Raw genomic sequence first — 72,089 nt, forward strand, 5'->3', positions numbered from 1 at the left:
CAGTTTGAAGATTTGTTCAGCTCTAATCATATGTTAGAGCAAGTATAATATCATTCCCCCGTAAGCGTGTTTGTGGTTATGTCTTATCTGTTGACAATAACAGTTTAGCCATCTTTTAAGCTAGTAATTCATATTAGAACCTGTACAGTTTGTAAAATAATTTCATATGGAATGAATTGTGTTCACATTATGCCATGCTGTCATCCAATGATTTCAAAAATATAAAGCAAAATTCTATAAATACAATAGTCATATCCAATTGATATAATTATAGTACTTATAAAGTATACTTGAATCAACAGTGTTACTAGCTTAACCAAATTGTCGTAGAGCTTATTTTTTTCATTAATGTTGGAAAAGGATTGTTTACATACAATGTACTTTTTTTGCACTGAGGGCTACTACAAAAAAATGCGCCATTCTAGAGTAGAATTTTCTATAAAAATTCTGTGTATATTTAACCAGAACATCAAACATTGGCTCTTCTGCAACATATTTTCACCCTTTCTACAATTTTTACTATGATTTCTGTAAGTTGTTCAGTAACTGATATTAAAACTTTATATCCCTATAAATAAATCATTCTATTAACATAGCATTATATGATTTAGTATTGCAACTTGTGCATTTTGTGCTTTCCATTTACTTGAAATTTCTGCAATCATATTAAACTTTTGAGAGACTTAATTCAAACTAAGAATTCTAGTATTATCCTGAACTCTTCTTTAGTTCTAAAAATGAATGAAAGACTTGCTATAAAGTCAAACATAGTAGCCCCTAGCTCTCCATTAGTAATGGAACATGAGTTGGACAGAACCTAGATTCTGTTCATCCCATGATACCAGGTATTGGGGAACCATATTCAAATTTTCTCTACCCATATATGAAAGAAGGTAAGTATAAAAGTGTAAGTAAAAGATAGAAAAAAAGGAAGAAAGGTGTACTGTGAATGTAAGAGAAAAAGGGAAGAAAGGTGTACTGTGAATGTAAGAAGACATTAAACCTAGCATGGTATTTTAATGATACAAAAGAACCAGTAATCTTGACACAGAGGATGCAAGATGGTTCCAGACAAGCTCTTAAGAATTCCTTAGTCAAGCGAGCAATATGTTGGAAAGTTTCCAGATGTTAGGGATTTTGCTGTGAAACCATTTGTGATTGAATATCATGTATGTAAAAGCTTGGATTGCAAGTGGGCCAAAGTGTTTTATGTGAAAATTCTGCATGTTGCCAATGCCCTATTGCATGAGAGTTCTTTAAAACTTAAATTACATTGCTCTTTTCAATGAGAATGATGGGTGGGTGGGAAACATTTCTGATGGAATTTATGTTTTTCATGATCACCCTAAATTATTCTTCATCTGCCTGGTCATCCACCTTGTCAGAAGCAAACATAAAGCTGCAAACCAGAGCACTCAGAACAATCAATAGCTACCTAGTAACCACAAGCATCCAACACAAAGACACTCCCAAAACAATACAATATCACCTCAATATGCTTGGCATTCAGTTCTCTAAATACACTAAACTCTTCAAATCAAAACCAATCCAAAACCAAACACCATACCCCAAGGAGAAATAAATAGCTTAACCCAAGCCTGACACCAACAAACTATACTCACAGATCCCTCCACATCCAACGAACACAACCACATGACAAAACATGAATTTAACAAGAATTTTTGTTAATATAAATGTAAAGAAGTACTTATATGGTATAAGACTGATGGATGGAACAGAATGACAGAGGATATGGTTAATGCAGACAGCATACATAATTTCAAGAATAATAATAGTTGAGAATGTTCAAGACAGGGCCCCACAAGAGTATAATACCCTCTCCATAGAGCACAAATAGGTAGTTATAAACATACCAAACTGTTCTGGTAAGCACTAAATAACTGGCCTCCCAACAAAGTCTTACCATTCCATCAGAAGTACATCTGCCTGAAACCACATGCTGTAAATGTAAATGAGCCACCCTTTCTCATCTTTGTTCTGGACAACACCCATTTCTCCAACATTACAAACACCATTTCATTATATCATAATACACCCCTATGCTAAAGACGCAGCTTTAAGACTTTAGACAAAACACTTGCCCCTTATTTGTCATGTACTCACCCCACAAAGACACACATGACATCACATTTTTTAATGTTTGACCCCAACCCAACGGATATGACCAGCTTCCTTAGCACTGCAGGAGCCCTGTGGGACTTGAGGCAGGAGGGTAAAGATAAAAGTAACAAATTTGCTTACCTTCCTACCCCAAGAGGTCCCTCATAGTGGGCTCTTGTGGCACTCAAAAGATGGCCACATCCAATGGGTGGGACCACAGACCATAAAAGTTGGCTGTACTGTGTCATTGGGTAAGCAAAGAACACTTTAGAAATAATTAAGAATCACTTGCAAAAGTAATTAGAATATGCACTTTAGTTTTTTACGGTAGCTAAGAAAATAGTCAACTTCTGTCAGAGCAACTCTTGACTGGTGCATATGTTATTTGTGGCCAAAGTGAGACATCTGGTTATTATCCAACTGCTCTTTAGTCATCCCATTCAATTAAGTTGAAGTGTGATTTACTTGCTGATGTAAGCTAACTTCATAGTTGACTCATTGCCATGAAACTATTTACCAAAACTTACAATTAGGATAATAAAGAAACTTTCCCACAAGCCACTTTACTAACTGAAGGCTTTGCATTTTCTATAAACAGAAAATGTAAACAGTCTGGACAGCTGATTTAACATTAAAAATGAAATGAAAACGACTTGTTGCTATTAACAAACTGCACTTTAAAGGAACAGGAGGCAATATCAACTTTGTCTCCTTTTAATTCTCCCCACTGAAATCAATACAAATATGCATGAGATTAATGCATAAGACCTTGTTGTCATTTGCCAAGCAGAAGCCAAATGCAGAGTGCTGCTATATAACTGTGGACCTGGGAAACATTGGAAGCTTTCAGTTGCACAATAAATTTGTAAATAAGGTGTCAGCCACTTTAAGTATTTCTGCAGACCAAAATACTATAATTCTGTGAATTTATCATGTACTTACCAAAAAAGCATAAAGACATGACATTTGGGCACAAGTACCCTCAAATTACTGCAAGGTTTATATAATCTTTTACTTTTATATGAATGCTTCATGTTCAAAGAGAGTATTATTTGGTACAAATTTCATTTATGAACACAATCAATCCTTTTATATCTGGAATACAATACTTTTTTTATCTCCTATTATTTTTGGATTTCCTGAATCGTCCAAAAAAAAAAAAAAGGAAAAGGTAAATTAGGTTATATAAAAAAAAGTCTACAGTTAAAGATTTATCACCTAACATCCATAAAATGTCATACGTTAAAATCACAAATTTTAGAGATGAGTAATAAACTCCACTCTTAAACAAACCATACATAAAACATGATTCTCATCAATAATAATATCCCTTAAAATGTATATATCAAAAGGTGGAAATAAAAGAATCAGTTCTGGTCCCAAAATGAAGACTGATTTTCTTGATTCTTAAAGCTTCCAGAGAAAAGTTTATACCCTGTAGATAACAACTGACTAAAATAATGCATAATTCACTATCTACAAAACATTTACTTCCTTGAGTCAGGTCTACACTACATTAACACACAATAATAGCCATCAAAAAACTATGGTTATACCTAAAAGAAAAAATCTGTACAGCACACAGTTTCAAGATTATTGAAATAACAGCAGAATATCTAAAATGTATCATTTCTTGTGGCTTTAGAGCTATGAAGTATCAAATAGGCACTCAATTTTTTTTTCTTTTTGCTTATTTACGTGCTACTATAAATTAATATACCTCATGAAAACCTAGTTCTCTTGAGTTTACCATTCAATCATTTTTCACTGGAAATTGCTTTCAATTCAGTTGTTTCTCAAATAAGAAATCAATTCTGTCAATTCAATACACTGAAACCTTACAAGGCAAACACTTGTTGCTGCTATGACATTCAGTGATACCCCGTTGAACACTCAAGATGCATTCCTGGAAAAAGAGCTTTCAATAGCATAACTATAACATACGAGGTATGTCTTACCGAAAAGTACCTCCATTTTCAGCTTAAAAGTGATACATATTTTCATCACCTTTGGTGTTTCCAACACTTATCACTTGCAAACCTTTTTCTCTACATAATGGGTATAGATAAAGAACAAATGTTCTTTAAAATGATGAATAAAGCACATGAGAGATTGAGTATTCACACATTTGTTTAAAATGAAGAAGCACAAGAAGCTAAGTTATGACTGGCATAGAGTACTCTATACATGCCACTCATCATTAAATGGTGGATGCAAACAGTTCATTAATCTAAATCATCTGTTTGCATCCATCGTGTTCTACATATGTTCTACATATGCCACTCATCCTTAATGATGGATGCAAACAGTTCATTAATCTAAATGAACTAATCTAAATGAACTTTCAATCAACCATTTAATTTTTCAGGGTAAAATTAAAGGAAAAAAAAAAAGATCTCTATAGCAAATCAGCTTTCAACAGGTTATCCCTGTACAACTGGAAGTGGAATTGAGGCTTGATATTGTTTCAGCATACATCAAAATTATTTCAAACATGAGCAACAGGAACATCATCTCATCCATCCACAATATGCCACACTCTTACCCAATTGAGAGGACTCTACAAGAGAAAAGACATCCAGTCACAGATGTTGCAGGTGATGAGTACATTGGCTCCCTGAGTGTCAGTTGTTGGAGTGAAAGCCATCTGTCCTACACATGTCTGGCCATGGTGGGATATTGTGTTCTCTAAACTGGACTTTACCTGATGGGAGAAATACACAGAAATTGAGTGTAAAAACTGAGATGACTTATTTCTGAGACAATACTGAGTGAATTAGGGAAATGAGTGATAAACGGCTGCTGTCCAGCCTCTTTTTTTTCTAAGTTGAGACAGCATGGGCAGCTGAGCCTCTATTCAAAGCCATCCCATTAACTCTCTCTATATATATTTTTTATTATACTTAATCATCATCTCCCGCGTCAGCGAGGCAGCGCAAGGAAACAGACAAGGAGTGGCCCAACCCACCCACATACACACATATATACATAACTGCCCATACACACACACATATATATATTATTTTTTTTTTTTATTATACTTTGTCGCTGTCTCCCACGTTTGCGAGGTAGCGCAAGGAAACAGACGAAAGAAATGGCCCAACCCCCCCCATACACATGTATATACATACGTCCACACACGCAAATATACATACCTACACAGCTTTCCATGGTTTACCCCAGACGCTTCACATGCCTTGATTCAATCCACTGACAGCACGTCAACCCCGGTATACCACATCGCTCCAATTCACTCTATTCCTTGCCCTCCTTTCACCCTCCTGCATGTTCAGGCCCCGATCACACAAAATCTTTTTCACTCCATCTTTCCACCTCCAATTTGGTCTCCCTCTTCTCCTCGTTCCCTCCACCTCCGACACATATATCCTCTTGGTCAATCTTTCCTCACTCATTCTCTCCATGTGCCCAAACCACTTCAAAACACCCTCTTCTGCTCTCTCAACCACGCTCTTTTTATTTCCACACATCTCTCTTACCCTTACGTTACTCACTCGATCAAACCACCTCACACCACACATTGTCCTCAAACATCTCATTTCCAGCACATCCATCCTCCTGCGCACAACTCTATCCATAGCCCACGCCTCGCAACCATACAACATTGTTGGAACCACTATTCCTTCAAACATACCCATTTTTGCTTTCCGAGATAATGTTCTTGACTTCCACACATTCTTCAAGGCCCCCAGAATTTTCGCCCCCTCCCCCACCCTATGATCCACTTCCGCTTCCATGGTTCCATCCGCTGCCAGATCCACTCCCAGATATCTAAAACACTTCACTTCCTCCAGTTTTTCTCCATTCAAACTCACCTCCCAATTGACTTGACCCTCAACCCTACTGTACCTAATAACCTTGCTCTTATTCACATTTACTCTTAACTTTCTTCTTCCACACACTTTACCAAACTCAGTCACCAGCTTCTGCAGTTTCTCACATGAATCAGCCACCAGCGCTGTATCATCAGCGAACAACAACTGACTCACTTCCCAAGCTCTCTCATCCCCAACAGACTTCATACTTGCCCCTCTTTCCAAAACTCTTGCATTTACCTCCCTAACGACCCCATCCATAAACAAATTAAACAACCATGGAGACATCACACACCCCTGCTGCAAACCTACATTCACTGAGAACCAATCACTTTCCTCTCTTCCTACACGTACACATGCCTTACATCCTCGATAAAAACTTTTCACTGCTTCTAACAACTTTCCTCCCACACCATATATTCTTAATACCTTCCACAGAGCATCTCTATCAACTCTATCATATGCCTTCTCCAGATCCATAAATGCTACATACAAATCCAATTGCTTTTCTAAGTATTTCTCACATACATTCTTCAAAGCAAACACCTGATCCACACATCCTCTACCACTTCTGAAACCACACTGCTCTTCCCCAATCTGATGCTCTGTACATGCCTTCACCCTCTCAATCAATACCCTCCCATATAATTTACCAGGAATACTCAACAAACTTATACCTCTGTAATTTGAGCACTCACTCTTATCCCCTTTGCCTTTGTACAATGGCACTATGCACGCATTCCGCCAATCCTCAGGCACCTCACCATGAGTCATACATACATTAAATAACCTTACCAACCAGTCAACAATACAGTCACCCCCTTTTTTAATAAATTCCACTGCAATACCATCCAAACCTGCTGCCTTGCCGGCTTTCATCTTCCGCAAAGCTTTCACTACCTCTTCTCTGTTTACCAAATCATTTTCCCTAACCCTCTCACTTTGCACACCACCTCGACCAAAACACCCTATATCTGCCACTCTATCATCAAACACATACAGAGGCATATACATATATTTCCATGTACATATTCATACTTGCTGCCTTCATACAGACAAAGAATGGCCCAACCCACCCACATACACATGTATATACCCACATGCGCATATTTTTTTATTTTTTATTATACTTTGTCGCTGTCTCCCGCGTTTGCGAGGTAGCGCAAGGAAACAGACGAAAGAAATGGCCCAACCCCCCCCCATACACATGTATATACATACGTCCACACACGCAAATATACATACCTACACAGCTTTCCATGGTTTACCCCAGACGCTTCACATGCCTTGCTTCAATCCACTGACAGCACGTCAACCCCGGTATACCACATCGCTCCAATTCACTCTATTCCTTGCCCTCCTTTCACCCTCCTGCATGTTCAGGCCCCGATCACACAAAATCTTTTTCACTCCATCTTTCCACCTCCAATTTGGTCTCCCTCTTCTCCTTGTTCCCTCCACCTCCGACACATATATCCTCTTGGTCAATCTTTCCTCACTCATCCTCTCCATGTGCCCAAAGCACTTCAAAACACCCTCTTCTGCTCTCTCAACCACGCTCTTTTTATTTCCACACATCTCTCTTACCCTTACGTTACTCACTCGATCAAACCACCTCACACCACACATTGTCCTCAAACATCTCATTTCCAGCACATCCATCCTCCTGCGCACAACTCTATCCATAGCCCACACCTCGCAACCATACAACATTGTTGGAACCACTATTCCTTCAAACATACCCATTTTTGCTTTCCGAGATAATGTTCTCGACTTCCACACATTCTTCAAGGCCCCCAGGATTTTCGCCCCCTCCCCCACCCTATGATCCACTTCCGCTTCCATGGTTCCATCTGCTGCCAGATCCACTCCCAGATATCTAAAACACTTCACTTCCTCCAGTTTTTCTCCATTCAAACTCACCTCCCAATTGACTTGACCCTCAACCCTACTGTACCTAATAACCTTGCTCTTATTCACATTTACTCTTAACTTTCTTCTTCCACACACTTTTCCAAACTCAGTCACCAGCTTCTGCAGTTTCTCACATGAATCAGCCACCAGCGCTGTATCATCAGCGAACAACAACTGACTCACTTCCCAAGCTCTCTCATCCCCAACAGACTTCATACTTGCCCCTCTTTCCAAAACTCTTGCATTTACCTCCCTAACAACCCCACCCATAAACAAATTAAACAACCATGGAGACATCACACACCCCTGCCGCAAACCTACATTCACTGAGAACCAATCACTTTCCTCTCTTCCTACACGTACACATGCCTTACATCCTCGATAAAAACTTTTCACTGCTTCTAACAACTTTCCTCCCACACCATATATTCTTAATACCTTCCACAGAGCATCTCTATCAACTCTATCATATGCCTTCTCCAGATCCATAAATGCTACATACAAATCCATTTGCTTTTCTAAGTATTTCTCACATACATTCTTCAAAGCAAACACCTGATCCACACATCCTCTACCACTTCTGAAACCACACTGCTCTTCCCCAATCTGATGCTCTGTACATGCCTTCACCCTCTCAATCAATACCCTCCCATATAATTTACCAGGAATACTCAACAAACTTATACCTCTGTAATTTGAGCACTCACTCTTATCCCCTTTGCCTTTGTACAATGGCACTATGCACGCATTCCGCCAATCCTCAGGCACCTCACCATGAGTCATACATACATTAAATAACCTTACCAACCAGTCAACAATACAGTCACCCCCTTTTTTAATAAATTCCACTGCAATACCATCCAAACCTGCTGCCTTGCCGGCTTTCATCTTCCGCAAAGCTTTCACTACTTCTTCTCTGTTTACCAAATCATTTTTCCTAACCCTCTCACTTTGCACACCACCTCGACCAAAACACCCTATATCTGCCACTCTATCATCAAACACATTCAACAAACCTTCAAAATACTCACTCCATCTCCTTCTCACATCACCACTACTTGTTATCACCTCCCCATTTGCGCCCTTCACATATATATACATATATTTCAACATATACATACACAGACATATACATATATACATATGTATATACTCATACTTGCTGCCTTCATCCATTCCCATTGCCACCCTACCACAAATGAAATAGCATACCCCCCTCCAGCGAGGTAGCACTAGCAAAAGACAACAAATGCCACATTCATTAACACCCAGTCTCTAGTTGTCATACATAATGCAACAAAACCACAGCTCCCACTCCACATCCAGGCCCCACAGACCTTTCCATGGTTTACCCCAGATGCCTCACATACCCTGGTTCAATCCACTGACAGCATGTTGACCCCGGTATACCACATCATTCCAATCCACTCTATTCCTTGAACACCTTTCATCCTCCTGTATGTTCAGGCCCCAAACCTCAAAATCTTTTTCACTCCCTTCCACCTCCAATTTGGTCTCCCGCTTCTCCTCCTTCCCTCCACCTCTGACACATATATCCTCTTTGTCAATCTTTCCTCACCCATTCTCTCCATGTGTCCAAACAATTTCAAAACACTCTCTTCTGCTCTCTTACCCACACTCTTTCTATTACCACACATATCTCTTACCCTTTCATTACTTTCTCGATCAAATCACCTCACACCACATATAGTCCTCAAACATTTCATTTCTAACACATCCTACCTCGTCCGCACAGCCCTATCTATAGCCCATGCCCACAAACATATAACATTGTTGGAACCCACTGTTCCTTCAAACATACCCATTTTTACTCTCCGAGATAATGTTCTCACCCACCACACTTTCTTCAACCCTCCCAGAACCTTCACCCCCTCCCCCACCCTGTGACTCACTTCCGCTTCCATGGTTCCATCCGCTGCTAAATCCACTCCCAGTCATCTAAAACACTTCAATTCCTCCAGTTTTTCTCCATTCAAACTTACCTCCCAATTTACTTGTCCCTCAACCCTACTGAACCTAATAACCTTACTCTTACTCACATTTACTCTCAGCTTTCTTCTTTCACATACTTTACCAAACTCAGTCATCAACTTCTGCAGTTTCTCACCCGAATCAGCCATCAGTGCTGTATCATCAGCGAACAACTGACTCACTTCCCAAGCCCACATACACATACATACACATATACATATATACATATGTACATATTCAAACTTGCTTGTCTTCATCCATACCTGTCACTACCCCGCTACGCAGGAAATAGCATCGCTACCCACTGCTTCAGCTAGGTAGCGACAGGAAAAGACAAAAAAAGGCCACAATCGTTCACACCCAGTCTCTTGCTATCATGTGTAATGCACCAAAACCACAGCTCCCTATCCACATACAGACCCCTAAGACCTTTCCATGGTTTACCCCAGACGCTTCACATGCCCTGGTTCAGTCCACTGACAGCACGTCGACCCCGGTATACCACATCGTTCCGATTCACTCTAATCCTTGCAAGCCGCTCACTTTCCTGAATGTTCATGCCCCGAATCATTCAAAGTCTTTTTCAATCCATCCTTCCACCTCCAATAAAGTCACCCACTTCTCCTTCTTCCCTTCACCTCTGACACATATATCCTCTTTGCCAACCTTTCCTCACTCATTCTCTCCATATGTCCAAACAATATCAACACACCTTCTTCTGCTCTCTCAACCACTCTCTTTTTATTACCAAACATCTCTCATACCCTTTCATTACTTACACTATCAAACCACCTCACACCACATACTGTCCTCAAACATTTCATTTCCAACACATCCACCCTCCCCTGTACACCATATCTACAGCCCATGCACATCCCACGACTCGCAACCATATAACATTGTTGGAACTACCATTCCTTCAAACATACCCATTTTTGCTCTCTGAGATAACGTTGTCTCCTTCCAAACATTCTTCATCACTCCCAAAACCTTCTCCCCCTCCCCGACCCTGTAACTCACTTCCACTTCCATGGTTCCATCTGCTGTTAAGTCCACTCCCAGATATCTAAAACACTTCACTACCTCCAATTATTTTCCATTCAAACTTACATCCGAATTATCTTGTTCCTCAACCCTACTGAACCTAATAACCTTGCTCTTATTCACATTTACTCTCAACTTTCTCCTTTCACACACTTTTCCAAACTTTGTCACCAACTTCTGCAGTTCTCACCTAAATCAGCCACCAGAGCTGTATCATCGGCAAACAACAGCTGACTTGCTTCCCAGGCCCTCTCATCCACAACAGACTGCATACTCGCCCCTCTCTCCAAAACTCTTGCATTTACCTCCCTAACCACCCCATCCATAAACAAATTGAACAATCATGGGGACATCACACACCCCTACTGCAAACCAACATTCACTAGGAACCAATCACTCTCCTCTCATCCTACTCATACACATGCCTTACATCCCTGGTAAAAACTTTTCACTGCTTCTAGCAACTTTCCTCCTACACCATATACCCTTAAGAACTTCCATAAATCATCTCTATCAACCCTATCATATGCTTTCTCCAGATCTGTAAATGCTACATACCTATTCTTGGAGATAGGGGAGAAAGAATACTTCCGACGTATTCCCCGCATGTCATAGAAGGAAACTAAAGGGGGTGAGAGTGGGGGGCTGGAAACCCCCTTCCTTGTATTTAAATTTCTAAAAAGGGAAACCCCGAATAATTGGTATACATGGGGTGTTCAGTGTTGTAAATGGAAATGGTGAAGAGCTTGTAGATTTATGTGCTGAAAAAGGACTGATGATTGGGAATACCTGGTTTAAAAAGCGAGATATACATAAGTATACTTATGTACGTAGGAGAGATGGCCAGAGAGTGTTATTGGATTACGTGTTAATTGACAGGCGTGCGAAAGAGAGACTTTTGGATGTTAATGTGCTGAGAGGTGCAACTGGAGGGATGTCTGATCATTATCTTGTGGAGGCTAAGGTGAAGATTTGTATGGGTTTTCAGAAAAGAAGAGTGAATGTTGGGGTGAAGAGGGTGGTGAGAGTAAGTGAGCTTGGGGAGAAGACCTGTGTGAGGAAGTACCAGGAGAGACTGAGTACAGAATGGAAAAAGGTGAGAACAATGGAAGTAAGGGGAGTGGGGGAGGAATGGGATGTATTTAGGGAATCAGTGATGGATTGCGCAAAAGATGCTTGTGGCATGAGAAGAGTGGGAGGTGGGTTGATTAGAAAGGGTAGTGAGTGGTGGGATGAAGAAGTAAGAGTATTAGTGAAAGAGAAGAGAGAGGCATTTGGACGATTTTTGCAGGGAAAAAATGCAATTGAGTGGGAGATGTATAAAAGAAAGAGACAGGAGGTCAAGAGAAAGGTGCAAGAGGTGAAAAAAAGGGCAAATGAGAGTTGGGGTGAGAGAGTATCATTAAATTTTAGAGAGAATAAAAAGATGTTCTGGAAGGAGGTAAATAAAGTGCGTAAGACAAGGGAGCAAATGGGAACTTCAGTGAAGGGCGCAAATGGGGAGGTGATAACAAGTAGTGGTGATGTGAGAAGGAGATGGAGTGAGTATTTTGAAGGTTTGTTGAATGTGTTTGATGATAGAGTGGCAGATATAGGGTGTTTTGGTTGAGGTGGTGTGCAAAGTGAGAGGGTTAGGGAAAATGATTTGGTAAACAGAGAAGAGGTAGTGAAAGCTTTGCGGAAGATGAAAGCCGGCAAGGCAGCAGGTTTGGATGGTATTGCAGTGGAATTTATTAAAAAAGGGGGTGACTGTATTGTGGACTGGTTGGTAAGGTTATTTAATGTATGTATGACTCATGGTGAGGTGCCTGAGGATTGGCGGAATGCGTGCATAGTGCCATTGTACAAAGGCAAAGGGGATAAGAGTGAGTGCTCAAATTACAGAGGTATAAGTTTATTGAGTATTCCTGGTAAATTATATGGGAGGGTATTGATTGAGAGGGTGAAGGCATGTACAGAGCATCAGATCGGGGAAGAGCAGTGTGGTTTCAGAAGTGGTAGAGGATGTGAGGATCAGGTGTTTGCTTTGAAGAATGTATGTGAGAAATACTTAGAAAAGCAAATGGATTTGTATGTAGCATTTATGGATCTGGAGAAGGCATATGATAGAGTTGATAGAGATGCTCTGTGGAAGGTATTAACAATATATGGTGTGGGAGGAAAGTTGTTAGAAGCAGTGAAAAGTTTTTATCGAGGATGTAAGGCATGTGTACGTGTAGGAATAGAGGAAAGTGATTGGTTCTCAGTGAATGTAGGTTTGCGGCAGGGGTGTGTGATGTCTCCATGGTTGTTTAATTTGTTTATGGATGGGGTTGTTAGGGAGGTAAATGCAAGAGTTTTGGAAAGAGGGGCAAGTATGAAGTCTGTTGGGGATGAGAGAGCTTGGGAAGTGAGTCAGTTGTTGTTCGCTGATGATGCAGCGCTGGTGGCTGATTCATGTGAGAAACTGCAGAAGCTGGTGACTGAGTTTGGTAAAGTGTGTGGAAGAAGAAAGTTAAGAGTAAATGTGAATAAGAGCAAGGTTATTAGGTACAGTAGGGTTGAGGGTCAAGTCAATTGGGAGGTGAGTTTGAATGGAGAAAAACTGGAGGAAGTGAAGTGTTTTAGATATCTGGGAGTGGATCTGGCAGCGGATGGAACCATGGAAGCGGAAGTGGATCATAGGGTGGGGGAAGGGGCGAAAATTCTGGGGGCCTTGAAGAATGTGTGGAAGTCGAGAACATTATCTCGGAAAGCAAAAATGGGTATGTTTGAAGGAATAGTGGTTCCAACAATGTTGTATGGTTGCGAGGCGTGGGCTATGGATAGAGTTGTGCGCAGGAGGATGGATGTGCTGGAAATGAGATGTTTGAGGACAATGTGTGGCGTGAGGTGGTTTGATCGAGTGAGTAACGTAAGGGTAAGAGAGATGTGTGGAAATAAAAAGAGCGTGGTTGAGAGAGCAGAAGAGGGTGTTTTGAAGTGGTTTGGGCACATGGAGAGAATGAGTGAGGAAAGATTGACCAAGAGGATATATGTGTCGGAGGTGGAGGGAACGAGGAGAAGAGGGAGACCAAATTGGAGGAGGAAAGATGGAGTGAAAAAGATTTTGTGTGAACGGGGCCTGAACATGCAGGAGGGTGAAAGGAGGGCAAGGAATAGAGTGAATTGGAGCGATGTGGTATACCGGGGTTGACGTGCTGTCAGTGGATTGAATCAAGGCATGTGAAGCGTCTGGGGTAAACCATGGAAAGCTGTGTAGGTATGTATATTTGCGTGTGTGGACGTATGTATATACATGTGTATGGGGGGGGTTGGGCCATTTCTTTCGTCTGTTTCCTTGCGCTACCTCGCAAACGCGGGAGACAGCGACAAAGTATAATAAAAAAAAATAAAAATGGGAAACACAAGAAGGACTCAAGAGGGGAGTGCTCATCCTCCTTGAAGGCTCAGATTGGGGTGCCTCAATGATGTGTGTGGATGTAACCAAGATGAGAAGAAAGGAGAGATAGGTAGTATGTTTATAGAAAGAAACCTGGATGTTTTGGCTCTGAGTGAAACAAAGCTCAGGGGTAAAGGGAAAGAGTAGTTTGGGAAAGTCTTGGGAGTAAGGTCAGGGGTTGGTGAAAGGACAAGAGCTAAGGAAGGAGTAGCACCACTCTTGAAATAGGAGTTGTGGAAGTATGTGATACAGTGTAAGAAAGTAAATTCTAGACTGATGTGGGTAAGACAAACTGGATGGAGAGAGATGAGTGATTATTGGTGCCTATGCACCTGGTCATGAGAAGAATCATGAGGGGCAAGTGCTTTGGGAGCCGCTGAGTGAGTGTGTCAGCAGCTTTGATGCACAAGACCGGGTTTTAGTGAAGGGTGATTTAAATGTGAAGATGAGTAATGTGGCAGATGAGGGTATAATTGGTGTACATTGGGTGTTTAGTGTGGTGTACATTGGGTGTTTAGTGTTAGGAATGGAAATTGTGAAGAGCTTGTGGATCTGTGCTGAAAAAGGACTGGTAATAGAGAATACCTGGTTTAAAAAGAGAGGTATACATAAGTATACATATATAAGTAGGAGAGAAGGTCAAAGGGCATTGATGGATTAAGTGTTAATTAACATACATGTAAAAGAGACTTTTGGATGTTAATGTGATGACAGGTGCTGCTGGAGGGATGTCTGATCACTATTTTGGGGAGGCAAAGGTGAAGATTTGTACAGGTTTTCAAAAAAGAAAGAGAATGTTGGGGAGAAGAGAGTGGTGAGCAGAAGTGAGCTCGGAAGGGAGACTTGTGTGAGGAAGTACAAGGAGATTTTGAGTGTAGACTGGCAAAAGGTGAGAGCAAATAACGGGAGGGGAGTGGGTGAGGAATGGGATGTATTTAGGGAAGCAGTGATGGCTTGTGCAAAAGACACATGTGGCATGAGAGAGGTGGGAGGTGGGTAGATTTGAAATAGCTAGTGGTGGGGTGAAAAAGTAAAACTGTTAGCGAGAGAGAAAAGAGGGGTTTGGATGATACTTTCAAGGAAGGAGTGCAAATGACTGGGAGATGTATAAAAAAAGTGGCAGAAGGTCAAGAGAAAGGGGAAAGGGTGGTAAAACAAGGCAAATGAGAGATGGGGTGAGAAAGTATCATTAAACTTTAGGAAGAATAAAAAGATGTTTTGGAAGTGGGTAAATAACGTATGTAAGACAAGAGAACAAATGTGAACATCAGTGAAGGGAGCAAGTGGAGAAGTAATAACAGGTAGTGATAAAGAGAGAAGGAGGAGTATTTTTAAGGTTTGTTAAATGTGTTTGATGATAGAGTAGCAGCTATAGGGTGTTTGGTCAGGGTGGTGTGCGAAGTGAGAGAATCAGGGAGAATGATTTGGTTAAGAGAGAAGAGGAAGTGAAAGCTTTGCGGATGATGAAATCTGGCACGGCTCTAGGTTTGGATGGTATTGAAGTAGAATTTATTAAGAAAGGGGGTGACTGTGTTATTGATTGGTTGGTAAGGATATTCAATGTATGTATGGATCAGGGTAAAGTGCCTGAGGATTGGTGGAATGCATGCATAGTACCACTATACAAAGGCAAAGGGGATAAAGGTGAGTGTTCAAATTACAGAGGCATAAGTTTGTTGAGTATTCCTGGGAAATTATATGGGAGGGTACTGATTGAAAGGGTGAAGGCATGTACAGAGCATCAGATTGGGGAAGAGCAGTGGTTTCAGAGGTGGTAGAGGATGTGTGGATCAATCAGGTTTTGCTTTGAAGAATGTAAGAAATACTTAGAAAAACAGATGGACTTGTATGTAGCATCTATGGATCTGGAGAAGGTGTATGATAGGGTTGATAGAGATGCTTTGTGGAAGGTCTTAAGAGTATATAATAATATTCCCAGTGAATGTCGGTCTGCAGCAGGGGTGTGTGATGTCTTCATGGTGGTTTAATTTGTGAATGGATGGGGTGGTTAGGTGGGTAAATGCAAGAATTTTGGACAGAGGGGCAAGTATGCAGTCCATTGGGGATGAGAGGGCCTGGGAAGTGAGTCAGTTGTTGTTTGCTGGTGATACAGCTCTGGTAGCTGATTCGAGTGTGAAACTGCATATGTAGGTGACTGAGTAAATGTGAAAAAGAGCAAGGTTATCAGGTACAGTAGGGTTGAGGAACAAGTTAATTGAGATGATCCTCAAGTTAACTGAGATGCAAGTTTAGATGGAGAAAAATTGGAGAAAGTGAAGTGTTTTAGATATCTAAGAGTGGACTTAGCAGCAAATGGAACCATGGAAGCACAAGTGAGTCACAGGATGGGGGAGGGGGTGAAGGTTCTGGGAGCAATCAAGAATATGTGGACGGAGAGAACGTTGTCTCAGAGAGCAAAAATGGGTATGTTTGAAGGAACAGTACTTCCAACAATATTATATGGTTCGAGGAATGGGCTAAAGATAGGGTTGTACAGAGGAGGGCGGATGTATTGGAAATGAAATGTTTGAAGACAATAGTGCTAGGAAAAGACAATAAAGGCCCCATTCGTTCACACTCAGTCTCTAGCCGTCATGTATAATGCACCGAAACCACAGCTCCCTCTCCACATTCAGGCCCCACAAAACTTTCCATGGTTTACCCCAGATGCCTCACATACCCTGGTTCAATCCATTGACAGCACTTGACCCCAGTATACCACATCATTCCAATTCACTCTATTCCTTGCACGCCTTTCACCCACCTGTATGTTCAGGCCACGATTGCTCAAAATCTTTTTCACTTCATCTTTCCACCTCCAATTTGGTCTCCCACTTCTCGTTCCCTCTACCTCTGACAAATATATCCTCTTTTTAATCTTTCCTCACTCATTCTCTTCATGTGACCAAACCATTTCAATACACCCTCTTCTGCTCTCTCAACCACACTCTTTTTATTACCACACATCTCTCTTACCCTTTCATTACTTACTCGATCAAACCACCTCACACCACATATTGTCCTCAAACATCTCAATTCCAACACATCCACCCACCTCCACACAACCCTATCTATAGCCCACTATTCCTTCAAACATACCCATTTTTGCTTTCCCATATAACGTTCTTGCCTTCCCCACATTCTTCAATGCTCCCAGAACCTTCGCCCCCTCCCCCACCCTGTGACTCATTTCCATTTCCATAGTTCCATCCACTGCTAAATCCACTACCAGATATCTAAAACACTTCACTTCCTACAGTTTTTCTCCATTCAAACTTACCTCCCAATTGACTTTCCCTCAACCCTACTGCACCTAATAACCTTGCTCTTATTCACATTTACTTTCAGCTTTCTTCTTTCACACACTTTACCAAACTCAGTCACCAGCTTCTGCAGTTTCTCATCCGAATCAGCCACCAGCACTGTATCATCAGCGAACAACAACCGACTCACTTCCCGAGCCCTCTCATCCACAACAGACTGCATACTTGCCCCTCTTTCCAAAACTCTTGCATTCACCTCACTAACAACCCCATCCACGAACAAATCAAACAACCATGGAGACATCACTCACCCCTGCCGCAAACCGACATTCACTGGGAACCAATCACCTTCCTCTCTTCCTACTTGTACACATGCCTTACGTCCTCGATAAAAACTTTTCACTGCTTCTAGCAACTTACCTCCCACACCATATACTCTTAATACCTTCCACAGAGCATCTCTATCAACTCTATCATATGCCTTCTCCAGATCCATAAATGATACATACAAATCCATTTGTTTTTCTAAGTATTTCTCATATATATTCTTCAAAGCAAACACCTGATCCACATATCCTCTACCACTTCTGAAACCATACTGCTATTCCCCAATCTGAGGCTCTGTACATGCCTTCACCCTCTCAATCAATACCCTCCCATATAATTTCCCAGGAATACTCAACAAACTTGAACCTCTGTTATTTGAATTCACCTTTATCCTCTTTGCCTTTGTACAATGGCACTCTGCATGCATTACACAATCCTTAGGTACTTCACCATGAGCCATACATGCATTGAATATCCTCACCAACCAGTCATTAACACAGTCACCCCCTTTTTTAATAAATTCCACTGCCATACCATCCAAACCCGCCGCCTTACTCTTATCTATTTATTTATTTATTTTGCTTTGTCGCTGTCTCCCGCGTTTGCGAGGAAGCGCAAGGAAACAGACGAAAGAAATGGCCCAACCCACCCCCATACACATGTATATACATACATGTCCACACATGCAAATATACATACCTATACATCTCAATGTACACATATATATACACACACAGACACATACATATATACCCATGCATACAATTCACACTGTCTGCCTTTATTCATTCCCATCGCCACCTCGCCACACATGGAATACCATCCCCCTCCCCCCTCATGTGTGCGAGGTAGCGCTAGGAAAAGACAACAAAGGCCCCATTTGTTCACACTCAGTCTCTAGCTGTCATGCAATAATGCCCGAAACCACAGCTCCCTTTCCACATCCAGGCCCCACACAACTTTCCATGGTTTACCCCAGGTGCTTCACATGCCCTGATTCAATCCACTGACAGCCACGTCAACCCCGGTATACCACATCGATCCAATTCACTCTATTCCTTGCCCGCCTTTCACCCTCCTGCATGTTCAGGCCCCGATCACACAAAATCTTTTTCACTCCATCTTTCCACCTCCAATTTGGTCTCCCACTTCTCCTCGTTCCCTCCACCTCCGACACATATATCCTCTTGGTCAATCTTTCCTCACTCATTCTCTCCATGTGCCCAAACCATTTCAAACACCCTCTTCTGCTCTCTCAACCACGCTCTTTTTATTTCCAAACATCTCTCTTACCCTTACATTACTTACTCGATCAAACCACTTCACACCACACATTGTCCTCAAACATCTCATTTCCAGCACATCCACCCTCCTGCGCACAACTCTATCCATAGCCCACGCCTCGCAACCATACAACATTGTTGGAACCACTATTCCTTCAAACATACCCATTTTTGCTTTCCGAGATAATGTTCTCAACTTCTAAACATTCTTCAAGGCTCCCAGGATTTTTGCCCCCTCCCCCACCCTATGATCCACTTCCGCTTCCATGGTTCCATCCGCTGCCAGATCAACTCCCAGATATCTAAAACACTTCACTTCCTCCAGTTTTTCTCCATTCAAACTTGCCTCCCAGTTGACTTGTCCCTCAACCCTACTGTACCTAATAACCTTGCTCTTATTCACATTTACTCTTAACTTTCTTCTTTCACACACTTTACCAAACTCAGTCACCAGCTTCTGCAGTTTCTCACATGAATCAGCCACCAGCGCTGTATCATCAGCGAACAACAACTGACTCACTTCCCAAGCTCTCTCATCCACAACAGACTTCATACTTGCCCCTCTTTCCAAAACTCTTGCATTCACCTCCCTAACAACCCCATCCATAAACAAATTAAACAACCATGGAGACATCACACACCCCTGCTGCAAACCTACATTCACTGAGAACCAATCACTTTCCTCTCTTCCTACACGTACACATGCCTTACATCCTCGATAAAAACTTTTCACTGCTTCTAACAACTTGCCTCCCACACCATGTATTCTTAATACCTTCCACAGAGCATCTCTATCAACTCTATCATATGCCTTCTCCAGATCCATAAATGCTACATACAAATCCATTTGCTTTTCTAAGTATTTCTCACATATATTCTTCAAAGCAAACACCTGATCCACACATCCTCTACCACTTCTGAAACCACACTGCTCTTCCCCAATCTGATGCTCTGTACATGCCTTCACCCTCTCAATCAATACCCTCCCATATAATTTACCAGGAATACTCAACAAACTTATATCTCTGTAATTTGAGCTCTCACTCTTATCCCCTTTGCCTTTGTACAATGGCACTATGCAAGAATTCCGCCAATCCTCAGGCACCTCACCATTAGTCATTTTTTTTTTTTTTTTTTATACTTTGTCGCTGTCTCCCGCGTTTGCGAGGTAGCGCGAGGAAACAGACGAAAGAAATGGCCCAACCCCCATACACACGTACATACACACGTCCACACACGCAAATATACATACCTACACAGCTTTCCATGGTTTACCCCAGACGCTTCACATGCCTTGATTCAATCCACTGACAGCACGTCAACCCCTGTATACCACATCGCTCCAATTCACTCTATTCCTTGCCCTCCTTTCACCCTCCTGCATGTTCAGGCCCCGATCACACAAAATCTTTTTCACTCCATCTTTCCACCTCCAATTTGGTCTCCCTCTTCTCCTCGTTCCCTCCACCTCCGACACATATATCCTCTTGGTCAATCTTTCCTCACTCATTCTCTCCATGTGCCCAAACCATTTCAAAACACCCTCTTCTGCTCTCTCAACCACGCTCTTTTTATTCCCACACATCTCTCTTACCCTTACGTTACTTACTCGATCAAACCACCTCACACCACACATTGTCCTCAAACATCTCATTTCCAGCACATCCATCCTCCTGCGCACAACTCTATCCATAGCCCACGCCTCGCAACCATACAACATTGTTGGAACCACTATTCCTTCAAACATACCCATTTTTGCTTTCCGAGATAATGTTCTCGACTTCCACACATTTTTCAAGGCTCCCAAAATTTTCGCCCCCTCCCCCACCCTATGATCCACTTCCGCTTCCATGGTTCCATCCGCTGACAGATCCACTCCCAGATATCTAAAACACTTCACTTCCTCCAGTTTTTCTCCATTCAAACTCACCTCCCAATTGACTTGACCCTCAACCCTACTGTACCTAATAACCTTGCTCTTATTCACATTTACTCTTACCATTAGTCATACATACATCAAATAACCTTACCAACCAGTCCACTATACAGTCACCCCCTTTTTTAATAGATTCCACTACAATACCATCCAAACCTGCTGCCTTGCTGGCTTTCATCTTCCGCAAAGCTTTTACTACCTCTTCTCTGTTTACCAAATCATTTTCCTTAACCCTCTCACTTTGCACACCACATCGACCAAAACACCCTATATCTGCCACTCTATCATCAAACACATTCAACAAACCTTCAAAATACTCACTCCAACTCCCTCTCACATCACCACTACTTGTTATCACCTCCCCATTAGTGCCCTTCACTGAAGTTCCCATTTGCTCCCTTGTCTTATGCACTTTATTTACCTCCTTCCAAAACATCTTTTTATTCTCCCTAAAATTTAATGATATTCTCTCACCCCAACTCTCATTTGCCCTCTTTTTCACCTCTTGCACCTTTCTCTTGACCTCGTCTCTTTCTTTTATACATCTCCCACTCAATTGCATTTTTTCCCTGCAAAAATCGTCCAAATGCCTCTCTCTTCTCTTTCACTAATAATCTTACTTCTTCATCCCACCACTCACTACCCTTTCTAATCAACCCACCTCCCACGCTTCTCATGCCACAAGCATCTTTTGCGCAATCCATCACTGATTCCCTAAATACATCCCATTCCTCCTCCACTCCCCTTACTTCCATTGTTCTCACCTTTTTCCATTCTGTACTCAGTCTCTCCTGGTACTTCCTCACACAAGTCTCCTTCCCAAGCTCACTTACTCTCACCACCCTCTTCACCCCAACATTCACTCTTCTTTTCTGAAAACCCATACAAATCTTCACCTTAGCCTCTACAAGATAATGATCAGACATCCCTCCAGTTGCACCTCTCAGCACATTAACATCCAAAAGTCTCTCTTTCGCGCGCCTGTCAATTAACACGTAATCCAATAACGCTCTCTGGCCATCTCTCCTACCTACATACGTATACTTATGTATATCTCGCTTTTTAAACCAGGTATTCCCAATCACCAGTCCATTTTCAGCACATAAATCTACAAGCTCTTCACCATTTCCATTTACAACACTGAACACCCCATGTATACCAATTATTCCCTCAACTGCCACATTACTCACCTTTGCATTCAAATCACCCATCACTATAACCCAGTCTTGTGCATCAAAACCACTAACACACTCATTCAGCTGCTCCCAAAACACTTGCCTCTCATGATCTTTCTTAATTCGGTAAATTCCTTCTGCAACCATGCTAACCACCCTTTTCTTTGAAGATTCTTATTCATTATCATAAAGAATGACTGCTTTGTTTTTGAAATTCCCAAAGCAAAAAAAAAAAATCATTCTAAAAGCATATCAAGCACTAAGTCTTTTGTGCTTGAATGGTTGAGCATATTTCCCAGAATCATCCCCTCCCTAAATGCAGAAGATGCAGTGTGACTGAGAAAATATCTCAATAACATTATGGGAATCACCTTTACCTATATCACAATGCAGCCGTAGGAATGGGCAATTGTCGACTTCAAGGATGTTAATCTATCCATAATATCACAGCAAAAGTAAATGAGCTTATGGCTATACCTGCAAAATACCTGAGAATCCTCTTTGGCATATTGAGCACAGTATATACCCAAGGAGTTGTTGCAATCCTCTTAGTCCCTTTTCTTTTTCAAACAGATATGGCTTAAGCACTTTTTCCATTCACTATTGTTACAAACAACCACATTCAATCCCTTATTAACTACACCAACATTAGCAAACACAAAATGAAAACAAAAAGAGAGTGCAATCCAAATTTTCTAATAAGTTAGGAACCACCTCAAGTCTGGTAAGTAAATTGCAGGATGGGTCAGCAGATAGCACCTATACTAATATTAGCACAGAGTAGATACTTGCTTGAGAGACCAACTTTAAACAGCTTCACAAAACAATCAGCTCAGCAAGAGCAGCACTCAACAATATCTGAAACAAGCATATTCTAAGCTGCTTGGACTCAACAGTTCAACATCTGTTTCAGGGATATTTAGACAAGACAAAAAGCTCATTACAGTTTACTTCTCCTTGCTGGCCCTGAACTGGGTTTCTGCCAACTTAGTCAATGACTAGTACACTTAGTACCAACCTCCTAAATCAAAATTATATATTGTCAAATACTTCTATTTATATTTCCAACATACCTAAAAATCTCTAACACAAAAGGGGACATAACTAAACATGCTAATCAAGACTTACTGTATTCAGGGTAAGGTTAGCTCCTTGCAAAGCTAAACCACAGCCACAGACAAGAATCTTGGCCCCAGGTCCCGATTCAGGTGAAACTGTCGATGCCATCATTACACCTGGTCTTGTAGGAGACTCCTGTAATTCTTGCACCTGTCAGTGGCACTGTAGTTGACTTATGTGGGAGATTTTTAGTCTGATATATGGTTGTTTGTGGTTATATCACCAGTATATACACATTTCTTAAAATAACACATGAATTTGCTATGTCCTACACAATTATTTTTGCAAATACGAATAAAACGTAAAAGAAAAAGAAAAATGATTTTCAAAACTGTCTGGCTAAAGGATGACATCTGCCCATTAAAGGTACAACATTATAATTCAACATGTAAAAAAAGCCTCAAATCCTCTCAAGCAGAAGCATACTCATTAAAGTTTTGTCCTTCAAGAAGCCCTTAGCTTCAGTGTTGAGCCAAATACATTGACTCTTGTATTCAAATATTTTTCATGTGGCATTCATCAACCAAAACACTAAATGATAAAACAGTTTTTCAACGAGCTAAAATACAGCTTTTCAAGAGCTGAAATATCAACATAAAAATTCTAAACTTTGTAAGGAAAATCTGAATCCCAACAGATCTCAAACCTGAACTAGCCTGGTGTATCGGAATTGTTTACACCTCCACCTTCTTAAATTAACTGTTGGCAAATTATTTCCACAAGAAACTATCATGCTGGCAAAATCTGTATTAAAGATATCAGTCTATTTTTCAATCTATCTCTGCCATGCTATTTATCCCTCAAGAGCCTAATTTTCATCCCCACACTCCTCTAAGGCAACCTTAATTGATGCACTCTTCAACCTCAGTGTATTGTTTCATCAACTCTCAGCTTGTTTATCATCTATTGGATATCAGTATTCATACTTTCATTGGTCAACTTCTAACTTTTTTATCCCTTAAGCTTTTCCATTCATATTTTTAGTCTTAGACCATAAAAAAAGACCACACAAGATAACACACACCCTTGTGCTCCTTCCTACAAACCATTCATATCTTCCCTATACTTTTCCAACTGGTATTTAAGGAAACATTTGTGGATATGTATATATAAATATTTATTTATTTTCTTATTATACTTTGTCGTTGTCTTCCGCATTAGTGCAAGGGAACAGAAGAAAGAATGACCCAACCCACCCACATACACATGTATATACATACACGTCCACACACGCACATATACATACCTATACATCTCAACATATACATATATATACACACACAGACATATACATATATACACATGTACATAATTCATACAGTCTGCCCTTATTCATTCCCGTCGCCACCCCGCCATACATGAAACAACAACCCCCTTCCCCACAACTGCCTGAGGTAGCACGAGGAAAAGACAACAAAGGCCACATTCGTTCACACTCAGTCTCTAGCTGTCATGTATAATACACCGAAACCATGGGGGGAGGAATGGGATGTATCTAATGAAGCAGTGATGGCTTGCGCAAAAGATGCTTGTGGCATGAGAAGCATAGGAGGTGGGTTGATTAGAAAGGGTGGTGAGTGGAGGGATGAAGAAGTAAGATTATTAGTGAAAGAGAAGAGAGAGGCATTTCAACGATTTTTGCAGGGAAAAAATGCAAATGAGTGGGAGATGTATAAAAGAAAGAGGCAGGAGGTCAAGAGAAAGGTGCAAGAGTTGAAAAAGAGGGCAAATGAGAGTTGGGGTGAGAGAGTATCATTAAATTTTAGGGAGAATAAAAAGATGTTTTGGAAGGAGGTAAATAAAGTGCGTGAGACAAGGGAGCAAATGGGAACTTCAGTGAAAGGGGCTAATGGGGATGTGATAACAAGTAGTGGTGATGTGAGATGGAGATGGAGTGAGTATTTTGAAGGTTTGTTGAATGTGTTTGATGATAGAGTGGCAGATATAGGTTGTTTTGGTCGAGGTGGTGTGCAAAGTGAGAGGGTTAAGGAAAATGATTTGGTAAACAGAGAAGAGGTAGTATAAGCTTTGCAGAAGATGAAAGCTGGCAAGGCAGCAGGTTTGGATGGTATTGCAGTGGAATTTATTAAAAAAGGGGGTGACTGTATTGTTGACTGGTTGGTAAGGTTATTTAATGTATGTATGACTCATGGTGAGGTGCCTGAGGATTGGCGGAATTCTTGCATAGTGCCATTGTACAAAGGCAAAGGGGATAAGAGTGAGTGCTCAAATTACAGAGGTATAAGTATGTTGAGTATTCCAGGTAAATTATATGGGAGGATATTGATTGAGCCAGGAGACTCGACGCTGCGTTCGAATCTGTGGACAACGGCCGGGCTCATAACGTCTTCGATGTGGCCCGGGCTATCGTGCCAGCCTATGCGGCACTTCAGCAACCCGGAATTATTCCCTGAAACAACGCTTGGAAGGAGGCAGAAGTGATATTGTGACAGTGATTGTGTCAGCGTCGCCTCGCCTCGCCGCAGTGTATCGAGACAGACTTCCCCAGAACTTTTTAAAGGGGAAGTAAATGTTTATAGTTGTGTTACTGGAGTGATAGTTTTCATGCATGGTGTTTTGACAAGAAAATAGTGAAGTTGGAGAAAAATGTAGCTTAGACATTGAAGCTTATTGATTCAGTGGTGAAATTGATGAGAACTGCTATTGACGTTTGTGTGAATAAATTGTACATTTCCTTTTCCATAGCCAGAGGTTGAACCATTATGTGACGTTCTTTTTTTCATTCATTTCAAGCTAAAAGTTTGTTTTCTAAATTGTTTCTTACATTTTTCATATGTATATATATGTATGTGTGTGTGTGTGTGTGTGTGTGTGCGCGTGTGTGTGTGTGTGTGTGTGTGTGTGTGTGTGTACATATGTATATTATCCCTGGGGATAGGGGTGAAAGAATACTTCCCACGTATTCCTCGCGTGTCGTAGAAAGCGACTAGAGGGGACGGGAGCGGGGGGCCGGAAATCCTCCCCTCCTTGTATTAACTTTCTAAAATGGGAAACAGAAGAAGGAGTCACGCGGGGAGTGCTCATCCTCCTCGAAGGCTCAGAGTGGGGTGCCTAAATGTGTGTGGATGTAACCAAGATGTGAAAAAAGGAGAGATAGGTAGTATGTTTGAGGAAAGGAACCTGGATGTTTTGGCTCTGAGTGAAACGAAGCTCAAGGGTAAAGGGGAAGAGTGGTTTGGAAATGTCTGGGGAGTGAAGTCAGGGGTTAGTGAGAGGACAAGAGCAAGGGAAGGAGTAGCAATACTCCTGAAACAGGAGTTGTGGGAGTATGTGATAGAATGTAAGAAAGTAAATTCTCGATTAATATGGGTAAAATTGAAAGTTGATGGAGAGAGGTGGGTGATTATTGGTGCATATGCACCTGGGCATGAGAAGAAAGATCATGAGAGGCAAGTGTTTTGGGAGCAGCTAAATGAGTGTGTTAGCGGTTTTGATGCACGAGACCGGGTTATAGTGATGGGTGATTTGAATGCAAAGGTGAGTAATGTGGCAGTTGAGGGAATAATTGGTATGCATGGGGTGTTCAGTGTTGTAAATGGAAATGGTGAAGAGCTTGTAGATTTATGTGCTGAAAAAGGACTGATGATTGGGAATACCTGGTTTAAAAAGCGAGATATACATAAGTATACTTATGTAAGTAGGAGAGATGGCCAGAGAGCATTATTGGATTACGTGTTAATTGACAGGCGTGCGAAAGAGAGACTTTTGGATGTCAATGTGCTGAGAGGTGCAACTGGAGGGATGTCTGATCATTATCTTGTGGAGGCTAAGGTGAAGATTAGTATGGGTTTTCAGAAAAGAAGAGTTAATGTTGGGGTGAAGAAGGTGGTGAGAGTAAGTGAGCTTGGGAAGGAGACCTGTGTGAAGAAGTATCAGGAGAGACTGTGTACAGAATGGAAAAAGGTGAGAACAATGGAAGTAAGGGCAGTGGGGGAGGAATGGGATGTATTTAGGGAATCAGTGATGGATTGCGCAAAAGATGCTTGTGGCATGAGAAGAGTGGGAGGTGGGCTGTTTAGAAAGGGTAGTGAGTGGTGGGATGAAGAAGTAAGAGTATTAGTGAAAGAGAAGAGAGAGGCATTTGGACGATTTTTGCAGGGAAAAAATGCAATTGAGTGGGAGAAGTATAAAAGAAAGAGACAGGAGGTCAAGAGAAAGGTGCAAGAGGTGAAAAAAAGGGCAAATGAGAGTTGGGGTGAGAGACTATCAGTAAATTTTAGGGAGAATAAAAAGATGTTCTGGAAGGAGGTAAATAGGGTACGTAAGACAAGGGAGCAAATGGGAACTTCAGTGAAGGGCGTAAATGGGGAGGTGATAACAAGTAGTGGTGATGTGAGAAGGAGATGGAATGAGTATTTTGAAGGTTTGTTGAATGTGTCTGATGACAGAGTGGCAGATATAGGGTGTTTGGGTCGAGGTGGTGTGCAAAGTGAGAGGGTTAGGGAAAATGATTTGGTAAACAGAGAAGAGGTAGTAAAAGCTTTGCGGAAGATGAAAGCCGGCAAGGCAGCAGGTTTGGATGGTATTGCAGTGGAATTTATTAAAAAAGGGGGTGACTGTATTGTTGACTGGTTGGTAAGGTTATTTAATGTATGTATGACTCATGGTGAGGTGCCTGAGGATTGGCGGAATGCGTGCATAGTGCCATTGTACAAAGGCAAAGGGGATAAGAGTGAGTGCTCAAATTACAGAGGTATAAGTTTGTTGAGTATTCCTGGTAAATTATATGGGAGGGTATTGATTGAGAGGGTGAAGGCTTGTACAGAGCATCAGATTGGGGAAGAGCAGTGTGGTTTCAGAAGTGGTAGAGGATGTGTGGATCAGGTGTTTGCTTTGAAGAATGTATGTGAGAAATACTTAGAAAAGCAAATGGATTTGTATGTAGCATTTATGGATCTGGAGAAGGCATATGATAGAGTTGATAGAGATGCTCTGTGGAAGGTATTAAGAATATATGGTGTGGGAGGCAAGTTGTTAGAAGCAGTGAAAAGTTTTTATCGAGGATGTAAGGCATGTGTACGTGTAGGAAGAGAGGAAAGTGATTGGTTCTCAGTGAATGTAGGTTTGCGGCAGGGGTGTGTGATGTCTCCATGGTTGTTTAATTTGTTTATGGATGGGGTTGTTAGGGAGGTAAATGCAAGTGTCTTGGAAAGAGGGGCAAGTATGAAGTCTGTTGGGGATGAGAGAGCTTGGGAAGTGAGCCAGTTGTTGTTCGCTGATGATACAGCGCTGGTGGCGGATTCATGTGAGAAACTGCAGAAGCTGGTGACGGAGTTTGGTAAAGTGTGTGAAAGAAGAAAGTTAAGAGTAAATGTGAATAAGAGCAAGGTTATTAGGTACAGTAGGGCTGAGGGTCAAGTCAATTGGGAGGTGAGTTTGAATGGTGAAAAACTGGAGGAAGTGAAGTGTTTTAGATATCTGGGAGTGGATCTGTCAGCGGATGGAACCATGGAAGCGGAAGTGGATCATAGGGTGGGGGAGGGGGCGAAAATTTTGGGAGCCTTGAAAAATGTGTGGAAGTCGAGAACATTATCCCGGAAAGCAAAAATGGGTATGTTTGAAGGAATAGTAGTTCCAACAATGTTGTATGGTTGCGAGGCGTGGGCTATGGATAGAGTTGTGCGCAGGAGGATGGATGTGCTGGAAATGAGATGTTTGAGGACAATGTGTGGTGTGAGGTGGTTTGATCGAGTAAGTAACGTAAGGGTAAGAGAGATGTGTGGAAATAAAAAGAGCGTGGTTGAGAGAGCAGAAGAGAGTGTTTTAAAATGGTTTGGGCACATGGAGAGAATGAGTGAGGAAAGATTGACCAAGAGGATATATGTGTCGGAGGTGGAGGGAACGAGGAGAAGAGGGAGACCAAATTGGAGGTGGAAAGATGGAGTGAAAAAGATTTTGTGTGATCGGGGCCTGAACATGCAGGAGGGTGAAAGGAGGGCAAGGAATAGAGTGAATTGGAGCGATGTGGTATACAGGGGTTGACGTGCTGTCAGTGGATTGAATCAAGGCATGTGAAGCGTCCGGGGTAAACCATGGAAAGCTGTGTAGGTATGTATATTTGTGTGTGTGGACGTGTGTATGTACATGTGTATGGGGGGGGTTGGGCCATTTCTTTCGTCTGTTTCCTTGCGCTACCTCGCAATACGCGGGAGACAGCGACAAAGTATAAAAAAAAAAAAAAAAAAAAAAAAAAAAAAAAATTTGATTGAGAGGGTGAAGGCATGTACAGAGCATCAGATTGGGGAAGAGCAGTGTGGTTTCAGAAGTGGTAGAGGATGTGTGGATCAGGTGTTTGCTTTGAAGAATGTATGTGAGAAATACTTAGAAAAACAAATGGATTTGTATGTAGCATTTATGGATCTGGAGAAGGCATATGATAGAACTGATAGAGAAGCTCTGTGGCAAGTATGAAGAATATATGGCATGGGAGGTAAGTTGTTAGAAGCAGTGAAAAGTTTTCATTTAGGATGTAAGGCATGTATACGTGTAGGAAGAGAGGAAAGTGATTGGTTCTCAGTGAATGTTGGTTTGCTGCAGGGGTGCGTGATGTCTCCATGGTTGTTTAATTTGTTTATGGATGGGGTTAGGAAGGTGAATGCAAGAGTTTTGGAAAGAGGAACAAGTATGCAGTCTGTTGTGGATGAGAGAGCTTAGGAAGTGAGTCAGTTGTTGTTCGCTGATGATACAGCACTGGTGGCTGATTCGGGTGAGACACTGCAGAAGATGGTGACTAAGTTTGGTTAAGTGTGTGAAAGAAGAAAGCTGAGAGTAAATGTGAATAAGAGCAAGGTTATTAGGTACAGTAGGGTTGAGGGACAAGTCAATTGGGAGGTAAGTATGAATGGAGAAAAACTGGAGGAGGAAGTGAAGTGTTTTAGAAATCTGAAAGTGGATCTGGCAGCAGATGGAACCATGGAAGTGGAGATGAATCATGGGTGGGGGAGGGGCTGAAAGTTCTGGGCGCGTTGAAAAATGTGTGGAAGTCAAGAACGTTATCTTGGAAAGCAAAAATGGGTATGTTTGAAGGAACAGTGGTTCCAACAATGTTATATGGTTGCGAGGCGTGGGCTATAGATAGAGTTGTGCGGAGGAGGCTGGATGTGCTGGAAATGAGATGTTTGAGGACAATATGTGGTGTGAAGTGGTATGATTGAGTAAGTAATAACAGGGTAAGAGAGATGTTTGGTAATAAAAAAAGTGTGGTTGAGAGAGCAGAAGAGGGTGTTTTGAATATTTTGGTCACACGGAGAGAATGAGTGAGGAAAGATTGACAAAGAGGATATATGTGTCAGAGGCGGAGGGAGCGAGAAGTGGGAGACCAAATTGGAGGTGGAAAGATGGAGTGAAAAAGATTTTGAGTGATCGGGGCCTGAACATGCAGGAGGGTGAAAGGTGTGCAAGGAATAGAGTGAATGGGAACGATGTGGTATACCGGAGTCGATGTGCTGTCCATGGATTGAACGAGGGTATGTGTAGCATCTGGGGTAAACCATGGAAAGTTTTGTCAGGCCTGGATGTGGAAAGGGAGCTGTGGTTTCGGTGCATTATATATGACAGCTGGAGACTGAGTATGAACGAATGTGGCCTTTGTTGTCTTTTCCTAGCACTACCTTGCGCACATGCGGGGGGAGGGAGTTTTTCATTTCATGTGTGGCAGGGTGGCGACAGGAATGAATAAGGGCAGACAGTATGAATTATGTGCATGTGTATATATGTATATGTCTGTGTGTGTGTATATGTATGTACACGCTGAGATGTATAGGTATGTTTATGTGCATGAGTGGACGTGTATGTATATACATTTGTATGTATGTGGTTGGGCCATTCTTTCGTTTGTTTCCTTGTGGTACCTTGCTAATGCGGGAGACCGACAAAGTATAATAAATAAATAAAATATATATACACATGTATATGAGTGGATAAGCCATTCTTCATCTGTTTCCTGGTGCTACCTTGCTGAAGAGGGTGTGTTGATATGGTTTGGACATATGGAGAGAATAAAGGAGGAAAGGTTGACAAAGAGGATATACGTGTCAGAGGTGGAGGGAACAAGGAGAAGCAGGAGACCAAACTGGATGTGGAATGATGGAGCGACAAAGATTTTGATTGATCAGGGCCTGAACATACATGAGGGTGAGAGGCATGCAAGGATCAGAGTAAACTGGAATGATGTTGTATACCGGGGTCGACATGCTGTCAATGGACTGAAGCAGGGCATGTGAAATGTATGGGGTAAACCATGGAAAGGTCTGTGGGGCCTGGATGTGGATACGGAGCTGTGTTTTCGGTGCATTACACATGACGGCTAGAGACTGAGTGTGAACAAATGTGGCTTTTTTTGTCTGGTTTCCTGGCACTACCTCACTGAAGGAGGGGGTAGCACCAGGAATGGATGAAGGCAAGCAAGTATGAAAATGTACATGTGTATATATGCAAGTCTGTTTAAGTATAAGTGCAAGTATGGGCATTTATGTATATATGTGTTTATATGAGTAGATGGGCCATTCTTGGTCTGTCTCCTAGCGCAACCTCACTAACACAGGAAACCGACTAAGTATGATAAATAATAATACTCTTTTTTTTTCATACTTGATCATAGTTTCCCACATTAGCGAGGTAGTGCCAGGAAACAGACAAAGAAAGGCACATCCAAATCTATACATATATACGCACACATAAACGTACAGATATGCACATATATATCGATTCATATACATAATACCCATATTCACACTTGCTCCCCTTCATCTATTCCTGATACCACCCCACCCAATGAGGTAGCGCCAATCAACCATCTTTTCAAAACCACCAATCTTTCACCAAAGTCTCACATTCCTTTGCACAGAAAGCATAACATCACACTCATTCTACTCAAGAAACATGTTCCACTATCTCTTAGCTTTGCCTCACATATAAGTAATAAGACCAGTAAATCCACCTGACAAACTGGGCATATAACTTCCTCTGACTGTTGTGAAGCCACTTGACTTGCTAGTACAGCAGCATCATAGTTGAGAATGTCAATGAGGAGTTTTTCTTCTGGAAAAAGAAAAAAAATCATGAATTCCATCTTAAGGTAAACTTACTAAAGTATATTTCTTAAAATCACATGGTGCTTGCTATGCTTACCTTTAATCTTTTTCTTTATTATCTCAAATACTGGTAAAAGCCAGCATTTGTCAACATATATCTGTTATGCACATCTTTGAAGCTTTAAGTGATGCACAAAAGGGTTCATGGGGATGTATAATCCATTAATCCTTGGACTATATCACATGCAGTCACCAATGCCTAGAGTTTCCTTCTCATCGTAATAAACAACTGGAAACAAGACAAGAACCCAATCGCATATTTTCTGTGATTAATGACAATGCCTTCATGGCATGAGTCTTGGATCCTGAATCACGATGAAATTATAAATAATTGTTATAAGCTAAAATAAAAACATGTATTGGAATCAACCCTCTGAAGTGCTGCCACAAAAATGAAAAATGCACCTAAAGTTTAGTTATACAACCCAACTTTTTAATTACACAACCCAGCTTTTTACTGAATTTTTGTAATAACAAATTCCACTCGCAATAATCCTGTTCAAGCATATACACATCAATCAATCATTCTGCACCTGAAACTTGTCACTATAGTAAAGGATGGAATACATAACTTCAAAAATTTCCCATAAAAAAATATTCCTTAGCACTTACATAATTTTCTTTACTATTCTAAATCTCTATCTCACCACATTTACCTGTCAAAGATTTCTTTTTCTTTAATTATGCTATTCTCTGTCATACACACATGCAGCTCTACAAGACAAGGTAAAACATCTATTTTCTAAGCTTGACACAGAGCCAAGAAATATATTTGGCTGCCTTCCTGGCCAGGAGGTGATGTCCCTGTTATCAAATGAAAACTCAATTAACTGAATAATGATGGTTACACCACACTATTCATCCTTCATCCACCACCATCAAACACATACAGTGTCCAAACATAAAAACATATATTTTCAAAGGTGATAAATGGCTAAGGTTTAGCATATGATGCTCCCAGGGTGAAATCATCATATATCTGGTCGCTGAGACTAATGTTTCTTCTGTGAGCACTAGCAACAAATGGGCACTGTATTCCTTCTATCTGAGCATCAGGATGGTTGGTTATTACCTTTCTAAGGAAACGAAAACCCCAAGTCTTGTCTGGAAGAATAAAATGTGGGTACACCTGAGGTTTCTAGGTGCACTAGGCACTCAGAAGACAAGATCAGGCAATATCTCATAAGTGCCTTGCCTCATTCAGGAGACCAAGACTCTATACGTATGTATACGCAAAACATGGACCCAGGATACTTCAAGAAACATTACCTATTCCATGCCCAGATATCTGCAGATGGTAATCGATGGCAATGGAGCAATGGCAGAGTACTTAAATTCATTATGGGATTGCCTTTGAAAATGTGCGGGGAAGTGCACAAGGATACTTGTGGACATTATACAGTGTAAACACAAGTGTCCCAACTTAACAGGTGGTATCAACCTTTCTCAAACCCTCCATGCCAAGCTGTCAGCCATGAGCAAGTCCATCCAGACATGGCACTCAGAGGTATGGTAAGGGCTTTGGTGTAACAGAAATACAAAATGCATTGTGCCTTCCATCTACTTCATATAAGAGCACAATATAACTGCTTAATGCATTAAACTTGTGACACCCAACTTCAGGTACTTGTGTCAGATCAACAAGGAATTTTGAATGACTTTGTCTCTCTATGCACATGAAACTGGATGTCAGTTACAATTCATTACTCAAAAAATTTATAGTTCCTGAACACTTCCAAATCTAAGCAAAAGGAGTTTCACTTTTCTATATCATCCTGAAGGATGATACTTCAAAGTAATTACCTGCAGGCCTCCAATGTATGGATAGCCCCATGCTAAGGCTACAGAATCCACTTCATTACCCTTACCTTATACTCTATGAGCCTAGCCTAATAATTATTACAACACTAACCTGCCATTCTCCAAAACAAATGGAGGCATAAAAAACTATATAAATGCTGTCACAGTGGGCATAAATTCTGCAACTCAATTAAACTAGTGATTAATACAATCTAAGCTAACCTAAAGTTATGTCACTTTACAATAGGGACTAGCCTGCTCCTGAGATCTCAAGTAAAGATGCATCCTCATATCATGGAAGTATAAAACTAACATACCTAAAAGACAGAAATTATTCAGCTATACCAACTGCTAATAAAATTCCATTGCTCTACATATGTGACTGCAATGAATTCATTTCACAATGCAAGAGCAAGAATTATCTATGGACCACACTCTCCAGAAATTAAACCACTGACTATTACTAACAAATGCTCCAGCCTAATGTTACTCCCTACTACTTCTAGCTGATACTCTGGCCTTAACATTCTTAGCTACTGCTTCTATCTATTGCTTCTACCATCTTGCCAAAAGTCAGGGCTAGCATGTAGTGTTCATCACAGGAAAATACAGTTACAAAGAGTGAGCTGTGAGTTAAGTGTTGTCAAGTGTTATGTAGGACAAGGAGAGATTGTATGATGAGAACAGAATGCTAGCAGTCCACATGAGGATGAGAGAAAGAAAAGACAACTAACTGGGTCAGAGGAGTGCAACTTGGACAACAACTGAAGTGCTGGCTCAATATGCAGCCATCACTAACCCTCCCGATACCCAGATGGGTAGTAATACACCTCCCTGGTCGTTGGCTGCCTCCCAACTACTACCTACCTGCTAACATAAATAAAAGAAAAAAATATAGATAGACAGATATATAGCATTGTGCAGAGTTGCGAAAGAATAAGACTGACAAATATATGGAGAAAAGTTTGAGGTAAGCAAATACAGTGGCTCTTACACCATTCATATCAACTTACTGGGTATCATTCAATATCTAATGTTGGCAAACTTACAACGCAGTTCTCTGGCTTAGATATTTGCCTGTTTCCAAGAATCAGACAAATCACTTAAGCTAGGATGTAATTATAGTTAATCTTTTTTAGATGATGTTTGCCAACAAAAATCCCTGAAACATTCTCTTGTCCTTATGGAGTTATATGTTAAATGAACTTATTAAGTGGCGACCATTTACAGGCAATACTTAACCCCTCCCTCCCTACTTGTATGCATTATTATTGTATTTCTTTGACATTTGTTTGTTCACAAGACACATTTTAGATGAAATATATGACTTCCTAAAGTAACTGATCTATATCTAGTATGGGAAGGTCACAGCACATAACTTTATCTAAACACAATGATAAATCTAACTACTAACTCTGTTATTAACTGCCAGTTCTTAATCAACCATAAGTTGATATATGTGTATTCATGTAAACTTTGTGGTTACATCTAGGGCCTCAAGAGTTACTTCACTTCAACATCTTTAATATTTTCAGAATTTCTTGTCTTACTAGATAAGAAATCCATTTTTTATATGATACTGAATACAGTTAAGCATTCTATGTAGCTTCTAGTAGTTTCTTTTTTCAACTCATAACAATTCCAAAAGTTTCACCCATCCCTTTGATAAACCATTTGAAATGAGAACCATAAGTTCTTCAACTATCAGTCAGCCTCTAGGAATAGCATTCAGTAAAATAAAACCTTCATTGAACATGAACACAAGAGCTTAAAACAGATACCACTCTGCCCAAGTCACATAATGGACAGTTTGGTATTAGCTAATGGTCATTTGTACAAGGTGCAACATAAGATGACTCTACCTAATGGTGAGAGAGGTAAAGATGGAAGTAATGTTTACAAAGCGAGTCTGTTTTCAAGAATCAATAAATGACCAATAGTAGGGTTGCGATCACTATCATTCATTCTTGCAACAAATGTTCTTCACAATGGGCCTAAAATGGCCTAGTTGGTACCTCTATTCACCAAGTGCAGACTCAGTGAGGTGACTACTACACCCTTCTTCAGATCTCAGTAGACACATAAGTTACTTTGCCTCGAAATGATGGCATCAACAGAAGCGCTTCATCTACATACTGCATCATTAACTTCTGTTCTCCAAAAGTAAATGACCCCCTTTTTCCATTCTTCTAACATTTACAACACATTAAGTTTACCGTGTGGGAGATCATTCCTCCTTGCCTTGAAAATGCCTACAAGCACTGTAGGAAATGATAAACAGGAATATTCAAACACAGTCATAATATAATTCTACTTTTTAGATAAATTTCATATTCATTCATTTATTTATTTATGTTTACCATACTTAATTGCTGTTTCCCACATCGGTGAGAAAGCTCCAGGAAAAAGACGAAGAATGGTCCATCCACTCATATACACATATATACACATAAATGCCCATACACACACATATACATTACATCATTTTATTTTTCTATTTATTTTCTAATCATTTATTATACTTTGTCACTGTCTCCCACCCACATATACATGTATATACATACACGTCCACACACGCCCATATACATACCTATACATTTCAACATTATTTTTTTTTTCTTTTTTGCTTTGTCGCTGTCTCCCGCGTTTGCGAGGTAGCGCAAGGAAACAGACGAAAGAAATGGCCCAACCCACCCCCATACACATGTATATACATACGTCCACACACGCAAATATACATACCTACACAGCTTTCCATGGTTTAACCCAGACACTTCACATGCCCTGATTCAATCCACTGACAGCACGTCAACCCCGGTATACCACATCGATCCAATTCACTCTATTCCTTGCCCTCCTTTCACCCCCCTGCATGTTCAGGCCCCGATCACTCAAAATCTTTTTCACTCCATCTTTCCACCTCCAATTTGGTCTCCCACTTCCCCTCGTTCCCTCCACCTCTGACACATATATCCTCTTTGTCAATCTTTCCTCACTCATTCTCTTCATGTGACCAAACCATTTTAAAACACCCTCTTCTGCTCTCTCAACCACACTCTTTTTATTACCACACATCTCTCTTACCCTTTCATTACTTACACAATCAAACCACCTCACACCACATATTGTCCTCAAGCATCTCATTTCCAACACATCCACCCTCCCACAACTCTATCTATAGTCCATGCCTCGCAACCATATTACATTGTTGGAACCACTATTCCTTCAAACATATACATACATATACACAGACATAATACATATATACACATGTACATATTCATACTTGCATGCCTTCATCCATTCCTGGCGCTACCCTGCCCCACAGGAAACAGCATCACTACCCTGCTTCAGTGAGGACGTGCCAGGAAAACAGACAAAAAAGGCCACATTCATTCACACTCAGTCTCTAGCTGTCATGTGTAATGCACCGAAACCACAGCACTCTATCCACATACAGACCCCACAGACCTTTCCATGGTTTACCCCAAACATTTCGCATGCCCTGGTTCAGTCCATTGACAGCATGTCAACCCCGGTATACCACATAGTTCCAAGTCACTCTATTCCTTGCATGCCTCTCACCTTCCTGTATGCTCAGGCCCCAATTGCTCAAAATCATTTTCACTCCATCCTTCCACCTCCAATTTGGTCTCCCACTTCTTCTTCCCTCCACCCCTGACACATATATTTTCTTTGTCAATCTTTCCTAACTCATTCTCTCCATATGTCCAATCCATTTCAGCACACCCTCTTCTGCTCTCTCAACCACACTCTTTTTATTTCCAAAAATTTCTCTTACCCTTTCATTGCTTACTCAATCAAACTACCTCACACCACATATTGTCCTCAACATTTCATTTCTAACACATCCACCCTCCTCCGTACAACCCTATCTATTGCCCATGTCTCACTAACATATATCAATGTTTGAACTACTATTCCTTCAAACATACCCATTTTTGCTCTCTGAGCCAACATTCTCTCCTTCCACGCATTCTTCATAGCTCCCAGAACCTTTGCCCCTTTCCCCAACCTGACTCACTTCCGCTTACATAGTTCCATTCGCTGCTAAGTCCACTTCCAGGCAAGGGCATAACAAAAAGTATTAAATGTACAATTTAATAAATACATGTTCAAAATGCCTTCAATATATATGAATAATAATTCATATATGTAGGCCCACCTTCAGTTATAAGGTCCTGTTGTATCTCTTCCATTATGGCCAACAGCACAGCCTGGTCATCCTCTCCAGAGCCATCCAGTCCTGGAACTTTCCTGCAATTTCACAGAACCTTAGTATATTTACCTTATGATCAACTAAGCCAATCTAGTTACCTACAGTGACCCTAACATTTTCAACTAAAGTAAATGTTCATTGGGTTTTGAATATCTACCTATATATCAGTCAATCTATCGTCATGCCATTCCCATTTACAGTGGGAGAAACAGTGCATAGTCCATATCAATAGTAGGTTATGAAACAGCAATGGCGTTCACCACTTAAAACTAGGCTTAAGAAGTGGCACATGACTTTGCTTGTTATGGAGACTCTACAGCCATGGCCACCCCATTAAGGGAGCTCCAGCTAGGATCAAGCATCAGAGATACGTGTAGACGGATAGATACATACATACATATATCAACTTTTAATTTTCTTTAAATGAACAAATGCTTTACATGATCATAGCACTTTTTCATCTTTTTCTACACTAAGATTAACTAAACCAATATCATCAAATACATTCTCTTTACACAAAATACCTCAATTACTTATACTAAAAAAATATATTCCTAGCATCCTCTTTGGAAATTCCTTTAGTCCTAAACAATTAACATATTGCAAACTCTAAAACTCATTTGGTTTACCTCTGCTTCTTGTAACTCCAATCATAATATCACACATCTTTGCCAAACAAATTTGTCATTCATCCTACACATCCATAACATTTCAAATGGCTTTTGTCATTGCATTTTTCTCATGATTTATCAATAACACATACCTTTAACTTCATCTATTTTCCTATTCTCAACAACATAATACATATGTCCTCCACTTCTACACTTTTCTAACAAATCGAAACCAGGGAGAAGCGACATTTACATCCATGGGTTACAGCTAGAAAAACCAATCCCACCTCTAACACACGATTGTGTAATGTTAGTTTTCCTAGGTTCAGATAAATAAAAAGAAAGGCACTTTTATTGCTTGATGTTTTACCAAAAGATGAGTATAAAGAAATAAAAAGGCAATTCATCATTTTATGAAAAAACCTGCAGAAATGACCAACAAACAAGTGAAATTTTGCAAAACAAATCCTGTACAGATGGCCAGTGTAGGGAAAGAGAGATAAAAAGGTTAATCAACATCACATACCAACAGTGAAAATAATGGAAATGAGGGGTGAAATAACTACACATTCTATATGGGTCCTTTTCCTTTCTTTTTAAATTAAAAATTGTCAAAATCACAAATCTTCTAGTCATTTTTTCACAGAAACTTACATAATAGATCCTATCATCATATGATTAATTATCACATGAAGACAGTCACGCCTACATTGATTTTTATTTATTCTACTTAGTCACTGTCTCCCGCGTTAGCAGGGTAGCGCAAGGAAACAGACAAAAGAATGGCTCAACCCACCCACATACACATGTATATATATAACTGCCCAAACACACACATATACATACATATACATTTCAACGTATACATACATATACATACACAGACTATTCCCCCTTTTAGAAAGTTAAAATGCAAGGAGGGGAGGGTTTCTAGCCACCCACTCCCATCCCCTTTAGTCGCCTTCTATGACATGCGGGGAAGGCGTGGGAAGTATCCATTCCTGTAGCCACCCCGCCACACATGAAATACAGCACCCCCCCTTGCGTGCAAGGTAGTGCTAGGAAAAGACAACAAAGGCCACATTCATTCACACTCAGTCTCTAGCTGTCATGTGTAATGCACCGAAACCACAGCTCCCTTTCCACATCCAGGCCCCACAAAACTTTCCATGCTTTACCCCAGATGCTTCACATGCCCTGGTTCAATCCACTGACAGCATGTTGACCCCGGTATAACACATCATTCCAATTCACTCTATTCCTTGCATGCCTTTCACCCTCCTGTATGTTCAGGCCCCGATCGCTCAAAATCTTTTTCACTCCATCCTTCCACCTCCAATTTGGTTTCCCACTTCTCGTTCCCCCCACCTCTGACAAATATATCCTCTTTGTCAATCTTTCCTTACTCATTCTCTCCATGTGACCAAACCATTTCAATACACTCTCTTCTGCTCTTTCAACATTATATTCTCTAAACCATTTCATGCCTAAAAAATTTTTAATTGTATTTAGAAGTATTAGTGATTACACTCTCTGTACCAATATATATCATGTAACTGATGGCAGACAGCTTCCATGGTGAAAACAGTACTGCTGCCAAGTGTTGCCGAGACAAAACCTTGGCTACTGAATTCAGTTAACAACCAAAAAATAACAAATATATAAAAATATCTGAAAAATAAATTACACTCCTAAACAGAGAAAAAGCATTACACCAGCCAACAATGAATTTCTATGACACCTACTGTTACTTTTCTATACTTACTCTCACAATATTAATACCAGTGTATCTGCTTACAGCAGATTAGTTGCAAAAATGATAGAGCACATCTCCCTTGCCCTTCTCTGTTCAATTTGGATAACTTATCAATTTAGCACCACATCAAAACTAGCTTTGGGAAAAGGCTACATAAATTATAAGTGCTTTCCACACATCAATTTGATTACAGATATAGCTGCAGTGGATGATTTGAAGCATTGTACTTTATTGAACGATATTAAACAAGGTGATAACAGTTATGCATATCAGGGGATATGTGGAGTTAATGATGTAATTAGGTACTGTTATATACTTGCAAGATGTCAAGAGAACCATTAAAATTCTTGAAAATCAAAAAAAAAATTTCATAATGAACTGCAGAAAGCATCTAAAATATAAGTAGTTACAATGCTTGTTTCAATGCAGAGCTAAACTATCAAGTTACCTGAAACAGTAAAAACTAGGTTATGAACTTCAGCTAATATCCCCAACAAAGATTTGGATAAAATTACAATTACCATGAGCTAAAAAAAATTCAGGAGAAAAAGAGTAGGTGCAATGTTTTGTGTAACAGTTTATATAAAGATGACTGACAGAATACCAGTCACAGTTAGTCAGCATATCATAAATCCCATAACTAGTCAGTACTAAAGAACAAGGTTATGCAACCGTCTGCCAGTCACAAAGACAACACAATTAATGAAAATGAAAATATAGTAAAAGAATTTGTAATTGGATTTTCTCTGAAGCAAACACAGACTTTTATAATATCAAAGATATTACAGAAAAACCCTATTTCCAACATCTTTTGACTCACTTGAGAGAGGGGAAGCCAGTCCCCTGACTCATAACTGCCCATTCTATCTCCATCACATCCTGAACCATTTTGGTAGCAGAGTTGTTATTATTAAGGGCATCCCCAGCTGAACGGAAATGTTCAACCAGTCGTGACCGATTTAACCTGAGACGATCCATACATCGCTGTGGAAATCATTAAGAACTTTACAAAAATGGAGTATATACTACAGTAAATATGGAAAATTTTGAGGGATTACAAAGCATGCTGGGCTAACAAAATTCTATACGTGGAAGATACCAGAGATTCTGCTGATTTTTTCTCTAAAGTCCCTGTTTATGGGCACAAATTTGGATGAAATGCACATCAATGAACTCCTTATACTTAGTAGAAGTGAAATTGCTGGAGGAAGGTACACTAAATAATTAAATAAATATATAAATAATTATATATTTTATATATATATATATATATATATATATATATTTTTTTTTTTTTTTTTTCAAAAGAAGGAACAGAGAATTGGGCCAGGTGAGGGTATTCCCTCAAAGGCCCAGTCCTCTGTTCTTAACGCTACCTCGCTAATGCGGGAAATGGCGAATAGTTTGAAAAAGAAAAAAGAAATATATATATATATATATATATATGTGTATGGGGGTGGGTTGGGCCATTTCTTTCGTCTGTTTCCTTGCGCTACCTCGCAAACGCGGGAGACAGCGGCAAAAAAAAAAAAAAAAAAAAAAAAAAAAAAAAAAAAAAAAATAAAGTTTTTTTCATACTATTCACCATTTCCCGCATTTGCGAGGTAGCGTTAAGAACAGAGGACTGGGCCTTTCAGGGAATATCCTCACATGGCCCCCTTCTCTGTTCCTTCTTTTGGAAAATTATATAAAAAAAAAAAAAAAGAGGGGAGCATTTCCAGCTCAACGCTCCCTTCCCTTTTAGTTGCCTTCTACGACAGGCAGGGAATACGTGAGAAGTACTCTTTCTCCCCTATCCCCATATATATATATATATATATATATATATATATATATATATATATATATATATATATATATACATATCTAAATATATTTTCTTTTATTATTAAGAGTAAATGTGAATAAGAGCAAGGTTATTAGGTACAGTAGGGTTGAGGGTCAAGTCAATTGGGAGGTGAGTTTGAATGGAGAAAAACTGGAGGAAGTGAAGTGTTTTAGATATCTGGGAGTGGATCTGGCAGCGGATGGAACCATGGAAGCGGAAGTGGATCATAGGGTGGGGGAGGGGGCGAAAATCCTGGGGGCCTTGAAGAATGTGTGGAAGTCGAGAACATTATCTCGGAAAGCAAAAATGGGTATGTTTGAAGGAATAGTGGTTCCAACAATGTTGTATGGTTGCAAGGCGTGGGCTATGGATAGAGTTGTGCGCAGGAGGATGGATGTGCTGGAAATGAGATGTTTGAGGACAATGTGTGGTGTGAGGTGGTTTGATCGAGTGAGTAACGTAAGGGTAAGAGAGATGTGTGGAAATAAAAAGAGCGTGGTTGAGAGAGCAGAAGAGGGTGTTTTGAAGTGGTTTGGGCACATGGAGAGGATGAGTGAGGAAAGATTGACCAAGAGGATATATGTGTCGGAGGTGGAGGGAACAAGGAGAAGAGGGAGACCAAATTGGAGGTGGAAAGATGGAGTGAAAAAGATTTTGTGTGATCGGGGCCTGAACATGCAGGAGGGTGAAAGGAGGGCAAGGAATAGAGTGAATTGGAGCGATGTGGTATACCGGGGTTGACGTGCTGTCAGTGGATTGAAGCAGGGCATGTGAAGCGTCTGGGGTAAACCATGGAAAGCTGTGTAGGTATGTATATTTGCGTGTGTGGACGTATGTATATACATGTGTATGGGGGGGGGGGGGGTGGGGCCATTTCTTTCGTCTGTTTCCTTGCGCTACCTCGCAAACGCGGGAGACAGCGACAAAGTATAATAAATAAATAAATAATTATTATTATTTATTTTGCTTTGTCGCTGTATCCCGCGTTTGCGAGGTAGCACAAGGAAACAGACAAAAGAAATGGCCCAACCCACCCCCATACACATGTATATACACACACGTCCACACACGCAAATATACATACCTATACATCTCAATGTACACATATATATACACATACAGACACATACCTATATACCCATGCACACAATTCACACTGTCTGCCTTTATTCATTCCCATCGCCACCTCGCCACACATGGAATACCATCCCCCTCCCCCCTCATGTGTGCGGGGTAGCGCTAGGAAAAGACAACAAAGGCCTCATTCGTTCACACTCAGTCTCCAGCGGTCATGCAATAATGCCCGAAACCACAGCTCCTCTTCCACATCCAGGCCCCACACAGCTTTCCATGGTTTACCCCAGACGCTTCACATGCCCTGATTCAATCCACTGACAGCACGTCAACCCCGGTATACCACATCGATCCAATTCACTCTATTCCTTGCCCGCCTTTCATCCTCTTGCATGTTCAGGCCCTGATCACTCAAAATCTTTTTCACTCCATCTTTCCACCTCCAATATGGTCTCCCACTTCTCGTTCCCTCCACCTCTGACACATATATCCTCTTGGTCAATCTTTCCTCACTCATTCTCTCCATGTGCCCAAACCATTTCAAAACACCCTCTTCTGCTCTCTCAACCACGCTCTTTTTATTGCCACACATCTCTCTTACCCTTACATATATATATATATATATATATATATATATATATATATATATATATATATATATATATATATATGTATATATATATCCCTGGGGATAGGGGAGAAAGAATACTTCCCACGTATTCCCTGCGTGTCGTAGAAGGCGACTAAAAGGGAAGGGAGCGGGGGGCTGGAAATCCTCCCCTCTCGTTTTTTTTTTTTAATTTTCCAAAAGAAGGAACAGAGAAGGGGGCCAGGTGAGAATATTCCCTCAAAGGCCCAGTCCTCTGTTCTTAACGCTACCTCGCTATTGCGGGAAATGGCGAATAGTATGAAAAAAAAAAAATATATATATATATATATTTATCATATTTTGCTTTGTCGCTGTCTCCCGCTTTTGCGAAGTAGCGCAAGGAAACAGATGAAAGAAATGGCCTAACCCACCCCCATACACATGTAAATACATACACGTCCACACATGCAAATATACATATTCATACATCTCAATGTACACATATATATACACACACAGGCACATACATATATACACATGTACACAATTCACACTGTCTGCCTTTATTCATTCCCATCGCTACCTTGCCACACATGGAATAACATCCCCCTCCCTCCATCATGTGTGCAAGGTAGCACTAGGAAAAAAACAACAAAGGCCCCATTTGTTCACACTCAGTCTTTAGCTGTCTTGCAATAATACCCAAAACCACAGCTCCCTTTCCACATCCAGGCCCCACACAACTTTCCATGGTTTACCCCAAACGCTTCACATGACCTGATTTAATCCAATGACCGCCCGTCGACCTCGGTATACCACATCGATCCAATTCACTCTATTCCTTGCCCGCCTTTCACCCTCCTAAATGTTCAGGCCCCGATCACTCAAAATCTTTTTCACCCCATCTTTCCACCTCCAATTTGGTCTCCCACTTCTCCTCGTTCCCTCCACCTCCGACACATATATCCTCTTGGTCAATCTTTCCTCACTCATTCTCTCCATGTGACCAACCCATTTCAAAACACCCTCTTCTGCTCTCTTTTTATTACCACACATCTCTCTTACCCTTTCCAGCACATCCACCCTCCTGCGAACTACTCTATCCATAGCCCACTCCTCGCAACCATACAACATTGTTGGAACCACTATTCCTTCAAACATACCCATTTTTGCTTTCCGAGATAATGTTCTCGACTTCCACACATTTTTCAACGCTCCCAGAACTTTCGCCCCCTCCCCCACCCTATGATTCACTTCCGCTTTCATGGTTCCATCCGCTCCCGAATCCACTCCCAGATATCTAAAACACTTCACTTCCTCCAGTCTCTCTCCACTCAAACTTACCTCCCAGTTGACTTGTCCCCCAACCCTCCTGTACCTAATAACCTTGCTCTTTTTCACATTTACTCTCAGCTTTCTTCTTTCACACACTTTACTAAACACAGTCACCATCTTCTGCAGTTTCTCACATGAATCAGCCACCAGCGCTGTATCATCAGCGAACAACAACTGCCTCACTTCCCAAGCTCTCTCATCCACAACAGACTGCATACTTGCCCCTCTTTCCAAAACTCTTGCATTCACCTCCCTAACAACCCCATCCATAAACAAATTAAACAACCATGGAGACATCACGCACCCCTGCCGCTAACCAATATTCATTGTAAACCAACCACTTTCCTCTCTTCCTACTCGTACACATGCCTTACATCCTCGATAAAAACTTTTCACTGCTTCTAACAACTTGCCTCCCACACCATATATTCTTAATACCTTCCACAGAGAATCTCTATCAACTCTATCATATGCCTTCTCCAGATCCATAAATGCTACATATAAATCCATTTGCTTTCCTATGTATTTCTCACATACATTCTTCAAAGCAAACACCTGATCCACACATCCTCTACCACTTCTGAAACCACACTCCTCTTCCCCAGTCTGATGCTCTGTACATGCCTTCACCCTCTCCATCAATACCCTCCCATATAATTTCCCAGGAATACTCAACAAACTTATACCTCTGTAATTTGAGCACTCACTTTTATCCCCTTTTCCTTTGTACAATGGCACTATGCAAGCATTCCACCAATCCTCAGGCACCTCACCATGGGTCATTATTTATTTATATTTATTTTACTTTGTCGCTGTCTCCCGCGTTTGCGAGGTAGCACAAGGAAACAGATGAAAGAAATGGCCCAACCCACCCCCATACACATGTATATGAATACACGTCCACACACGCAAATATACATACCTATACATCTCAATGTACACATATATACACACACACCGACACATACATATATACCCATGCACACAATTCACACTGTCTGCCTTTATTCATTCCCATCGCCACACATGGAATACCATCCCCCTCCCCACTCATGTGTGCAAGGTAGCGCTAGAAAAAGACAACAAAGGCCCCATTCGTTCACACTCAGTCTCTAGCTGTCATGCAATAATGCCCGAAACCACAGCTCCCTTTCCACATCCAGGCCCCACACAACTTTCCATGTGGTATACCGGGGTTGACGTGCTGTCAGTGGATTGAATCAGGGCATGTGAAGCGTCTGGGGTAAACCATGGAAAGTTGTGTGGGGCCTGGATGTGGAAAGGGAGCTGTGGTTTCGGGCATTATTGCATGACAGCTGGAGACTGAGTGTGAATGAATGGGGCCTTTGTTATCTTTTCCTAACGCTACCTCGCACACATGAGGGGGGAGGGGGATGGTATTCCATGTGTGGCGATGGGAATGAATAAAGGCAGACAGTGTGAATTGTGTGCATGGGTATATATGTATGTGTGTGTGTGTGTATATATATATGTGTACATTGAGATGTATGGGTGTGTATGTTTGCGTGTGTGGACGTGTGTGTATATACATGTGTATGGGGGTGGGTTGGGCCATTTCTTTCTTCTGTTTCCTTGCGCTACCTCGCAGATACGGGAGACAGCAACAAAGCAAAATATATAAATAAAAAAAAATATATATATATATATATATATATATATATATATATATATATATATTTTTGTCTCCCGCGTTTGTGAGGTAGCGCAAGGAAACAGACGAAAGAAATACTTGACAGCACGTCGACCCCGCTATACCACATCGTTCCAATTCACTCTATTGCATGCCTTTCGCCCTCCTGCATGTTTAGGCCCCGATCACACAAAATCTTTTTCACTCCATCTATCCACCTCCAATTTGGTCTCCCACTTCTCGTTCCTTCCACCTCTGACACATATATCCTCTTGGTCAATCTTTCCTCACTCATTCTCTCCATGTGACCAAACCATTTCAAAACACCCTCTTCTGCTCTCTCAACCACACTCTTTATTTCCACACATCTCTCTTACCCTTTCATTACTTACTCGATCAAACCACCTCACACCACATATTGTCCTCAAACATCTCATTTCCAGCACATCCACCCTCCTGCACACAACTCTATCCATAGCCCATGCCTCGCAACCATACAACATTGTTGGAACCACTATTCCTTCAAACATACCCATTTTTGCTTTCCGAGATAATGTTCTCGACTTCCAAACATTCTTCAAGGCTCCCAGAATTTTCGCCCCCTTCCCCATCCTATGATTCACGTCCGCTTCCATAGTTCCATCCGCTGCCAGATCCACTCCCAGATATCTTCTTTCACACACTTTACCAAACTCAGTCACCAGCTTCTGCAGTTTCTCACCTGAATCAGCCACCAGCGCTGTATCATCAGCGAACAACAACTGACTCACTTCCCAAGCTCTCTCATCCACAACAGACTCCATACTTGCCCCTCTTTCCAAAATTCTTGCATTCACCTCCCTAAAACCCCATCCATAAACAAATTAAACAACCATGGAGACATCACACACCCCTGCCGCAAACCTACATTCACTGAGAACCAATCACTTTCCTCTCTTCCTACACGTACACATGCCTTACATCCTCGATAAAAACTTTTCACTGCTTCTAACAACTTGCCTCCCACACCATACATTCTTAATACCTTCACAGAGCATCTCTATCAACTCTATCATATGCCTTCTCCAGATCCATAAATGCTACATACAAATCCATTTGTTTTTCTAAGTATTTCTCGCATACATTCTTCAAAGCAAACACCTGGTCCACACATCCTCTACCACTTCTGAAACCATACTGCTCTTCCCCAATCTGATGCTCTGTACATGCCTTCACCCTCTCAATCAATACCCTCCCATATAATTTACCAGGAATACTCAACAAACTTATACCTCTGTAATTTGAGCACTCATTCTTATCCCCCCTGCCTTTGTACAATGGCACTATGCAAGAATTCCGCCAATCCTCAGGCACCTCACCATGAATCATACATACATTAAATAACCTTACCAACCAGTCAACAATACAGTCACCCACTTTTTTAATAAATTCCACTGCAATGCCATCCAAACCTGCTGCTTTGCTGGCTTTCATCTTCCGTAAAGCTTTTACTACCTCTTCTCTATTTACCTAATCATTTTCCCTAACCCTCTCACTTTGCACACCACCTCGACCAAGACACCCCACATCTGCCACTCTATCATCAAACACATTCAACAAACCTTCAAAATACTCACTCCATCTCCTTCTCACATCACCACTACTTGTTATCACCTCCCCACCAGCCCCCTTCACCGAAGTTCCCATTTGCTCCCTCATCTCACGCACTTTATTTACCTCCTTCCAAAACATCTTCTTATTCTCCCTGAAATTTAATGATACTCTCTCACCCCAACTCTCATTTGCCCTCTTTTTCACCTCTTGCACCTTTCTCTTGACCTCCTGCCTCTTTCTCTTATACCTCTCCCACTCATTTGCACTTTTTCCCTGCAAAAATCGCTCAAATGCCTCTCTCTTCTCTTTCACTAACAATCTTACTTCTTCATCCCACCACTCACCACCTCTTCTAATCAACCCACCTCCCATGCTTCTCATGCCACAAGCATCCCCTGCGCAAGCCATCACTGCTTCCCTAAATACATCCCATTCCTCCCCCACTCCCCTAACCTCCTTTGCTCTCACCTTTCTCCACTCCGTACTCAGTCTCCCCTGGTACTTCCTCACACAAGTCTCCTTCCCAAGCTCACTCACTCTCACCACTCTCTTCACCCCAACATTCTCTCTTCTTTTCTGAAAACCCCCACAAATCTTCACCTTTGCTTCCACAAGATAATGATCAGACATCCCTCCAGTTGCACCTCTCAGCACATTAACATCCAAAAGTCTCTCTTTCGTGCGTCTATCAATTAACACGTAATCCAATAATGCTCTCTGGCCATCTCTCCTACTTACATACGTATACTTATGTATATCTCGCTTTTTAATCCAGGTATTCCCAATCACCAGTCCTTTTTCAGCACATAAATCTACAAGCTCTTAACCATTTCCATTTACAACACTGAACACTCCATGTATACCAATTATTCCCTCAACTGCCACATTACTCACCTTTGCATTCAAATCACCCATCACTATATCCCGGTCTTGTGCATCAAAACCACTAACACACTCATTCAGCTGCTCCCAAAACACTTGCCTCTCATGATCTTTCTTCTCATGCCCAGGTGCATATGCACCAATAATCACCCATCTCTCTCCATCAACTTTCAGTTTTACCCATACCAATCTAGAATTTACTTTCTTACAATCTACCACATACTCCCACAACTCCTGATTCAGGAGTAGTGCTACTCCTTCCCTTGCTCTTGTCCTCTCACTAACCCCTGACTTTACTCCCAAGACATTCCCAAACCACTCTTCCCCTTTACCTTCATTTCACTCAGAGCCAAAACATCCAGGTTCCTTTCCTCAGACATACCACCTATCTCTCCTTTTTTCTCATCTTGATTACATCCACACACATTTAGACACCCCAATCTGAGCCTTCGAGGAGGATGAGCACTCCTCGCATGACTCCTTCTTCTGTTTCCCCTTTAGAAAGTTAAAATACAAGGAGGGGAGGGTTTCTGGCCCCCCGCTCCCGTCCCCTTTAGTCGCCTTCTACGACACGCGAGGAATGCGTGGGAAGTATTCTTAATCCCCTATTCCCAGGGATATATATGTATATATATATATATATATATATATAAATATATATATATATATATATATATATATATATATATATATATATATATATATATATATATATATATATATATATCACACCATCTATTGTCCTTAAACATTTCATTTCCAATGCATTCACCCTCCTCCACACAACCCTATCTATAGCCTATGCCTCACAACCATATGACATTATTGGAGCCATTATTCCTTCAAACATACCCATTTTTGCTCTCCGAGATAACGTTCTCACTTTCCACACATTCTTCAATGCTCCCAGAACCTTCGCTCCCCCCCCTTGTGACTCGCTTCTTCTTACAAGGTTCCATCTGCTGCTAAGTTCACTCCCAGATAGCTAAAACACTTCACTTCAGTTCTTCTCTATTCAAACTCACCTCCCAATTAACTTGTCCCTCAACCCGAATCAACCACCAGTACTGTATCATCAGCGAACAACAATTGACTCCCTTCCCAAGCCTTCTCATCCAGAACAGACTGCATACTTGCCACTCTCTCCAAAACTCTTGCATTCACCTTCCTAACCACCCCATCCATAAACAAATTAAACAACCAAGGAGACATCACGCACCCCTGCCGCAAACCAACATTCACGGGGAACCAGTCACTTTCCTCTTCCTACTCATACACATGCTTGATCCAGTATGTAATGAAAGGGTAGGAGAGATGTTTGGTAATAAAAAGTGTGGTTGAGAAAGCAGAAGAGAGTGTGTTGAAATGTTTTGGACACATGGAAAGAATGAGTGAGGAAAGATTGCCAAAGAGGATATATGTGTCAGAGGTGGAGGAAATGAGAAGCGGGAGACCAAATTGGAGGTGGAAAGATGGAGTTAAAAAGATTTTTAGTGATCAAAGCCTGAACATACAGGAGGGTGAAAGGCATGCAAGGAATAGAGTGAACTGGAACGATGTAGTATGCCTGAGTCAATGTGCTGTCAATGGACTGAACCAGGGCATGTGAAGCATCTGGGGTAAACCATGGAAAGGTCTTTGGGACCTGGATGTGGAAAGAGAGCTGTGGTTTCAGTGCATTACAACATGACAGCTAGAGACTCGAGTGTGAACGAATGTGGCCTTTTTTGTCTGTTCCTGGCACTGCCTTGCTGGAGGGGAGAAGATGCTAATTTTGTGTGGCAAGGTGGCAATGGGAATGGATGAAGGCAGCAAGTATGGATATGTACATCTATATGTATGTATGTGTCTGTGTATATCTAAGTATATGTTGAAATGTATATGTATGTATATATTTAAGTATATGTTGAAATGTATATGTATGTATATGTGCGTGTGTGGGCATCTATGTATATACATGTGCAAGTGGGTGGGTTGGGCCATTCCTCGCCTGTTTCCTTGCACTACCTCGCTAATGTGGGAGATGGCGGTTAAGTATAAAAAAGAAATATATATATATATATATATATATATATATATATATATATATATATATATATATATATATATATATATATATTTTTTTTCAAACTATTTGCCATTTCCCGCGTTAGCGAGGTAGCGTTAAGAACAGAGAACTGGGCCACTGAGGGAATATCCTCACCTGGCCCCCTTCTCTGTTCCTTCTTTTGGAAAATTAAAAAAAATTGAGAGGGGAGGATTTCCAGCCCCCCGCTCCCTCCCCTTTTAGTCGCCTTCTACGACACGCCGGGAATACGTGGGAAGTATTCTTTCTCCCCCCCCCCTTTTTTTTTTTTCTTTTTTTTTTTTTTTACTTTGTTGCTGTCTCCCGCGTTTGCGAGGTAGCGCAAGGAAACAGACAAAAGAAATGGCCCAACCCCCCCCATACACATGTATACACATACATCCACACACGCAAATATACATACCTACACAGCTTTCCATGGTTTACCCCAGACGCTTCACATGCCTTGATTCAATCCACTGACAGCACGTCAACCCCGGTATACCACATCGCTCCAATTCACTCTATTCCTCGCCCTCCTCTCACCCTCCTGCATGTTCAGGCCCCGATCACACAAAATCTTTTTCACTCCATCCTTCCACCTCCAATTTGGTCTCCCTCTTCTCCTCGTTCCCTTCACCTCCGACACATATATCCTCTTGGTCAATCTTTCCTCACTCATTCTCTCCATGTGCCCAAACCACTTCAAAACACCCTCTTCTGCTCTCTCAACCACGCTCTTTTTATTTCCACACATCTCTCTTACCCTTACGTTACTCACTCGATCAAACCACCTCACACCACACATTGTCCTCAAACATCTCATTTCCAGCACATCCATCCTCCTGCGCACAACTCTATCCATAGCCCACGCCTCGCAACCATACAACATTGTTGGAACCATATATATATATATATATATATATATATATATATATATATATATATATATCTTTTTTTTTTTGCTTTGTCGCTGTCTCCCACGTTTGCGAGGTAGCACAAGGAAACAGACGAAAGAAATGGCCCAACCCACCCCCATACACATGTATATACATACATCCACACACGCAAATATACATACCTACACAGCTTTCCATGGTTTACCCCAGACGCTTCACATGCCCTGATTCAATCCACTGACAGCACGTCAACCCCGGTATACCACATCGATCCAATTCACTCTATTCCTTGCCTTCCTTTCACCCTCCTGCATGTTCAGGCCCCGATCACACAAAATCTTTTTCACTCCATCTTTCCACCTCCAATTTGGTCTCCCACTTCTCATCGTTCCCTCCACCTCCGACACATATATCCTCTTGGTCAATCTTTCCTCACTCATTCTCTCCATGTGCCCAAACCATTTCAAAACACCCTCTTCTCCTCTCTCAACCACGCTCTTTTTATTTCCACACATCTCTCTTACCCTTACGTTACTTACTCGATCAAACCACCTCACACCACACATTGTCCTCAAACATCTCATTTCCAGCACATCCATCCTCCTGCGCACAACTCTACCCATAGCCCACAACTCGCAACCATACAACATTGTTGGAACCACTATTCCTTCAAACATACCCATTTTTGCTTTCCGAGATAATGTTCTCGACTTCCACACATTCTTCAAGGCTCCCAGGATTTTCGCCCCCTCCCCCACCCTATGATCCACTTCCGCTTCCATGGTTCCATACACTGCCAGATCCACTCCCAGATATCTAAAACACTTTACTTCCTCCAGTTTTTCTCCATTCAAACTTACCTCCCAACTGACTTGACCCTCAACCCTACTGTACCTAATAACCTTGCTCTTATTCACATTTACTCTTAACTTTCTTCTTTCACACACTTTACCAAACTCAGTCACCAGCTTCTGCAGTTTCTCACATGAATCAGCCACCAGCACTGTATCATCAGCGAACAACAACTGACTCACTTCCCAAGCTCTCTCATCCCCAACAGACTTCATACTTGCCCCTCTTTCCAAAACTCTTGCATTCACCTCCCTAACAACCCCATCCATAAACAAATTAACCATGGAGACATCACACACCCCTGTCGCAAACCTACATTCACTGAGAACCAATCACTTTCCTCTCTTCCAACACGTACACATGCCTTACATCCTCGATAAAAACTTTTCACTGCTTCTAACAACTTGCCTCCCACACCATATATTCTTAATACCTTCCACACATATATATATATATATATATATATATTTTTTTATACTTTGTCGCTGTCTCCCGCGTTTGCGAGGTAGCGCAAGGAAACAGACGAAAGAAATAGCCCAACCCCCCCCCATACACATGTATATGCATACATCCACACACGCAAATATACATACCTACACAGCTTTCCATGGCTTACCCCAGACGCTTCACATGCCTTGATTCAATCCACTGACAGCACGTCAACCCCGGTATACCACATCGCTCCAATTCACTCTATTCCTTGCCCTCCTTTCACCCTCCTGCATGTTCAGGCCCCGATCACACAAAATCTTTTTCACTCCATCTTTCCACCTCCAATTTGGTCTCCCTCTTCTCCTCGTTCCCTCCACCTCCGACACATATATCCTCTTGGTCAATCTTTCCTCACTCATCCTCTCCATGTGCCCAAGCCACTTCAAAACACCCTCTTCTGCTCTCTCAACCACGCTCTTTTTATTTCCACACATCTCTCTTACCCTGACGTTACTCACTCGATCAAACCACCTCACACCACACATTGTCCTCAAACATCTCATTTCCAGCACATCCATCCTCCTGCGCACAACTCTATCTATAGCCCACGCCTCGCAACCATACAACATTGTTGGAACCACTATTCCTTCAAACATAACCATTTTTGCTTTCCGAGATAATGTTCTCGACTTCCACACATTCTTCAAGGCCCCCAGAATTTTCGCCCCCTCCCCCACCCTATGATCCACTTCCGCTTTCATGGTTCCATCCGCTGCCAGATCCACTCCAAGATATCTAAAACACTTCACTTCCTCCAGTTTTTCTCCATTCAAACTCACCTCCCAATTGACTTGACCTTCAACCCTACTGTACCTAATTCATTATAATGAATATATATATATATATATATATATATATATATATATATATATATATATATATATATATATATATATGGAAAGTTGTGTAGGGCCTGGATGTGGAAAGGGAACTGTGGTTTTGGTGCATTATTACATGACAGCTAGAGACTGAGTGTGAACGAATGGGACCTTTGGTGTCTTTTCCTAGCGCTACCTCGCACACATGAGGGGGGAGGGGGTTGTTATTCCATGTGTGGCGGGGTGGCGATGGGAACAAATAAAGGCAGACAGTATGAATTATGTACATGTGTATATATGTATATGTCTGTGTGTGTATATATATGTGTACAGTGAGATGTATAGGTATGTATATTTGCGTGTGTGGATGTGTATGTGGGCGGGTTGGGCCATTCTTTCGTCTGTTTCCTTGCGCTACCTCGCTAACGTTGGAGACAGTGACAAAGCAAAATAAATAAAATATATATATATATATTGGAAAGGATCACAATTTTGCGCGTGATCAAGATATTCCTGTGAGTCCACGGGGAAAATGAAACATGAAAAGTTCCCAAGTGCACTTTTGTGTAATAATCACATCATCAGGGGAGAGACAAGAGAGATATAACAGTCAGTTGATATACACCAAAGAGACGAAGCTAGGACGCCATTTGGTAAACATGTGATTGTCCAAAACATACATGTGCTTGTCCAAAACATACAGGTTTGGATGGTATTGCAGTGGAATCTACTAAAAAAGGGGGTGACTGTATTGTTGACTTGTTGGTAAGGTTATTTAATGTATGTATGACTCATGGTGAGGTGCCTGAGGATTGGCGGAATGCTTGCATAGTGCCATTGTACAAAGGCAAAGGGGATAAGAGTGAGTGCTCAAATTACAGAGGTATAAGTTTGTTGAGTATTCCTGGTAAATTATATGGGAGGGTATTGATTGAGAGGGTGAAGGCATGTACAGAGCATCAGATTGGGGAAGAGCAATGTGGTTTCAGAAGTGGTAGAGGATGTGTGGATCAGGTGTTTGCTTTGAAGAATGTACGTGAGAAATACTTAGAAAAGCAAATGGATTTGTATGTAGCATTTATGGATCTGGAGAGGGCATATGATAGAGTTGATAGAGATGCTCTGTGGAAGGTATTAAGAATATATGATGTGGGAGGCAAGTTGTTAGAAGCAGTGAAAAGTTTTTATCGAGGATGTAAGGCATGTGTACGTGTAGGAAGAGAGGAAAGTGATTGGTTCTCAGTGAATGTAGGTTTGCGGCAGGGGTGTGTGATGTCTCCATGGTTGTTTAATTTGTTTATGGATGTGGTTGTTAGGGAGGTGAATGTAAGTTTTGGAAAGAGGGGCAAGTATGAAGTTTGTTGTGGATAAGAGAGCTTGGGAAGTGAGTCAGTTGTTGTTCGCTGATGATACAGCGCTGGTGGCTGATTCATGTGAGAAACTGCAGAAGCTGGTGACTGAGTTTGGTAAAGTGTGTGAAAGAAGAAAGTTAAGAGTAAATGTGAATAAGAGCAAGGTTAATAGGTACAGTAGGGTTGAGGGTCAAGTCAATTGGGAGGTAAGTTTGAATGGAGAAAAGCTGGAGGAAGTAAAGTGTTTTAGATATCTGGGAGTGGATCTGGCAGCGGATGGAACCATGGAAGCGGAAGTAAGTGAATCATAGGGTGGGGGAGGGGGCGAAAATCCTGGGAGCCTTGAAGAATGTGTGGAAGTCGAGAACATTATCTCCTAGAGCAAAAATGGGTATGTTTGAAGGAATAGTGGTTCCAACAATGTTGTATGGTTGCGAGGCGTGGGCTATGGATAGAGTTGTGCGCAGGAGGGTGGCTGTGCTGGAAATGAGATGTTTGAGGACAATGTGTGGTGTGAGGTGGTTTGATCGAGTAAGTAATGTAAGGGTAAGAGAGATGTGTGGAAATAAAAAGAGCGTGGTTGAGAGAGAAGAGGGTGTTTTGAAATGGTTTGGGCACATGGAGAGAATGAGTGAGGAAAGATTGACCAAGAGGATATATGTGTCGGAGGTGGAGGGAACGAGGAGAAGTGGGAGACCAAATTGGAGGTGGAAAGATGGAGTGAAAAAGATTTTGTGTGATCGGGGCCTGAACATGCAGGAGGGTGAAAGGAGGGCAAGGAATAGAGTGAATTGGAGCGATGTGGTATACCGGGGTTGACGTGCTGTCAGTGGATTGAATCAAGGCATGTGAAGCGTCTGGGGTAAACCATGGAAAGCTGTGTAGGTATGTATATTTGCGTGTGTGGACGTATGTATATACATGTGTATGGGGGGGGGGGGGGTTGGGCCATTTCTTTCGTCTGTTTCCTTGCGCTACCTCGCAAACGCGGGAGACAGCGACAAAGTATAAAAATATATATATATATATATATATATATATATATACATAAAATCTACAGATGCAGTTAACACCTGTGAGAAGGGCTCTGATGATCTGGGAAAATATGAAGAGACTGAAAGGAAAACAGAAACTACAAGAACCTATTCCAAGCTCAAAGAACATTCCAAAAAACATATATTTGGGGTATTTTCGATTTTCAAAATGTGGTGTGCATTCAGCTGCTGGGGAGTGTGTTCAGTGGTCATCGAGTGTTTAATTTTTCGAAAAGCATGCAAACAATATGGCAGATGTATTGACAACAATGTCTTTGGTGTATTTCAATATCACTGAATATTAGATTGATCTCATCTTCTAGGTAAAGCTAGGTTGACATATCATGTTGAATCATTCTAGTATTTTGTTTACTTTTATCTCATTCTTGACCATAACCCTATATTACTTTTCAAAAGAGAAAAATATTGCTCCAATTAATGCTCCCCCTTTAAAGCACTTCTATTACGTATAATGAGTTCAATAAAAGCAGTCAATACCTTAAGTGGCGTCTATGGTTTTCTAAACTGGATCTTTCCTGATGTCTGTTTATAATTAGCATCCTAAACACGTCAATCATTTAAAAATGGCCCCAAAATGTTTCATCTAGACACACCTTACGATACATATCTTTCCATGGAGGATTACGACCACGGGCGTTCTTATACAACTTCCTATGCAGGAATCTTTTCTCCAGTGTACTCTTCGCACCTGCCTCCATTTTTAAGATCTGGAATGATGTGTGTAATATGAACAGCGTGAGGTAGGTGAAAGACTTTACTGATATCATTCGCTCGCCACTATCGTGCGTATTCGTGCCTTCCGTCAGCTGACTGATGCTTCCCGCCAGCTCAGTTTGCCCCACTACCTGGGTTATGGCACGATCCTCACAGCAACACCAATTATTTTTTTCTTCGCTATGCTACTGATCGTAGTAACTGCCATTTGCTTTCAAGATCTTACCATTAACATTATATTTCTATATATCTGTCTGTATTACCAACTCCCGTCAGAGTTTGGTGCCTAATTGAAAAAAGCTGATATCTTTGTCACCAAATAATATCACCAACAAAGGAAGTACATTATAACTCAGTTCAATTGTACTTCGGGAGTCTTACCTTTGCAACGGCACCTCCCTGTTTCTGTTGATGTATCAATTTCACTGTACTCTGGTCCGCTATGTATAGTTATTGTAACTATATAAGTTGTCTTCACTCTCCTATTTTCCAGAATTTATATATCAGTTCTTTCACAACTTCTAAATGTTCAGATGTAAACAGTTGTCCCATTACTGTATCTTATTTTGTTCTTCCATAAAAGATTGCTGTAATTCTGGCTACCTTCTTTCCTCTTGGTATTCCGGGCAAGAGGATAAAATGTAAATTTTCCTATACTCCGTAGAAATCACTTCTTTTATGTTCTAATGGTAAGCAATTTGTTTTCCATTCGTGCATCATCACAGATGATGGCCTATAATAATATAATTTTCATATATATATATATATATATATATATATATATATATATATATATATATAAGATATATTATCCCTGGGGATAAGGGAGAAAGAATACTTCCCACGTATTCCCTGCGTGTCGTAGGAGGGGACTAAAAGTGGAGAGAGCGGGGGGCTGGAAATCCTTCCCTCTCGTTTTTAATTTTCCAAAAGAAGGAACAGAGAAGGGGGCAAGTGACGGTATTCCCTCAAAGGCTCAGTCCTCTGTTCTTAACGCTACCTCGCTAATGCGGGAAATGGCGACTAATATGAAAAATAATATATATATTTATATATAATATATATATATATATATATGTATATATATATATATATATATATATATATATATATATTTTTTTTTTTTTCTTTTTTTATTTTGCTTTTGCTTCCCACAAGAGGGAAATATAACAGTCAGTTGATATACGCATAACTGACTGTTATATTTCTCTCTTGTGTCCCCTCATGATGTGATTATTACACGAAAGTGCACTTGGGAACTTTTAGTGTTTCATTTTCCCCGTGGACTCATAGGAATATATATATATATATATATATATATATATATATATATATATATATATATATTTATTTTTTTTTATTTTATTATACTTTGTCGCTGTCTCCCGCGTTTGCGAGTTAGCGCAAGGAAACAGACGAAAGAAATGGCCCAACCCATACACATGTATATACATACGTCCACACACGCAAATATACATACCTACACAGCTTTCCATGGTTTACCCCAGACGCTTCACATGCCTTGATTCAATCCACTGACAGCACGTCAACCCCGGTATACCACATCGCTCCAATTCACTCTATTCTTCGCCCTCCTTTCACCCTCCTGCATGTTCAGGCCCCGATCACACACACACACACACATATATATATATATATATATATATATATATATATATATATATATATATATATATATATATATATATATATATATATATATATATATATATATATATATATATATATATATATATATATATATATATATATATTTTATTTTTTTTTTCAAACTATTCGCCATTTCCCGCGTTAGCGAGGTAGCGTTAAGAACAGAGGACTGGGCCTTTTTTGGAATATCCTCACCTGGCCCCCTCTGTTCCTTCTTTTGGAAAATTAAAAAAAAAAACGAGAGGGGAGGATTTCCAGCCCCCCGCTCCCTCCCCTTTTAGTCGCCTTCTACGACACGCAGGGAATACGTGGGAAGTATTCTTAATCCCCTATCCCCAGGGATAATATATATATATATATATATACACAGATATATATATACAGTTTTTATCGAGGATGTAAGGCATGTGTACGTGTAGGAAGAGAGGAAAGTGATTGGTTCTCAGTGAATGTAGGTTTGCGACAGGGGTGTGTGATGTCTCCATGGTTGTGTAATTTGTTTATGGATGGGGTTGTTAGGGAGGTGAATGCAAGAGTTTTGGAAAGAGGGGCAAGTATGAAGTCTGTTGGGGATGAGAGAGCTTGGGAAGTGAGTCAGTTGTTGTTCGCTGATGATACAGCGCTGGTGGCTGATTCATGTGAGAAACTGCAGAAGCTGGTGACTGAGTTTGGTAAAGTGTGTGGAAGAAGAAAGTTAAGAGTAAATGTGAATAAGAGCAAGGTTATTAGGTACAGTAGGGTTGAGGGTCAAGTCAATTGGGAGGTGAGTTTGAATGGAGAAAAGCTGGAGGAAGTGAAGTGTTTTAGATATCTGGGAGTGGATCTGGCAGCGGATGGAACCATGGAAGCGGAAGTGGATCATAGGGTGGGGGAGGGGGCGAAAATTCTGGGGGCCTTGAAGAATGTGTGGAAGTCGAGAACATTATCTCGGAAAGCAAAAATGGGTATGTTTGAAGGAATAGTGGTTCCAACAATGTTGTATGGTTGCGAGGCGTGGGCTATGGATAGAGTTGTGCGCAGGAGGATGGATGTGCTGGAAATGAGATGTTTGAGGACAATGTGTGGTGTGAGGTGGTTTGATCGAGTGAGTAACGTAAGGGTAAGAGAGATGTGTGGAAATAAAAAGAGCGTGGTTGAGAGAGCAGAAGAGGGTGTTTTGAAGTGGTTTGGGCACATGGAGAGAATGAGTGAGGAAAGATTGACCAAGAGGATATATGTGTCGGAGGTGGAGGGAACGAGGAGAAGAGGGAGACCAAATTGGAGGTGGAAAGATGGAGTGAAAAAGATTTTGTGTGATCGGGGCCTGGACATGCAGGAGGGTGAAAGGAGGGCAAGGAATAGAGTGAATTGGAGCGATGTGGTATACCGGGGTTGACGTGCTGTCAGTGGATTGAATCAAGGCATGTGAAGCGTCTGGGGTAAACCATGGAAAGCTGTGTAGGTATGTATATTTGCGTGTGTGGACGTATGTATATACATGTGTATGGGGGGGGGGGGCCATTTCTTTCGTCTGTTTCCTTGCGCTACCTCGCAAACGCGGGAGACAGCGACAAAGTATAATAAATAAAGATAAAATATATATATATATATATATATATATATATATATATATATATATATATCTTATTTATATATATATATATATATATATATATATATATATATATATATATATATATATATATATATATATATATATATATATATATATATATATATATATTTTCTTTTCTTTCAAACTATTCGCCATTTCCCGCATTAGCAAGGTAGCGTTAAGAACAGAGGACTGGGCCTCTGAGGAAATATCCTCACCTGACCCCCTTCTCTGTTCCTTCTTTTGGAAAATTAAAAAAAAAAAAAAACAAGAGGGGAGGATTTCCAGCCCCCGCTTCCTCCCCTTTTAGTCGCCTTCTACGACAGGCAGGGAATACGTGGGAAGTATTTTTTCTCCCCTATCCCCAGGGATAATATATATATATATATATATATATATATATATATATATATATATAAAGGCAAGTACAAGATAAAATTTTAAATGTTTATAAAGATACTAAATCATACAACGTATGAAACTGAACTGTATCTGGAACACGGGTGAAGGTTGTCTTATGAGCCGACATGAAGGTCGTGCTGCTGCAGTAAGCACCTTTTGATAACAATACTTGAGACGATGACACAACATCCTTCAAGATAAGATACGTTCACAGGTGTCCCATAACATTCCGTTTGACAACCTTAATGTTAAATGTTCTTTAAAACTTCATAGATACTGTGTGCTTATCCGAATACATTTTCAAATGCGGCTACTGAAAACTCATCATCGGGGTAAATTGGATGATGATACAAAAAAAACAGTGAGACAGAGGAAAAGTGATTTTCGCTCAATGCGAGAGCGTTACACTGAGGAATGCTGTAAAATATTAGGAGCCATTACTTTCTCTGGTATATGAAGCTAAAACCTCCTTAAAATTATCGTAAGCATAGATCAGAGTTTAGTTAGATTTCACTATATACGGTAAACTTTACCTTACACTGCTTATTTTTAAGCTCTTTTGATTAGTCAGGCTGTTTAAGGCCGTGGCGACCATGCCTACGTAGTTTCTACGTAGGTCTGAAATGTTGAATGCAGAACTAGTCACACTCTTTGAACAAACTTCTTTGACATAAATCATACGCCATCTCTAATATGTCAGGGATCCCATTCTGCTATCCTCTCATGTCTGCATCAGAATACTACATATATATACATTAAGAATATATGGTGTGGGAGGCAAGTTGTTAGAAGCAGTGAAAAGTTTTTATCGAGGATGTAAGGCATGTGTACGTGTAGGAAGAGAGGAAAGTGATTGGTTCTCAGTGAATGTAGGTTTGCGGCAGGGGTGTGTGATGTCTCCGTGGTTGTTTAATTTGTTTATGGATGGGGTTGTTAGGGAGGTGAATGCAAGGGTTTTGGAAAGAGGGGCAAGTATGCAGTCTGTTGGGGATGAGAGAGCTTGGGAAGTGAGTCAGTTGTTGTTCGCTGATGATACAGCGCTGGTGGCTGATTCATGTAAGAAACTGCAGAAGCTGGTGACTGAGTTTGGTAAAGTGTGTGAAAGAAGAAAGTTAAGAGTAAATGTGAATAAGAGCAAGGTTATTAGGTACAGTAGGGTTGAGGGTCAAGTCAATTGGGGGGTAAGTTTAAATGGAGAAAAGCTGGAGGAAGTGAAGTGTTTTAGATATCTGGGAGTGGATTTGGCAGCGGATGGAACCATGGAAGCGGAAGTGAATCATAGGGTGGGGGAGGGGGCGAAAATTCTGGGAGCCTTGAAGAATGTTTGGAAGTCGAGAACATTATCTCCGAAAGCAAAAATGGGTATGTTTGAAGGAATAGTGGTTCCAACAATGTTGTATGGTTGCGAGGCGTGGGCTATGGATAGAGTTGTGCGCAGGAGGGTGGATGTGCTGGAAATGAGATGTTTGAGGACAATATGTTGTGTGAGGTGGTTTGATCGAGTAAGTAATGTAAGGGTAAGAGAGATGTGTGGAAATAAAAAGAGCGTGGTTGAGAGAGCAGAAGAGGGTGTTTTGAAATGGTTTGGTCACATGGAGAGAATGAGTGGGGAAAGATTGACCAAGAGGATATATGTGTCAGAGGTGGAGGGAACGAGGAGAAGTGGGAGACCAAATTGGAGGTGGAAAGATGGAGTGAAAAAGATTTTGAGTGATCGGGGCCTGAACATGCAGGAGGGTAAAAGGCGTGCAAGGCATAGAGTGAATTGGAACGATGTGGTAAACCGGGGTCGACGTGCTGTCAAAGGATTGAACCAGGGCATGTGAAGCGTCAGTGGTAAACCATGGAAAGTTCTGTGGGACCTGGTTGTGGAAAGGGAGCTGTGGTTTCGGTGCATTGTTACATGACAGCTAGAGACAGTGTGAACGAATGGGGCCTTTGGTGTCTTTTCCTAGCGCTACCTCGCACACATGAGGGGGAGGGGGTTGTTATTCCATGTGTGGCGAGGTGGCGATGGGAACAAATAAAGGCAGACAGTATGAATTATGTACATGTGTATATATGTATATGTCTGTGTGTGTATATATATGTGTACATTGAGATGTATAGGTATGTATATTTGCATGTGTGGACGTGTATGTATATACATGTGTATGTGGGCGGGTTGGGCCATTCTTTCGTCTGTTTCCTTGCGCTACCTCGCTAACGCGGGAGACAGCGACAAAGCAGAATAAAAATAAAATTAACAAATATATATATATATATATATATATATATATATATATATATATATATATATATATATATATAAATATATATATATATATATATATATATATATATATATATATATATATATATATATATATATATATATATATATATATATATATATATATATATATATATATATATATAGGTTCCTTTTTGTCCACGGGGAAATGAAGCACGATAAGGTCTTAAGTGCTCTTTCATGTAATGATCACATCATCAGGGAGATGTGATCATTACACAAAAGTGCACTTGGGAACTTAACGTGTTTCATTTCTCCGTGGACACAAAGGAACATACTTGATCACGCGCTCCGTTGTACTCTTTTCCAATACTTATGTGTGTGTGTGTGTGTGTGTGTGTGTGTGTGTGTGTGTGTGTGTGAGTATGTGTGGGTGTGTATGTCATAGGATCATATTTGATATTTTCATGCCATTTAACATTAGCATACGACTGAACTGAGGAATAAACGCATTTATTTTGTCCGATAGATCCAAATTCTATTTCAATTTTGGTATCGGGGTCATTTCTTGAAGAAAAGCACTTAGTGACAATGCTTACTTATGACGAGCATAACAAATAGGTGATAATGATGGTCTATGTATTTCTACATTCATTCTAACTCTTCTGGTCTTCAATGAAACAATCATGTTGATTTCACAAACTTCCTAAAACATTAAGTTTATGAGGATTTCTTGTTTTGTGTCCGCAAAAGCAACAAGTTTGTTTAATCGAAAAAAGCTCCCTTCATTGTTGAATTCAGCCTCGTTATGCTATCAAACACCATGACTTTTTATTCAAATACGGTCGCCGTATTCAGCTGTATTCAGTTTCGTATGATTTTGACTAATATTGCTGACTGGAGTTAGCATCCAAATGACTCAAAAAACATTGATTATATATTATCTAAGTTACATTACCTCTTACATACAACTCTTGTACCGAGTTCTCTCTCTCTCTCTCTCTCTCTCTCTCTCTCTCTCTCTCTCTCTCTCTCTCTCTCTCTCTCTCTCTCTCTCTCTCTCTCTCTCTAAATGACCAGATCCTGGATCCGCACCTGGCATATACACGAATAAATGGTTGACGCAAGCTTTTGTCGTCCTGCAAACGTGGTAGAAACTTAAGAAGAGGTATCAGATGTTCCATCCCACTGACAGATACTATTTGAAATTTATCATCTGTTATAGATTGAAGTGTAGGTGGTGACAACCTGGAATTCAGGTCAACAAAACTAAGAAACAATTTCATGAAGAAACCAAAACCTTGACGGAGCAGATTCACTTTCAGTGGGTCATGAAATTGAGGATCACTTTCACTGATAGGAAGACATAGTGTAAGCTGAAAGGCATAACAAACCTAGGTTCCCCGTTACACAAATCTAGATTTATAGGACAACCCCGTCGTATTTCATACACACCTGTTATAAGACTCAAAACCTGTATTTCACGAGATTTACATTTGGCTTTTATGCCACAAACCTACGTATTCTACCACACCAATCATACTGAAGGCTCTGGATTTTGCACTAGACTGGACTTGCTTGATATCACATTACCCTGGAACTTACACTTTACACTTAGTCTTATATTACACAGTCCTGAACTCTTTACATGAAACTCCAAGGTCTTTACTTTGTGGTTCTCGCCTTTGTACCCCATGATGTTGTTTTATAATATTTACCCTTCGGGTTTATATACAACAATTCGGGGGCTTATACAACACATCCCGGCTTTATATTACACAGTACTGGCATTTATGCTCGATTGTGCTAGGTATCATACCACACAGAACGCTCCTACCTTTCTGCACGACGAAGGTTATACCATGTGTGGTAACTTCCATTGACGTTTTTAGTTATTAATACCCTCACAAAAGCTCAAGCAGAGTCATTTACTGTTACTACATACTGCACGCACTGTTCCTCTACCCAGCCCATCCTAATCTAATTTTCACACACTGCAGGTAAACCCCACACAACTCACTCTGTGACTACCATTTGCAAGGATTCATTATAAAGAGGCAGAAAATGCGAGGGAAAGGGAAGTGGACAAAGTCCTCTCCTCATTATCCCTCCCTCTACGATTAACCCCTATAATGTTTTCTTTGCGCATGATTTCTTATTCCTGGTCTTCCTATCTTTACAACACCTTCGATCCTTTTTTTTTTTTTTTTTTTTTCTATCGTAACATTATCTTGTATTGATACTTTTATTCACCAGTATGCCCTTGCACCATCCTCACCTTTAATATTGCCACCTTAGGTAAGTATCGCCGCTTGCCCCATCACCTCATTTAAAATTGTGACCCACAAGTACCACAATCTTACGTAATCATAACCCTCTGATCCGATCAACAACCACTGTTATGTAACTACATCTTTCCCCCTTCCCATATCAGTATGACGTACTGATCCTGTGACTAGTCATCTTTCAGAGAGAATCGAAAATTTGTCTTTTGATTTGAGACTATTATATCTCTTATCAACCATCTCTTACATGAAACTAAACAATAATCTAGTCCGGTGTCCCTTAAAAGCAGAGGACGAAGGACGTTCCAGGTATCGATCGAGCAGTGTTGAAGTGGACAGAACGTACTGTCGACGATCTCGCTTGTTCACACAGCCATGAAAATTGTCAGACCATTTTTGACCTTGATTAAATGAATAAGTTTTTATCTTAATAACGTTCCTCATATTTCTGCATATGGTGGGGGAATTTTGCGATCGTGGGACTCCACGTATCATTTCCTCTACAACTTTTCTTCGGCTTCGTCATACAACTACATACTACATTTCATTTAGCCTGATTCATTCTTTCAAAATCTTTTATTAGAATAATATTCCCCTACATCTTTTTGACACTTGCTCAGCTTCCAGTCATACCCTCCTGTTACAAGTACGTTCCTCCCAGTCATGAAGAACTGTCCCATGTCAACGTTACCAAATCCACTAAGACTTAAAAGCTGTCATCACGTCTCTCCTTGTCCTTATGTTTTCCAATGTGGAAAAGTCCATAACTTTTGTTCTATTCTCGTTGCTTAGCTCCTCTTATTCGGGTGTATTATTTTTTGCCCTTTTTTTGGACCCTCTTTAGCAAACTGTCTCGAAACGTGGTGACTACACTTGGTGTAGCTTCCTCAATCATACTGATACTTCAGGACAATTTTCACATTCACAATGATTTACTTTTTTGTTGACATACATTCATGCATACTGGGTACTACGGTCATCCCCAAGTCTCTTTTACGGGAAGATCTCTCGTACTGCTTCCCTGAAAGGTGATTAGAGATTGGCTTCATGGCCACGTGTTCTGCTGGTTGAATTTGCTAACCTTGGAAAAAAGAAGAATGAGATCACAACCTTTAAGTTTTTAAAACAGATCGAGGATGTGGACAGTGAACAGTTCTTCGAGAGACGTAGGGGTAGAGGAATCAGATGACTTAACACGAAATTATGCAAGAAACGAGTAAAATATATATGAAGTACTTTTATAGCATACGGGTGGTGGATGAATGGAACAGAATGTCTGAGGATATGGTTAATGCAGACAGCGTAATCAGATGGGTCACCACGAATTTAAAGCTCCCTCCCCGCACAATATAAGTACATAGTTACACACACACACACACACTATGATAATTTCTTGAAAAAGAATATTGTGGATACGGCAGGAGATAATCCCACACTTTTCCATAAAGTAATCAGGAGTTGATTATCCGTTAAAGTGCAGCCAATCAAATTTAGGGATTTACAGGGAAGAGTGCAAAGGGTAAGAGAGATGTGTGGTAATAAAAAGAGTGTGTAGAGAGAGCAGAAGAGGGTGTTTTGAAATGGTTTGGTCACATGGAGAGAATGAGTGAGGAAAGATTGGCAAAGAGGATATATATGTCAGAGGTGGAGGGAACGAGAAGTGGGAGACCAAATTGGAGGTGGAAAGATGGAGTGAAAAAGATTTTGAGCGATCGGAGCCTGAACATACAGGAGGGTGAAAGGCGTGCAAGGAATAGAGTGAATGGGAATGATGTGGTATACTGGGGTCGACGTGCTGTCCATGGATTGAACTTGGGCATGTGTAGCGTCTGAGGTAAACCATGGAAAGTTTTGTGGGGCTTGTATGTTGAAAGGGAGCTGTGGTTTCGGTGCATTATACATGACAGCTAGAGACTGAGTATGAACGAATGTGGCCTTTGTTGTCTTTTCCTAGCGCTACCTCGTGCGCATGCTGGGAGGGGCATTGCCATTTCATATATATATATATATATCATGAGAGGCAAGTGTTTTGGGAGCAGCTGAATGAGTGTGTTAGTGGTTTTGATGCACGAGACCGGGTTATAGTGATGGGTGATTTGAATGCAAAGGTGAGTAATGTGGCAGTTGAGGAAATAATTGGTATACATGGGGTGTTCAGTGTTGTAAATGGAAATGGTGAAGAGCTTGTAGATTTATGTGCTGAAAAAGGACTGGTGATTGGGAATACCTGGTTTAAAAAGCGAGATATACATAAGTATACGTATGTAAGTAGGAGAGATGGCCAGAGAGCGTTATTGGATTACGTGTTAATTGACAGGCGCGCGAAAGAGAGACTTTTGGATGTAAATGTGGTGAGAGGTGCAACTGGAGGGATGTCTGATCATTATCTTGTGGAGGCTAAGATGAAGATTTCTATGGGTTTTCAGAAAAGGAGAGTGAATGTTGGGGTGAAGAGGGTGGTGAGAGTAAGTGAGCTTGGGAAGGAGACTTGTGTGAGGAAGTACCAGGAGAGACTGAGTACAGAATGGAAAAAGGTGAGAACAATGGAAGTAAGGGGAGTGGGGGAGGAATGGGATGTATTTAGGGAATCAGTGATGGATTGCGCAAAAGATGCTTGTGGCATGAGAAGAGTGGGAGGTGGGTTGATTAGAAAGGGTAGAGAGTGGTGGGATAAAGAAGTAAGATTATTAGTGAAAGAGAAGAGAGGCATTTGGACGATTTTTGAAAGGAAAAAATGCAATTGAGTGGGAGATGTATAAAAGAAAGAGACAGGAGGTCAAGAGAAAGGTGCAAGAGGTGAAAAAAAGGGCAAATGAGAGTTGGGGTGAGAGAGTATCATTAAATTTTAGGGAGAATAAAAAGATGTTCTGGAAGGAGGTAAATAAAGTGCGTAAGACAAATGGGAACTTCAGTGAAGGGCGCAAATGGGGAGGTGATAACAAGTAGTGGTGATGTGAGAAGATGGAGTGAGTATTTTGAAGGTTTGTTGAATGTGTTTGATGATAGAGTGGCAGATATAGGGTGTTTTGGTCGAGGTGGTGTGCAAAGTGAGAGGGTTAGGGAAAACGATTTGGTAAACAGAGAAGAGGTAGTAAAAGCTTTGCGGAAGATGAAAGCCGGCAAGGCAGCAGGTTTGGATGGTATTGCAGTGGAATTTATTAAAAAAAGGGGGTGACTGTATTATTGACTGGTTGGTAAGGTTATTTAATGTATGTATGACTCATGGTGAGGTGCCTGAGGATTAGCGGAATGCGTGCATAGTGCCATTGTACAAAGGCAAAGGGGATAAGAGTAAGTGCTCAAATTTCAGAGGTATAAGTTTGTTGAGTATTCCTGGTAAATTATATGGGAGGGTATTGATTGAGAGGGTGAAGGCATGTACAGAGCATCAGATTGGGGAAGAGCAGTGGGGTTTCAGAAGTGGTAGAGGATGTGTGGATCAGGTGTTTGCTTTGAAGAATGTATCTGAGAAATACTTAGAAAAGCAAATGGATTTGTATGTAGCATTTATGGATCTGGAGAAGGCATATGATAGAGTTGATAGAGATGCTCTGTGGAAGGTATTAAGAATATATGGTGTGGGATGCAAGTTGTTAGAAGCAGTGAAAAGTTTTTATCGAGGATGTAAGGCATGTGTACGTGTAGGAAGAGAAGAAAGTGATTGGTTCTCAGTGAATGTAGGTTTGCGGCAGGGGTGTGTGACGTCTCCGTGGTTGTTTAATTTGTTTATGGATGGGGTTGTTAGGGAGGTGAATGCAAGAGTTTTGGAAAGAGGGGCAAGTATGGAGTCTGTTGTGGATGAGAGAGCTTGGGAAGTGAGTCAGTTGTTGTTCACTGATGATACAGCGCTGGTGGCTGATTCATGTGAGAAACTGCAGAAGCTGGTGACTGAGTTTGGTAAAGTGTGTGAAAGAAGAAAGTTAAGAGTAAATGTGAATAAGAGCAAGGTTATTAGGTACAGTAAGGTTGAGGGTCAAGTCAAATGGGAGGTAAGTTTGAATGGAGAAAAACTGGAGGAAGTAAAGTGTTTTAGATATCTGGGAGTGGATCTTGCAGCGAATGGAACCATGGAAGCGGAAGTGGATCATAGGGTGGGGGAGGGGGCGAAAATCCTGGGAGCCTTGAAGAATGTGTGGAAGTCGAGAACATTATCTCGGAAAGCAAAAATGGGTACGTTTGAAGGAATAGTGGTTCCAACAATGTTGTATGGTTGCGAGGCGTGGGCTATGGATAGAGTTGTGCGCAGGAGGGTGGATGTGCTGGAAATGAGATGTTTGAGGACAATGTGTGGTGTGAGGTGGTTTGATCGAGTAAGTAACGTAAGGGTAAGAGAGATGTGTGGAAATAAAAAGAGCGTGGTTGAGAGAGCAGAAGAGGGTGTTTTGAAATGGTTTGGGCACATGGAGAGAATGAGTGAGGAAAGATTGACTAAGAGGATATATGTGTCGGAGGTGGAGGGAACGAGAAGTGGGAAACCAAATTGGAGGTGGAAAGATGGAGTGAAAAAGATTTTGTGTGATCGGGGCCTGAACATGCAGGAGGGTGAAAGGAGGGCAAGGAATAGAGTGAATTGGAGCGATGTGGTATACTGGGGTTGACGTGCTGTCAGTGGATTGAATCTAGGCATGTGAAGCGTCTGGGGTAAACCATGGAAAGCTGTGTAGGTATGTATAATTGCGTGTGTGGACGTATGCATATACATGTGTATGGGGGTGGGTTGGGCCATTTCTTTCGTCTGTTTCCTTGCGCTACCTCATCTTCTCTATGTGTGTTATAGAAGCGTGCAGCTCCTTTTCGACAAAGTAGGTACTAATCAGCTATCTACTTAATATATGTAACCGTCAGGGAGTTAACTAAGAGATTAAGTATGGAAATAATTGGGAAAGATGCGAGAAATTCTCCCATAAAAAGAGAAGAGTGAGTGAATGCACAGAAACATTGGTTGCTAAAAGTGCTCAAAATCTGCTTGATGATACAGATGAGTCATGAGATGGACCTTCCCAAATACAAGATTTCGCCCTTGCTGTTTGTAGAAGTAATTGTCAGATGGCATTCACACATATACATATCAGTAAATAACAAAATACCATACACACACTAATAGATAACTGCAAATTCACGTTCATATTCATTATCAGAACCAGATAAATTTACTCCAGTACGTCCACTCATAATCAGAAAAAAACATAATTCTCGTGCCCGTTTAATGTCTAGGAATCACGTTTACGATCATTCACGCAAACGTCATTGACAAATGGATCCACAAATGCTTCCTTCACTTGATGTTCAAGACAAGGCTTGGAGTAAAATAGTCTGTGAAGTAAAATAGTCTGTGTGAAAACTTGAATTCACATTTCTCAATTCTTGAATGTATCAAAAGATTCAGTATCACCTTCAGCAGTTCTGTCCTCATGTCCTTCAAGGACTCGTGTGAACAAGCTAAGGAGGTAAGGCCTCTACGGCTTATCATTTTTTCTTATGGTGACCGACATGGTATGGACAAAAACATACCTCAATCAAAGGCTATCTCGGGTGAAAGGAAAGAGATGAATATATAAGAAAAACTGAATGTAGAAATGAATCCCAGCTTCGTAGGTGTTCATATTTCTGACTCTTAAAGGCTGAAGGTTACATAGGAAGAGGGAAAAACGAAAGGAGGAAGAAATTTCAACGGCTTACTTGGCTGGGGGAAGGAGACATCTTACAGTCAATCATCAAATGCTCTGTTTCCACGCAGAAAGTGTGGGAAACAGCAGA

At 40.9% G+C, this 72,089-nt stretch overlaps 1 protein-coding gene and 1 long non-coding RNA gene across 4 annotated transcripts in view; both read right to left on the reverse strand.

Moving 5' to 3' along the window:
- Positions 1–3,319: 3,319 nt before the first annotated feature.
- LOC139757754 (RPA-interacting protein B-like) lies at positions 3,320–58,280 on the reverse strand. Of its 3 annotated transcripts, none has more exons than XM_071678522.1 (7): positions 58,027–58,279; positions 41,769–41,932; positions 38,528–38,619; positions 32,388–32,488; positions 23,438–23,563; positions 4,667–4,825; positions 3,320–4,027 (listed from the first exon to the last, which is right to left on the reverse strand). In XM_071678522.1, the coding sequence occupies exons 1-6, from the start codon at positions 58,198–58,200 to the stop codon at positions 4,682–4,684; spliced, it is 801 nt and encodes a 266-aa protein (XP_071534623.1). In that variant the 5' UTR covers positions 58,201–58,279; the 3' UTR covers positions 3,320–4,027; positions 4,667–4,681. The 3 variants fall into 3 exon arrangements, with proteins under 3 accessions (XP_071534623.1, XP_071534622.1, XP_071534624.1); XM_071678521.1 differs by having other exon boundaries at positions 23,438–23,578; positions 58,027–58,278; XM_071678523.1 differs by having other exon boundaries at positions 3,320–4,825; positions 58,027–58,280.
- A 13,731-nt stretch (positions 58,281–72,011) lies between these two features.
- The window catches only part of LOC139757696 (uncharacterized), a 1,855-nt gene continuing 1,777 nt past the window's right edge, over positions 72,012–72,089 (reverse strand). The window contains exon 3 of the long non-coding RNA XR_011714693.1: positions 72,012–72,089. This exon is cut by the window's right edge and continues 24 nt beyond it. This is a non-coding gene — a long non-coding RNA (uncharacterized lncRNA).

This window comes from Panulirus ornatus, chromosome 28 (genome assembly GCF_036320965.1).
Source record: "Panulirus ornatus isolate Po-2019 chromosome 28, ASM3632096v1, whole genome shotgun sequence".
Lineage (NCBI taxonomy): Eukaryota > Metazoa > Arthropoda > Malacostraca > Decapoda > Palinuridae > Panulirus > Panulirus ornatus.

What these genes read in the sequence shown, in the direction of transcription:
- LOC139757754 (XM_071678521.1), bottom strand. Translation starts at nt 58,200, where the DNA reads ATGATATCAGTAAAGTCTTTCACCTACCTCACGCTGTTCATATTACAC. An exon ending in ACTGGCTTCCCCTCTCTCAA is followed by an intron (nt 38,620 to 41,768) that starts GTGAGTCAAAAG and finishes GTGAAATTGCAG; the next exon opens with GAAAGTTCCAGGACTGGATG. An exon ending in CTAACCTTACCCTGAATACA is followed by an intron (nt 4,826 to 23,437) that starts GTAAGTCTTGAT and finishes TTCTCCCATCAG; the next exon opens with GTAAAGTCCAGTTTAGAGAA.